The sequence below is a fragment of the Podarcis erhardii genome (genome assembly GCF_964252035.2).
Source record: "Podarcis erhardii genome assembly, chromosome: 12".
NCBI classification, from domain to species: domain Eukaryota; kingdom Metazoa; phylum Chordata; class Lepidosauria; order Squamata; family Lacertidae; genus Podarcis; species Podarcis erhardii.
In genome coordinates this window covers 9,555,906-9,627,994 of record NC_138513.1, presented here as the reverse complement: position 1 = coordinate 9,627,994, position 72,089 = coordinate 9,555,906, and the positions used below count along the sequence as shown (strand labels likewise).

Sequence of the window (72,089 nt, the reverse complement as noted above, 5' to 3'; positions counted from 1 at the left end):
ATTGAACTCCTCAGACATTGCAGAATGAGCCTGCTGGTGTCCACCGCTGGTAGGCCAAAGGTAGATCTTATGGCAAGAGAAAGGATAAAGTGAATAGGACTTGTACTGTATACACTCCTATTATCTTAGTTTCCTTTTGCTTTTGTTATCTGCCCCTGGTGAACCAGTCCTTATTTTGTCTTTGGGTGGAGAAGCTGGGGATATCCTCAGATTGTTTTGCTTTGAGCTAGGATGGTGGTGGTGGTGGTGGTGATTAATTGAATTTATATACCGCCCTATACCTGGAGGTCTCAGGGTAGTTCACATAAAAAGATCACAGTGTATAAAATAAAAATAAAAGCAATAACCCAATAACACCCCCAAAAAAGCCACATTTTAAAAGGATATGGGATGTTGATCAGTACAACCAAAGGCCTGTTTAAAAAGGAATGTTTTTGCCTGGCGCCTAAAAGTGTATAATGAAGGCGCCAGGCGAACTTCCCTGGGGAGAGCATTCCACAGATGGGGAGCCACTGCAGAGAAGGCCCTGTTCTCATGTTGCCACCCTCCGGACCTTTCGAGGAGGCGGCACACGAAGGAGGGCCTCAGAAGATGATCTCAGGGTCTGGGTAGGTTCATATGGAAAGAGGCGGTCCTTGAGGAGAGCCAGTGTGGTGTAGTGGTTAAGAGTGGTGGACTCGTAATCTGGGGAACCGGGTTCGTGTCTCCGCTCCTCCACATGCAGCTGCTGGGTGACCTTGGGCCAGTCACACTTCTTTGAAGTCTCTCAGCCCCACTCACCTCACAGAGTGTTTGTTGTGGGGGAGGAAGGGAAAGGAGAATGTTAGCCGCTTTGAGACTCCTTCGGGTAGTGATAAAGTGGGATATCAAATCCAAACTCTTCTTCTTCTTGAGGTATTTCAGTCCTGAGCCGTTTAGCCAACATGACACTCTCCTGATGAGACTGGAAGGGGCCTCTGGGTAGGGAATCATTTAGGAATAGAAATGTGTGGTCTCTGTGCTAAGGGGAAGTGAGAAATTTTGGAAAGAATTTAGAAGGGGGTATTTTAAAGGTTTAACACCCTATGTTGCCACGCTTTACATTGCTGCATGTTTTTTGGTTTTAAATATATTGTGGGGCTCTCTCATCAAAGAGTACTTGCCCCAAACCTGGATCTAGGCATCCAGGAAAGTCTCATTTTATTCTTTAACCAAATTATCAAAACACCAACAAAAATAGTTGGGGGCTTACCCACACTTTTGCCCTGTTCTTTCCAGATGCAGGTCCACACTTAGAAAGCTCTGTTTCCGAATATTTGGGGTTTGTTCACCCTGGAGCTTTCACCGTATAAACCTGCTTTTTAGCCCTCAATCAGAGCAAACATCAATTTGGGTTTCCTGCAGATTGCCATTTCCTCTGACTGAGCAAAAGAAAGTGTGCTTTAACACAGAGCTTTAAAGCTCAGGCTGTGCCAGGAAAGAGTGGTGGAAAGGCAAGCTCTCCCAAATAAGAGCTGTCTTCTTTTTGGTCGAAAAACAAGCGAAATTAAGACACCTGCAACTTCGAAAGAGTTTGTTAAAAGCTTTGCTGCTGGCCTTGTAACTAGCTGTAGATGCCCTTTCCATAACCACCCACATTTACATTCCCTGAGCGAAAGGCACAGCCTCTTTGAGTGAATTCTGTGATTTTCTGTCTGATGGGCTTTCATTTCACACTCCTTTGTTTTAATTACATTTTAAGATTAAGTGTGTGGATTGCAGTTAGTTATATCCAACGGATATTGTACTGATTAGAAGGGTCATCGCAAAGAGGACTGGAGGAGAAGAGAAAAAGGCCAATTTTGATGTAATTGTTGGAAACAGCCACTGGAGCATGAGCAGTCAAGCATAGAGAGGGATTTAATAGAAATCTGGTTTGATTGTGATGAAGGGGAGAACTCGCTGAATGAATTCCTCAGCTCAGAAGTTTGGCTTCCTTTCCCATCACTTTAAAAGTATGGTGTTGGACCAAAGAAAAGCTGAATCTGCAATGCTTCCCCTGACCTTCCCGATTTCAATAGCGAAAGGCTGACATTGCAATGTTGCCGCAAGTCCCTGTCTTTATAAGAAGTTGGAACCAAGGCTGCAAGTGTGCAGATGTGTACACTATGCAGCATTGCATTAAAAAAATATATGTGTCAATTAGGAGACAGTCACACTAAAATGCTGGCAAATTTTCACAAGCACTTCTTTTGGGTGGGGGACAAAAATCACAGTCTGGTATTGAACATTGTCATACTAATAGCATTGTCATACTACTGCTAGTCAAGCACTGGGAGTCCAGGTCAGGTGATTTGATGTTAGATTGGTACCAGCAATTGTGGTTTGCCACATTGATGGAGAAACTGAATAATAAAATTAAAGCACACAGAATCAATAAGCAATCGGGTGACTTTTATGATATGTGGAATGGCTTTATTTTATGTGCAAGAGCTAAGGAACACAGTTATCAACTTCCCGCCACGCACGTACTCCAGCAGAAAGGCACTCTTGGATAATGGCACACAAACTGAACACTAATGTGAGAGATCCGTGTTGTGTTGTATTGTATTGAATCTCTTGTGCACAGAAGAAATCCAAAAAGAAATACCAAACAGTTGTGTTTGACACTTCTGTTTTCTTTGCTGACTTTTCTCATAGACTTTTTAAAAAGTACGAAGAAATGGCATACAGAAAGAGAAGTAGAAGAAGCAGCCAACAATCAGCAGTGAACATTGAGGCACATAGGAGGTTTCAACCGTCTTGTATAGGTGTGTCCCCTCCTCTGTGTTGCATCACCACGCTGCCCAGAGAGAGAAGACAGGTGTGCTTGAAGAGTTTGGGTTTGATATCCCGCTTTATCACTACCCGAAGGAGTCTCAAAGCGGCTAACATTCTCCGTTCCCTTCCTCCCCCACAACAAACACTCTGTGAGGTGAGTGAGGCTGAGAGACTTCAGAGAAGTGTGACTAGCCCAAGGTCACCCAGCAGCTGCATGTGGAGGAGCAGGGAATCGAACCCGGTTCACCAGATTACGAGTCTACCGCTCTTAACCACTACACCACACTGGCTTCTGTGGCCCAGAGAAAGAAGACAGGTGCAAAAGCAAGTGCCCCTTTCAGCTAGGACAGGGAGAAGGACAGGGACACCCCAAAACCTGGGGAAAGGATGTGGGGTGCTTTGGTTGCAAATGAGGCCAGATGGTTGTCTGTTGAAAGAAAGTGGGATGGTTTTAGGTCTGGCTAAAAAGGCCTAGGATGTCATCCTACCTTGTTCCATCCCACAATGAGCACCATCGGTCCCAGGCATTGAAGACTCTCATGTCCTCCTATCCTAGTGACCGAAGTTCCTGTCCATCTCCCACTCCATTATATAATGTTGATCCAGCAAAATCAACCAACCAGGCCCTTGTCAAGTATCCCTTCTTTGAGGCAAGTCCATGCACAGCCCTGTAATGTCAAAATAAAAAGAGTCTGAGGAATAGTGTTGATTAAGGCTGCACAAATTCCATTGCAATGGGAAGTATAATGAACATGGTAAAAGGCCACTTATTTGCAGGAGTTAATTATTAATTGCGTGCCAGAGCCATGAAATTATCTTGTAACAGATGGGAGAATAAAATACCGAGGAGCTCAGATCTGTGTAAGATTTGTCAATGGTGATCAATTGGATACTTTTATATTTGAAATAAATGCAAAAGGAAGGGCACACCAATGCTTGAGAACGATCCCTGGAAATCGCTGGCTACATGCTCTTGCAGTTTGAACCCAGGTGCACAGGAGGTAGTGTTTTGAGCATATCCTTGCTCTATCCCACATGATCCAACATGGCGGAAATAAGTGGAATGGGACTGTGAAAATGCAGAGCCCAACCAGTAATTTGAATTATAGCCAGAAGACTATAGAGAACTGTTTCCAGAGGTCCAAATGGTTCTGTTAACGTGAGTTGAATAGAGGACATGGCTATGCATATCAGCAGCCACACCCAGCCATGAACATTGTGCATAAACTGGTAGCATAAGAGGAAGAATAGTATGTTGCCCTTTCAATGCAGCCCTGTAAATGCAGGGATGGAGAATCTGCTGCCCTCCAGGTCTTGTTGGACTACAGTTCTCAACATACCTGACCATAGACCAGGCTGGCTGGGGCTGGCAGGAGTTGGAATCCAACAACATTTAGAGCAGGCTTCCTCAAACTCAGCCCTCCAGATGTTTTTGAGACGACAGTTCCCATCATCCCTGACCACTGGTCCTGCTAGCTAGGGATCATGGGAGTTGTAGGCCAAAAACATCTGGAGGGCCGAGTTTGAGGAAGCCTGGTTTAGAGGGTCACAGGTTCCCCATCCCTGCTGCAAGGTATTTGTTAATGAGTCTGAGAGAGAGTGGCTTACCCCCTAGTTAAAGGCAGTGATTTGAACTAGGTGCTTTCTGAGTCATCGCCTCTTACTTAGGAGGCTGCCTTGTACCAAATCAAGCCATTGGCCCATCCAGCTAATAATAATAATAATAATAATAATAATAATAATAATAATAATAATGTATTATTTATACCCCACCCATCTGGCTGGGTTTCCCCAGCCACTCTGGGTGACTTCCAACAGAATATTGCCGTATTTTTCGTTCTATAAGATGCACCAGACCACAAAACTAGTTTGGAGGAGGAAAACAAGAAAAAAAATACTCTGAATCTCAGAAGCCAGAACAGCAAGAGGGATCGCTGCACAGTGAAAGCAGCAATCCCTCTTGCTGTTCTGGCTTCAGCAATAGCTGCACAGCCTGCATTCGCTCCATAAGACGCACACACATTTCCCCTTACTTTTTAGGAGGGAAAAAGTGAGTCTTATAGAGCAAAAAATACGGTAAAATACTCAGCACGGTCTGCTGAGTTTCAGACAAGGAATATTTCCTAGCCCGACCTGAAGATGTTGGGGGTGGGGGATAGAATCTGGGAACACAAAGCTACAGCCCTTCCCTTTTACAGTGCAACTCTGCGTTTACCTACTCAAAAGTAAGCCTTATTGACTTCAGTGAGACTTACTCACAAGTAAGTGCAGATAGGAGTGCAATCTCAGGCTTCATAGCTGGGGTTCTAAACTGCATGGATCCTACAATAGTACAGCACGCTTCTCATTGGAGAAGTTCATCCTGCAAAATGGGTTCATCCCCGCATTCCCGATGCATGCATTCTTTGGCCCTGTTTCCTAAATAACTGAACAGAGCTTAGCCACCAGGCCGCAGCAAGCACAGTATTGTCGTAAGACTGGAAGGTTGGACTGGGCCAGGCTAGTGGGCCTAAAGTGCTGCTTACCTGCTAGCCAGCCACACCCTGGAACTAAATAGTTGCACAATTGCTTCTTGATCTAGAGATATTTATGAAATGGTTCTGCATAGGAAAAACTCTCAAAGAAGAGGGAAGACCTTCTCTCCCCTGCTAAGCATGAGATTATGCAGGTGTCTGTGCATGAAGAGTGTTAAGTTGTGGGTGAACATATCAGACGACACAGCGATTTGTCAAACAGCTCTTGTTTATTCACAGGCCAGGACAGAACTGAACTGAAGGGTTCAGTCAGCCTGCTTATATAGAGCTCCAGTACAACGTAACTGTAACTACTTTCTAAAACTATCCAATCACTTTCGATCCCTTATTTGCATAACTATCTACAGTATCCCCCTGCTGGCCCAGGGTGAGAACTTCAGTACATAACAAAGAGAGATTGAGGGTTTTGAGACAAAGACTAAGAAGGATGCAAGCAGAGAGCTGTGTTTGGCTTCTGGAACCACCTTAAGGTTTTAAGGTGTTGCCCCTAGAGAACTAGAGTGGGCGCAGTGGACTTTGACTGTCTGCTGAGAGTGTTTAAGCTGGCCTCCACCTATGATTACCCTGCCGGCTTGCAAATAAATTCTGATGTTGCAAAATGCCAGTAAGCCTCTAGTGAATTTCCAAATCCAGAACCTAAAGTGGGCCAGCGTTGCACATGTGGAGATTCTCACTGGCTAGAAAAGTGCAATAAGCGAACGATATTCTGCTGTTTGCTGCAGGAAGATCATTTTCTTTAAAAGTAACGACAACAGTGGGTTGATGAGCATGATAAAAAGCAGTGGGGGCTGCTTGAAAACAGGGGGCCGAGTGCAAAGCCCCCCAAGAAGACCAGTCCTGCCTGGACCCAGCCATGGCAACTTGTGCAGGCTCACTTTTTTAGAAGTTCTACTTTTTGCATTTGAAGCACCACGGCTGGTGATAAAAACAAATAGACTTGCGCTAATGAAATCAATAGCCCAAGCAAATGAGTTTTTCAAGTGGAAGTTTTATTAAGCCTTATTTTATTTTAGTGGGAGTCTATTACAAGAATAAGGGGCGAGGTGTGGGTTTCTGCCGACCCCCCGTGTTATTAGGCTTCTCACCCAATTAAGGGTTTTATAAAGTATGAGCGCCTAGTTAGACACCAAAGGAAAAGCAATAATGTTTTAAAGCGAGAGAAAGAGAGAGAGAGAGAGAGAGACTATTGAGACTGTCAGCGTGATGTCCCAGCAACATCCACAGCAGCCACTTTCAACAGGAGGAAACAGATGTGGCGCTGAAAGCGAATGAATGGGTCCACCACAGCCAAACATGGTGCAGCCATTTCCCACATTTCCCCTTGTTTTGGGGGGAGAGGGTTTGCAACAACCAGTGCCATAGACTGAAATATACTCAGAGTCGAGTGTGCATTTCATGCTCTTTATTCAGCTCAGAGTAGTGAGGAAAAGAAGTTCCCCCGAAATGTCTGCTTTATATACATTATTTACACAATAGGCCCCACGTGATTGGCTAATTCTGGGATTCTCCTGTAGGCCAATCAGGTTGCGGATTCACTTCCACCCGGAGTTGGATTGGGTGGCTCCTGCGGACCAATCAGACTGCTGCATTCTGAATCCTATAGTTCTAGGACCAATCAGACTGCTGTATTTTGGATCATATTCAACTCAGTACATAACATAGACCTTACCCACTGAGCCACTCCTTTGTTTGTTTGTTTGTTTGTTTGTTTGTTTCATTTATATCCCACCTTTTTCTCCAAGGAGCGCAAGATGGTGAATGTAGTCCTTCTCCTAATTTAATCCCCATAACAGAACATATGCGAACAGAAGGAGGAATGCGGAGAACTGAACTTAAGACTGGGAAAAAGAAAAACCGATAGAAATTAGAATTGGCAGATCCATCCATCCTGCACCTTCAAGTGGGGCTGGTTTAAAGGCCTGGTGGCATGAGGTATTGGAGGGAGAGCTTTTGCTACTGCTACTGTGGTGCAGCGTAACTCCCGCCGCTGCTGCCGCCCTCAAAATGGGAGGGAGGTGTCCGTTTTGTAAGGCAGATGAGAGAATCAATGTGTCTCTCCGAGGTATTGCCCCCTCGGCCATCACAAGGTCGCCTTTGTCGCTTTATATTACATTTAATAAAAGCCCTCCATTTCCCGGGAAGGTTTTTACGACAGAGGCTAATACTCCTTCAGAAAATCACCTGCTTGTGTTTTATCTGTTTAAATTTAGCAGCCACAAATTCCTGCTCAGAAGATAAAGCAAGGAAAATAGACCCCTTTAAAAAGGCAATTGCTTTTTGGACATAATAGATGGCAAAAGAGCGACCAAGTGCTTTGTCACCCAACTTTTGACATCCCTCCACCCAGTTCTTAAAGTCCTTGTTTGTAATTCAGCTTGGGTGGCCCTATGTCTCGTGTTTCCTGTTTTGCCTGTCCCTTGGTGATACAGTGGCTTTTAGATTTGCAAAAGTAACTCAGAGACCCCACTGAGTTGCCCACTTGGGGGGGGGGCCACAAAATGTGTCCTGTCCTGTACACGCTGACCTCCAAGTCTGCGGAAGTTTCCCAGTCCTGGGAAATTTCACACACATTTTGATAGAATATGCACCCCAGTCTGCATGGGATTGTGGTCCCTTCATAACTAAAGCTCTTATGAAGGCTGTTATCTATCCATTCATTCCATTTTTAGCCCACTCTTCCTCAAAAAAACTAGCATATGTGAATCTGTCTCCCACTGTTTTCTCTCAGAACAATCCTGTAAGGTCACTCAGGTTGAGAGAGGGCAATTGGTCCACAGCCACCCAGCAAGCTTTGTGACTGAGAATTTGAACCCAAGACTCCCAGAGTTGGCCAACATGTTAACCATCAAACCACATCCCCACAACTGTCCTTCTTCAAATATTTCACTTTGACTTGTCTACCTTCTAGAATTCTTGAGAATACCTTCTCTGCTAAATCATCATCACCTTTCCCTCATAAACATCAGAAATTAATTTGAGCCAAATCTCAGCCTTGAATTCTTTCCCCAGCATCAAAGATCAGCCCACTGCCATATGCAGTCATAAATAATGATGTGCCATTGAGCATGCGCAAAGGGCATTTTCCTCATTAGCAAGTTTCTGGCAATCAGCCTTGGATATCTGGAACCAGAAGAAAGGGGTCTCATGTGAAAGGGTGGGATCTGAGCCACTTCCCCCTACTGTATTATCATTGCATCCCTTGTAAATGTACAAAAGTGGAACACTTCTGGGTCAGCCAAAATGTCCATTTACTCCAAGATGTTGCCTCCTAAACATCCTGGTTGATGATCTCTGGTGTGCTAGGGACAGAGGTGAAAGCTGTTTCCTGGTCCTGCTGTTTCCTGATCTCTCAGCAGCCTTTGATACCATCAACCATGACATCCTTCTGAACCATCTAAAGGAGTTGGAAGCTGGGAGCTGGGCTGTCATACAGTGGTTCCGCTCCTTTCTCCTGGGCCGTGTCCAGAAAGTGGTGGTGGGGGATGAGTGTCCAGACCTCTGGGCTCTCCCTTGTGGGGTGCCTCAGGGCTCCACCCTCCCCCAATGCTTTTCAACATCTATATGAAGCCGCTGGGAGAGATCACCAGGTGGTTTTGGCTGGGTGTTCACCAGTATGCAGATGATACCCAGCTCTACCTCTCCTTCAAATCGGAGTGTCTGGAGGCGGTTGGAGGATGGATGGAGGCTAACAGATTGAGGTTGAATCCTGACAAAACAGAAGCACTGTTTTGGAGGGACAGGGGGCAGGCAGGTGTGGAGGACTCCGTGGTCCTGAATGGGTAACACTGCCCCTGAAGGACCAGGTGCACAGCCTGGGAGTCATTTTGGACTCACAATTGTCCATGGAGACACAGGTCAATTCTGTGTCCAGGACAGCTGTATACCAGCTCCACCTGACACGCTGGCTGAGGCCCTACCTGCCTGCATAATGTCTCACCAGAGTGGTACATGCTCTGATCATCTCCCGCTTGGACTACTGCAGTGCGCTCTACATGGAGCTACCTTTGAAGGTGACTCAGAAACTGCAATTAATGCAGACTGTGGCAGCTAGACTGGTGACCAGGAGTGGCCACCGGCACCATATAACACCGGTTCTAAAGGATCTTCATTGGCTCCTAGTGCGTTTCCAAGCACAGTTCAAAGTGTTGGTGCTGACCTTTAAAGACCTAAACAGCCTCGGCTGTATACCTGAAGGAGCGTCTCCACCCCATCACTCATCCCAGGCACTGAGGTCCACTTCTGAGAGTCTTCTGCTGGTTCCCTCACTGTGAGAAGTGAAGTCACAGGAACCAAGCAGAGGACCTTCTCAGTAGTGGTGCCCTTGAGAAGATTTCACCCCTCCCATATCCAAGAATCTGCTGGTTCTCCAGAGAGGAGGGGGCGGTTTCTGCTCTCTACTTATTCCGCTCCAGCCTCACATCAAAGAGAGAGAGAGAGAGACTGAGTGTTAGAGAGAGATCGTGTGTATAGATAAGGTTGCTGCTAAGAGCAGCTGCAGACACTCAGTGCAGTTTAGTGTTTTCGTTTAGACCTCGTTTAGCTTTGTACATAATTGTGTATTATAGTTGTAGATAGAATAAAAGAAGATATTCTACAGAGCTGCTCTCCGAGTCGTTTATGCTCTGCTATACTCTGCTATACTCTGCTGTGCGACGACTGTCTTCTTGTGGAAGTGAATCCGGTGCTCACAACTCTAAGCTGTGAGTCCACAGCACTTTGACCTGTTCCAGTGCAGAAGGTGGTCTCTGGAAGTGCTACCCAACTCGCCTAGCCCAGTCGGGGCTGAGTGGATGAGTCCAGTTGGTGACACTGGCTCAAGGGCGATGCTGACAGCCCTCCCTGTGGAACGCCCTCCCATCAGATGTCAAGGACATAAAGAACTACACAACTTTTAGAAGGCATCTGAAGGCAGCCCTGTATTGGGACGTTTTAATGTTTGATGCTTTGTTATGTTTTATATATTCTGTAAGCCGCCCAGAGTGGCTAGAGAAACCCAGCCAGATGGGTAGGGTATAAATAATAACGTTGTTGTTGTTGTTGGAGTTTGAACCCTTAGATTCCGCCATTGTGAACTGCCACTAGATGAATATCCACACATATTTCCGAACTGAATCCAACTTTCTTTAGACCTGAGCTGGCCAGCTTTGTCAACTCAGCATCTGCAATATACCTCAGCTGCTCCCTGGATAGCTAAAATACAATATATTGACTGGATCTAACAAATGCAGCGACTTAATCAGATTAGCTAAGAAGACTGTGGTGAGTTCCTCCAGAGTAGCTCCATTGGCTTTGGCAGGATTGCTCCCAGATAATTAAGTGGTTTGATGGCATCGGCCTAAACATTTCAACTCAAGTTAAGGCATGCTTTCTGACAGCAAATCCAGTCGAAAGAGAGATAGAGTCATTCGTTTTTGCAGCAGTTCAACAGACTGGCTTGGAGGTAAAGTTGCCACTAGGGAAGATATTTTCTGGTTCGGATGGCAATGTGTGCAAAGAGGCCTTCTCTGAGAGGGCTTCAGGCAGAGGTGAAAACCCAGATTCCAGCATGTCAGGGGATAAGGGGGTTTAGGCAAGGCAGAGGTGTGCCATTGCCATGGATCATTGAATATTCCTGTAGAAAACCAACACAAACTGTGATTATTTGCACAGCAAAACATATTCAGCTGTTGAAAAGGGGATGAGAGAATCTCTCTCTCTCTCTCTCTCTCTCACACACACACACACACTTAAATAAAAAATTAAAATGCTTAAAATGTAGCATTTTTAAGATTATATATGTACATTACTGGGAGCCCGCCTCAGATGTGCCCTTTTTTGCCCAATTTTGGAATCAGGTTTTGCTATATGTAGGCAAACTAAGAACCAAACTACTCCCTAAGACCGCCATCTGCACTATACATTTAAAGCAATATCATACTGCATTAAACAGTCATGCTTTCCCCCCCCCCCCGCATCCCCAGGAATCCTGAAAACCATCATTTGTTAGAGGGGCTAAGAGTTGTCAAGAGACCCCTATTCCCCTCACAGACCTATAATATCCAGAGGTACCTGCAAAGAGGAATCAACGGTTAAACCACTCTGGAATTGTATCTCTGTGAGGACAGTAGGGGTCTCTTTAGCATCCCTAACAAACTGCATTTTCCCAGATTTTGGGGGGAGAAGTCAAGGTTGTTTAAAGTGGCTTAATGCTGCTTTAAATGTATAGTGCAGGTGGGGCCTAGGTTAGGTGTGTGGTTTATTGGTGGCAAGGAAAAATAGGTTAAGACAATGAGAATTCCTGGATGCCAAGATCCAAGTTTGGGGCAAGTACTCTTTAGTGAGAGAACCCCAGCAAAGATTTAAAATAATAAAACATGCGGCAAAGTAAGGCACAGAACTATGAACTGTTAGAACATTGAAATATACTCTTGTGAGTTCCAAACCTTCCTTCTTCCCTTAGCATAGAGAAGACCACAAATTTGGTAAGTTTAAAACGGTTTACTTACAAACTGTGCAAAGGTCAGGTTCGTGTGCTTTTCCATGCATCAGTTAGATATCATAGGCAGTGTTAGCTTAGTTACAGTGGTGAAAGTTCCTAAATGATTGATATAGGAACACAAGAGTGGCTTGTAAGAGCCATGCAGTTTGACCTTGGAAAAACCGGATCAGACCTCTTTACACACTGAGCTTCTCAAGTAGGGAAATGACCTTGCTAAGCCTGGCAGGTCAGCTTACTCTATCATATTAACCCCTTTGTGCATTGGTTACATGAGGCTGGTTATCCCACATGGTTTGGCATTTCTTGTTGACATGGGATGGAAGCTGCTGTTGGCTATCAGCAGTGGCAGCTATTCTCCCATGCTGAACAGAAGAACCAGAGACCACAGTCTGCAAAGAAAGGGTTAAGCCCTGCTCCTTGCATGCCATGTTCCCCAGTAGTGATTGGGAGATCTTGCAGCTGCTCCTTACAATTTAAAAAAAAACCAAAAACACACCACATCACAGCAAAATTATTTATCATAATGCTGTGTTTGGATGGAAGTCTAAATTAGGAGAAAGATGATCAAAAATTAGGCAGTGCGCTATTTTCTACTCAAATAACACTAAAACTTGCAGAGTGTTGTTTACTGTGAGAAGTTTGCAATTCCACCAAAGTGCTGGCAGGAACAGAGTATGTTCAGCCTCTCCCATAATGTAATCTCTTCTCTTACTTGCTGTCAACAAGAGCTACTCCCCTCAGGCCCAGCCAACATAGAACACAATCAGAAATCCTAGTCCAGCAATGTCTGAAGGGCCACCAGTATCCTGCCCCTGTTGCAACGTGTCATCTTAAAGCAAAGGAAGCCAATCTGGCAGCCTCCAAGTACTGTTTGACTACAGCTCCCATCTTTCCTGACTGTTAGCCATGCTGGCTGAGGTTGATGGGAATTGTTGTCCAAAATATCTAGAGGGCATCAGGTCAGGGTAGCCTGCCCTAGAGGGAAAGCCAATAGTTCAGACGGGAGATATGCCATTATGAAGATCTGAATGGATGGCATTCCTTGGATCTCCTGATGGGCAAATCCTTTCCTAGAAGCAGCTGTTGAACCACTGTAAGAAAATGGATGCTGGACTAGATGGATGGACGAATGAATGAATCTTTATTTGCGTCAGCCATCGGCCATAACAATAAAACAACAATACGATATACAAAGAATAGAAATAAAAAGTCAGTTACAGTGGTGCCTCGCAAGACGAAATTAATCCGTTCCGTGAGGCTCTTCGTTTAGCGGTTTTTTCGTCTTGCGAAGCAAGCCCATTGACAGCTTAGCGGATTAGCGCTTATAGCGGTTTAGCAGCTTTTAGCGGATCAGCTGAGAAGCAGCTTAGCGGCTTAGGAAAATAATAATAATAATAATAATAATAATAATTTATTATTTGTACCCCGCCCATCTGGCTGGGTTTCCCCAGCCACTCTGGGCAGCTTCCAACAGAGATAAAAAATACACTAAAATGTCACATATTAAAAACTTCCCTGAACAGGGCTGCCTTCAGATGTCTTCTGAATGTCAGGTAGTTGTCCATCGCCTTGACATCCGATGGGAGGGCATTCCACAGGGCGGGCGCCACCACCGAGAAGGCCCTCTGCCTGGTTCCCTGCAACTTGGCCTCTCGCAGTGAGGGAACCGCCAGAAGGCCCTCGGAGCTGGACCTCAGTGTCCGGGCAGAACGATGGGGGAGGAAAAGGGGGGGAGGGGGGAAAACCCGCAGGAACTCGCAAGACATTTCGTCTTGCGAAGCAAGCCCATAGGGAAATTCATTTTGCGAAGCGCCTCCAAAACGGAAAACCCTTTCGTCTAGCAGGTTTTCCATCTTGCGAGGCGTTCGTCTTGTGGGGCACCACTGTATATAAAATACATTTTAGGGTTTTGAATCAACAGTCAAATGGTGGATCTTATTCTGATTGCCCCAGCTAAAAACCTTGCAACCTTTGCTGTCACCTGCTCATCTTGATCTGCCAAGAGAAAGGACACTGTGGCAGTGGTTGGGCAACCCGGAATAGACAAGAAAAGAGGGGTGATGTTAGAAGTATCGGTTGGTTGCTCGAGAGCAATCAGGCAATATGCTTCAATAGTCTGTTTTAAAGGTTTCTTATCGGGGATAAAAGCCGTTAAAATGCAGAGCGCCTCTGTTCCGTGTCTTGCTCATTCACTGGCAGAATCTGTGAGTGGGCAGTCCTTAAACCTTTTCCAGCAGAGTAGTTTCTTGACGCCCAGTCTGCACCTCCCCTCTCTGCATGGAAGCCTACTGCGCAAGGAAGGCGTGAGTAATGGGGGACCTCTCTCCTCCCCGCTTTGCTCAGGCAAGGTGTCCTGGCTCCGCCTCGCCTCCTCCGAGCCCTGCATCTCCTCTCCACTAGAAGCATGGCTGCCTTCCTCCGCTGAGGAAGTGCTGCTTCCCACGATATTTGGGGGCTCTCTGTAATCCATCCGGCTTTTCCCTTCTCCCCCCTGAGCCAATGGCAGTTCCCTGACAGGTGATAATCTCATTCCTCAAGTCTTTATAAAGAGTGCAAGCCAGAAGGGCATGCGCCACCAATTCGGGACTGCCATCTCCACAGGGGCATCAGCATTTTTTGTGTGGAATCTGTTGGAATCGTCCCTCAAGTACAGCCGAGGGCAATACAGTACATTCAATCTTGCGAGAGTAAAAGCACGTCTATATTTTAGATGCCGGACTAGATGGGCCACTGGCCTGATCCAGTGCTCTTTACAGTCCGTCTTTTCCTGAGAGGGGGTTCTGCCTCAGCCATTAAGAGCACAGAACTGAACGCACACCATTACTTTTCCGGGGAAGCAACGAGGATCCTGATGCCTGCCGCTCTGTAATTAACATGCAGCATAAGAAAACAGCAGGGAAATTAGAACTTCTTGGTGCATTCAATCATGCTGCCAGGAGATTATTCTCTGGGGGTTTTTTCGTTCTTGTTGAAGACTCAGCACATTAGAGGTGGAGGCTCGATCACGTTAGAGGGAGAAAGCAGCGCTCAGATGAATATGTGCAGGCATTACAAAGTTCGTATGAGAAGGAATTACTTTTGCATCTGCTTTGGTTCTTTGGAGGCTTCTGTAGCAAAGCCCCTCTCCAGGCACAGTCAATGGCACTCGTTCATTTAAGTCGGGGATCGCCAGCACCACTGCCGTCCTACGACTCCCGTCGGCCAAAGACAGCATGGCAAATGGTCAAGTATTATGGAAGTTGTGGTCCAACCATATCTGGAAAGGTTGCAGGTTCCCTTCTCTTGACCTATGCAGAAAGAAGTAAAGAAAGAAAGAAAGAAAGAGGCAAATATATAATTCGCCAACGTATTAACCAGAGGAAGCAACGCAATTGCGTGAAAATGGAAAATAATTTTCAGACCCCAAAGAACAGCCCAGTGAGGCTTGAGCATGCTCAGATGCTACAAAATACTGCGCGACTCTTGGGGACTTGGGAGGGTGCATGAAAACTAGGGAAGGGAGACTGGAATGGAATACAGTGGTACCTCAGGTTACAAACACTTCTGGTTACAGACTCCGCTAACCTGGAAGTAGTACCTCAGGTTAAGAACTTTACCTCAGGATGAGTACAGAAATCATGCGGTAGCACGGTGGCAGCGGGAGGACCCATTACCTAAAGTGGTACCTCAGGTTAAGAATGGTTTCAGGTTAAGAACGGACCTCCAGAACAAATTAAGTTCATAACCAGAGGTACCACTGTATCTTAGAAAAGGGCCTGGCTGGCGGGAACCCAGAACAGGAGCCCTCCATGCTACATTTTGTAGGAGGCCCCCCTGAAGAGCAAGTGCCGTGGAGTGATTAAAGTGCTGGAGTGGCCTCAGCGTTAAATTCCCACTCTGCCATGAAGCTCACTAAGTGTTGTTGCAGTGGACGCCATTTCTCAACTAACTTACAGGGTTGTAGTGAAAATAAAATTAAGTGTGTATGTGCACCACCCTTGAGGGAAGAGGAAGGATGGGATAAAAATATTATGAATTCCAAACAGGATTTGGGTATAAGTACAGAAGTATATACATGTTTATTAAATGAGCATAAATCAGGCATGCATTTACTGATGGCCCTTTGATCTGATCTGCAAGGACATTCTTATTTACAAGTCTAGTATAATTTAAAGTTACATGGATGCACCAGTTTGCCCTTACCTTTGACCGTTGAAATGTATTTATTCAGAACTCACCTTATTCTTATGACTGCGATTTGTCTTGAGCTGTTTTTAATGTTGTATTTTAATTTTTTGGGACCTGCCTTGGGAACGTAGGGTGAAGAGTGAGTAATAAATCAAATTAGTAGTAGTAGTAGTAGTAGTAATTTCAAGACAAAACACCCATACACACATCTTTTTACACTTGCTGAGAGTTTACACCTTCTTTCACCCTTCCTCAGAATCGCTCATCTTCTGAAGTCCCTTTCCCCCCTGTGTTGACAATGCAAAAACACCCCCAGAAGGAAAGAATGTAAATGTTGTTCCGTGTGGGCTGTTGTTTAATTCAGGTAACAGATTGGGAAAGGCATCTGTTTGCGGCCTCTCTCTCTTTTATTAATGTTACATAACTTGTCTGTCTCCCCGGTGTTATTTACACTCAAGTGTACTCCGTGTGTCTTGTAGATAAAGTGCAGACATTCAGCTTTTAACTTTTCCCTATATATCATTTCCTCAAGCCTATTATTAAGAGCGACTTCACTTCATCCAATTTTTAGTACCTCCCACAGGATGTCATAATATTCCAGCCCAAGGGATGCCATGGCACCGTTTAAGCACTCTGTCCTCTTGATTTAAGCACTCTGTCCTCTTTGATCTCCTGGCTTAAAGAGAGGTAAACGTTGTCTCAGCTCAGGGAGAGTCACTCTTCCATCTGGAAACACAGGTGAAAAGGATAATTAGGTGTGGCAACCACAATAAAGAAATCAGGAATGTTTCACTCACCATCACTCTCCCAACCCATCTAGTAATATCGCTCATTGCCTTAACGCTTGTATGGGAACAGCTAATTTCATATCACGTTCTTAAAAGCAAGCTTGCATCCTATGTCCATGGATCTATGAAGCGACTGCACTTGGAATATGACGTACAACTCTGGCCACCTGAAAAAGGATCTTTCAGAGCTGAAAAGGACATAGGTAAACTCTGGACGTCACTGCCACAAGATGCAATCATGGCCACCAACTTGGACAGATTTAAAATGAGGTTAGACAAATCTGTTGGCGGTTACTAGCCATGGGATGTATGTTCTCCCTCCATCATTGCAGGCAATATGTTTCAGAGTACCAGCTGCTATGGTCAGATCCTTCTTGCAAGTGCCCCACGGGACTCTGGTTGGCCACTGTGAAAATAGGATGCTAGACTGGATGGACTTTCTGTCTGTTCTAGTTGGGCTGATGTGCTTCCCTAAATGTAAAACTCACTGCTGCTTATTGATCTATAACGACCTTCACAAATGATGTGGCTCACAATCCCTGGATCAGTTCAGAAGGGCAGGTTTTCTGTGTGCAAGCACCCGGTCACTCCCCCGTGGAATTTAAGATAACCCATTAAAAAGGTGCTTCATGCACATCCCACCCAATTTGGAGGAACTTCCTGTTTTGAAGGGTAACAATCTTGCATATCATAGAAGTCCATCTTGAAGATCCAGCCTGAAGCAAGGTCAACTGGTATGTGTACAGTGATACCTCGGGTTAAGAACTTAATTCGTTCCGGAGGTCCGTTCTTAACCTGAAACTGTTCTTAGCCTGAGGTACTACTTTAGCTAATGGGGCCTGCTGCTGCCGCCGTGCCACTATCGCATAATTTCTGTTCTCATCCTGAAGCAAAGTTCTTAACCCGAGGTACTATTTCTGGGTTAGCGGAGTCTGTAACCTGAAGCGTATGTAACCTGAAGCGTCTGTAACCCGAGGTACCACTGTATGTGCTTAACTCAGAGGAACTGGAGATTTGCTCACTCCCACCATGCACTGCAAACCATCCCTCCTTTCAGCCCAGCTGGGGGCTTGGATTGGGTCCCTCCACCAGCCCTGCTGGCCTCCACCTGCTGACCATTCTGCTGGACCCCAGCTGGCCAGCCTCCTTGCTGTGTCACATGATGGCATCAGGCTGAATTTGGGCACCGGCATGAGTGGCAGGGCTGTGAGTGCTTTGGTGACCCCCACAGCTCTGTTAATGGCTGCCAAGTAGCAACCGAGGTTTGGATGGCACCCGAAGTTCCTTTGTTCCAGGATGCAATGGAATAACCTTTCACTGAAAAAAGGTTGGGTACAAATATACATCCATAGCTATCGATAGACATTTCATTACATGCAGAGCAGGAGAGTAGGGAAGTAGGGTTAGTCCATTGCTGGAATGAGCAGCCTTTGCTTCTCCCCCTCATCTGTCAGCTAGCAGTAGCAATTACATCAGATCTGTAAATTTAGGAAGGGTGCCTGAGTTTGCTTTTTTCCCTCCTCCCTCGCCATCTCCTTGGTTTAATTCCTTTTCAAATACAGTTGTACCTTGGATCCTGCAGGAATTGTGTTGGTCTGTAAGCTGCTCTGAGAGCCTTCTTGGCTAACAAACAGAGTAAAAGTGCTTCAGGTAATAAATAAAGGGCGTATCCAGTGCTTTTTTTTCTATTAAAAAAAATGTTTAGGGGTACTCTCATTTTGACTCAAGAAAATCACCATTTTATAGTTCAAATCAGGAAAAATAAATACAGTAAATTGGCAAAAGTACAAAGATTCACAAAATGTTTAGGGGTATGCGTACCCTGGCATCCCCCCCAGAAAAAAAGCACTGGCTGTATCCTTTCTCATCAACTCAGTAAGGAGTTGTGGGGAGAACACCACAGCTTTCCCCCTCCCAAAACCTCTACATGGAACTAAGCAGAACAATTTTATGTTAACTCCCAAATCCATTTCACATTGCCAGGCTGTTTTTACAAAGTAGGGTAGGGTCTTCTTGAATTACTAGGCCACAGAGGGGGGGAAAGTTATTTATTATTTTAACATTTGCATCAAAAACCAAGCTGTACTTAACATTCACGAAGCCACCCAAGGTAATGCGAGAGCCCAGGGAATGATAAGATTCTCGCTTGGGTTGCAATTTATCCCCCTAAATCACATCAGTGGCACAATTTATAACCGGTTTTATTGTATTTACTGTTTTAATATGGCTAAGGTCAAGCGTAATGGGGAGGGGGACGTTTACTTTGGGCTTTAAATCAGCAATGAAGCAAAGATCGAGCTGTCGCTGACCAAAATTTTCCTCCGCTTGGAGCAGTTCAGATTTATTGTGGCTGAGGAATTTGTAAATGTATGAAGAATCGGCAACTTTGTACATGATTTAATGTGCATCAGTTTCATTATCAAGGAAAAAGCAAGCAAGCTATCAGATTGCAAGGTCTGTGTCTCCTTGCTGCTAGTGGAACAATCCGTAGAGGCCAGGTTCTCTTTATATTCAAGGAAACGCTACGCCATTGAACTTTAATTAGTGGTGAAATATAATCCTGGCTAAGTCAAACAGGACTCCTGTTTATTCTTGTAGAATTCAAATCAATAACTCCCAACTCCCCATGTGCCTGTAATTCCTATTTAGTGTTTAATTGTATCTATTTAATTTTAACTGCTGAAGGCCTCCCAAGTAGAAGGCGGCAATGACTCCTGCTGTTGCTAGGAAGCAGCTCGTAGACAATGGCGGCACATGCATAAATGGGACAAACGTCTCTGGTGCCATTTCTGCCACTGTGAAAAAATCCACAAGCCAGACTCCAGAAGCAATGCCAAAGGACCAATTTGCACTGTGTTGTGTTTTCAGCATCAAGTCCTGATTAAGATTCCAGATCCTCCAAGTGTCCCCGTTTTCCAGGAACAGTCCCAGAATTACAGAAGCCATCCCAGTTTCTGAATTAATACAGGAATGTCTCACTTTTCCTTATAACGCCCCTGTTTTCATCAGAGGAATGTTGGAGGGTAGGGAGTTATGTGACCCCAAAACCAAGGAGATAAGTAACTGGACTTTAGAAGACATCTGAAGGCAGCCCTGTACAGGGCATTTTTTTAATGTTTAGTGTTTTATTATGTTTTTATATATTGGAAGCCACCCAGAGTGGTTGAGGCAACTCAGTCAGATGGATAGGGAAGAAATGTTGGAGGATATGAGATTCCACCTAGCTGTTTGTGATGCAACTGGATTATCTATAGCCTGGTGGGAGGGTTCTTAACACAGGTCTGCAATAGGGTTTCTCCAAGGGACGGGGGTGGCACTGTGGTCTAAACCACTGAGCCTCTTGGGCTTGCCGATCAGAAGGTTGGTGGTTCGAATCCCCGCAACAGAGTGAGCTCCCGTTGCTCGGTCCGGCTCCTGCCAACCTAGCAGTTTGAAAGCACACCAGTGCAAGAAGATAAATAGGTACCACTGTGGTGGGAAGGTAATCAGCATTTCCATGCGCTCTGGTTTCAGTCACGGTGTTCTGTTGCGCCAGAAGTACTTTAGTCATGCTGGCCACATGACCCAGAAAGCTGTCTGTGGACAAACGCTCACCCCCTCAGCCTGAAGTGAAATGAGCGCCGCAACCCCACAGTCGCCTTTGACTGGACTTAACCGCCCAGAGTCCTTTACCTTTTTTAAAAAAAAAAAACACCTTTTATCTCTCCAAGTACAAAGGAAGTCTTAAACAGATACACCAAACCAAGTTGTTTTTTTTTTTTTATTATTATTATTATTATTATTATTATTATTATTATTATTTCTTTTCTTTATACCCCACCTGTCAGGAGCCAAAGTCAAGAGTCCGGCTCTTATTATATTCTTATGACTTATTGTCTCGGGGGGGGGCAGCTTCTGACACCTCCTCCTCCCAGTCTGCTCTCTCTTCTCCCTCTGACCACTCTTTAGCCTCCTTCCCCTGGGGGTTCCCTTGGGGGTTCCCCACCTGGTGCCTCCCCCGCTCCTCTGCACCCAGCCAATCCATGACACCGCCTTTCTCCCAGAACTGGGATTCAAGGCGGCTTACAAAACTTAAGACAAACATGGATGAAACAGAGAAAGCTAAAAACATAGAAAAGATAAAACAGTCGTACCTTGGAAGTTGAACGAAATCCATTCCGGAGGTCCACTCGACTTCCAAAACGTTCAGAAACCAAAGTGTGGCTTAAGATTGGCTGCAGGAAGCTCCTGCAGCCAATTGGAAGCTGCGGAAGCCCCATCGGACGTTCGGGTTCCAAAGAACATTCGCAAACCGGAACACTCACTTCTGGGTTTGAGGCATTTGGGAGCCAAAATGTTTGACTCGCAAGGCGTTTGTGATCCAAGGTACGACAGTATTTGAAAAGGAATTAAACCATGATGGAAATAAAAAGGATGAAAACAGCACAGCACTATTAAAAGTCCTTGCCTTAAAAGCAGCCAGTTCCCAAAAGCCTTCTGGGAATAAAACAGTTTTCACCTGCCCGTGGAAAGACAACAAGGAGAGAACTAGTCTAGTTCTCTTCCATTGCATGGAAAATGTTCTCTGTGCATTGCAGAACTCGGCAGTATCCTGGGGTTTAAAAGTTTTGTCAGTGCTAAAGCCCAGCAACAGAGCGTTGTGAAATAATAAAGAGGGGGATAACCCCTCGAGCATATACAGAGTGCCTTCTCGCCTCTGAGTAACACTAGCCAGCTTCTGTGCATCCGAGATAAAAGTTTCTGAGGCAGAGCACGTGGTTTCCAGGAGAAAACCAAACTGCCATTTTATAAAAATGTAAAATAAGCAAGGTTGGGAATGACATTTTCATCTTCAGCTACTAAAAAGAAGATGCACACACACACACAGAGAGAGAGAGAGAGAGAGAGCAGAAGTGAAGGGTACCTCAGCAAGAAACGATGCTTCGGTCTCAAGAAGATATTGCCAAGAAGGATCCTAAACTTCCACCTCTTAAAAAATAATAAACTGCCATCTTCTGACTTTATTGGATATCTCCTCCTGCCTCCGATTCTTTAGTGCTAGATAATAACTTCTGATAAAACTTCCTGTTTCACTGAGAAAATTGCATTTGTCTCTGTACTTTATATTTTATTTCTTGTCTATCAAGGCACTTCAAGCTACTCGGTCCTTTTTCACTGACTTTTTATTTCTCTAATGGTTTTGTTACGTATCCAACCTATCTGCCCGGGAACTCTCTTATCTTCTACTTTTTTTTTTTCCTCTTCAGTTATGAAAAGGTCATGTTCTCCCTTCATAAAGAACACAATAGCCAAAATAAGTGTGCACGTAATGCCCCCTTTGCATTATTCATGCCTCTTCTGACATGCAGAATCTGGATTTTTCAGTGTACAGGAACTGGGGTCTCAAGAGGCAAGTGGCAAAAGGGGGAGGAAGCAGCATGGGAAGTAGCATTAAGAGATCAGTCAGAAAAGGGGTGTGGTGCAGATAATATAAAGGAAAGGTTTTTAAGACACTGAGGGCATAACAGCACTACAAACACTGCATGACAGGTTGATTGGCATGGCTTCTCCAAAGGAATCCTGGGTAACTGTTGGTGAACGTGTTAGATAGTTACCGTATTTTTCGCTCTATAGGACGCACCAGACCACAAGACGCACCTAGTTTTTAGAGGGGGGGAATCAAGAACCCCGTCTGGACATCCCCCATCGTTTTTTTGGAGAACGATGACGTGATCTAGAAACTTTCTTTCTGTCTTTTAAACAAATACTTTCTCACAAGGTTACCATTTGTTTTTCTAGGTCTGTTATTCTGCCATGCAGCTGGAGAAGCACTTATGAAAAAGAGAAAGGTTTGCTTTTGCTCTTGCTCTTGAGTATTTGGGGGTTTGTTTTTGTTCTAAAAATAGTTCTTCATTCAGGTTCTTAGTTCACAAGGAAATAATAAAAACTTCACACAATAGAACTGCAGGGCAAAACACAGGCATAAGTAAAGTTGGGATTAGTATGCACATAAGTGGTGATTATGATTTCCATTGTCCTTGAGCATTTGTTTTAGTGTTCTGTATTGTTTTCAGAGTTGCAAAACAGATGCCACTCTGAAACCCATTCATAGAAGCCAGGCCTCTGCAGGCGACAGTCCTCAGACCTCTTTTCAATGTCAGGGCTTATCCCAAGGAAACATGAAATTCTGATCCAGGACAGAGCGTCTCTGAGCAAAGGCACGAACTATGCATGATCAAGCATATTTACTGTGAGATTTTGACCAGCTTCGGCCCATCTGAAGCTGAAGCTGATACAGGCTCGTCATATCTTGAGCCCAAGCAGAGCGTCGTCACACAGCAGAAGGATAAGCAGTATGTGCCACATTCTCAACTTTGTCCTTACCCACAACAACTTCAAATTCGGTGATGACCTGTTCCTTCAGATCAGCGGCACAGCAATGGGCACCCGCATGGCCCCACAGTATGCCAACATCTTCATGGCAGATTTAGAACAACGTTTCCTAAACTCCTACCCACTCAAACCTCTCTTGTACCTGCGATACATTGACGATATTTTTATCATCTGGACACATGGTCAACAGACCCTGAACACCTTCCACCAGAAATTCAATGATTTTCACCCCACAATCAACCTAACAATGAATCAATCTATGCAAGAAATACATTTTTTGGACACTACTATAAAAATACAGGATGGGCACATAGACACCACCTTATACCGTAAACCAACTGACCGACAAACATATCTACATGCCTCTAGCTACCATCCCAAACATACCAAACAGTCCATTGTATATAGCCAGGCACTACGTTACAGCCGCATCTGTTCCAATTCTACAGACAGAGACTCTCACCTAAGAGATCTACAGCAAACCTTTTTAGAACTAAAATACCCAACAGATGAAGTTAGACAACAGATCAACAGAGCCAGACTGATACCCAGAGAGAACTTGCTGCAAGAAAGACCCAAAAAAGAAAATAACAGAACACCTCTAGTCATCACATACAGCTCCCAAGTTAAAACAGTACAACGCATCATCAGAGATCTGCAACCTCTCCTGGACAATGACAGTTCTCTTTCTCAAGCTCTGGGAGGAAGACCTTTCATTGCCTACAGACAGCCACCCAGTCTTAAACAACTCCTAACCCACAATAATACTACAACCAGACCTAACACGGACACTGGCACCAGAGCCTGCAATAAACCCAGATGCCAACTTTGCTGCCACATACACCCGGACAACACCATTACTGGCCCCACCAACATCACACATACCATCTCGGGACTATTTAATTGCTCATCGTCTAACATTGTGTATGCCATAAAATGCCAACAGTGTCCTTCAGCTCTCTATATTGGACAAACAGGCCAGACCTTACGCCAAAGAATAAACGGACATAAATCGGACATCAGGAATCACAAGACAGAGAAACCAGTAGGAGAACACTTCAATCTCCCAGGACATTCTATACAAGATCACAAAGTAGCTGTTTTACTACAAAGGAATTTCAGAAATAGACTGGAAAGAGAAGCTGCTGAATTACAACTTATCACCAAACTTAAAACCATGGAGAAACCTGGTCTGAACAAAGACCTTGGATTCTTATCTCATTATACATGACAAAGCCATTTTTCACCTTTTCACCCCTTGCTTTTTCCTGTAAGACCTATTGCAGTCGTTAAGAGTCGTCAACAGGCTCATCACAGCTATCTGCCAATCACCCATTCCCACCACCCTTCTGAGTAATACCCCTCCCCACCTTCTCACTATATAGAAGGGTCTGGAAACTTCTGTTTCAGTGTATCTGAAGAAGTGTGCATGCACACGAAAGCTCATACCAAGAACTGACTTAGTTGGTCTTTAAGGTGCTACTGGAAGGAATTTGTTTTGTTTATTCTCAACTTTATTTACACTTCTATGCTGAGAGAATACAAACATGCATCTTGCTTCTGTGAGAGCAGAGAAGCAACTCCTCTCGGAAACAAAGAACACCAAGAGAACAGTGAAAAACAGGAAACCAGTGAACGTCACATCCAGTCTCCCATTCCCGTGGGAACCCAACAGTAACTCTGACTGTGGAATGCAAAACAATGTCCCGTGACTGCAGTTGCTGCTCAGTGAGGGAAATAGAAACCAACATTTACATCCTATTGATCTTAATGGAATGAATGCTAAGAGTGCTGGACTTTGGCTGGGTCACTTAATACTTTGTTTATCTTAAGGTTTTTGGATCTTAATTTTTGCCTTCATTGAAACAACCAGGGTACACAAGGTTATTCAAAATTATTTGTGCTGAAACATTTACTATTGTATTTGAAAAAGACAAAGATTGTTGTACAGTGGTACCTCAGGTTACATATGCTTCAGGTTACATACACATCAGGTTTCAGACTCCGCTAGCCCAGAAATAGTACCTCGGGTTAAGAACATTGCTTTAGGATGAGAACAGAAATCATGTGATGGCGGCGCGGCGGCAGCAGGAGGCCCCATTAGCTAAAGTGGTTCTTCAGGTTAAGAACAGTTTCAGGTTAAGAACAGACCTCTGGAATGAATTAAGTACTTAACCCGAGGTACCACTGTATTATTACTGCAATTTCAAATAAATTCAGCAATGTCAAGTTTTGTGCTTTTCATTTTTTCTACAAGACACCTGTTTTTGAAATGTGAAATTAACAGGGTTGGGGGGTTTTTTGGGAGGGGGAGGCTGCATACATGAGTACTTGACATAGAAAATGACATCCATCATGAAAACAGACACAACTTATTCAAATGCACAGTGCTGCCTGCTAGAGATGCAAAGCCTTTATAAAACAAATATTGTACAGTCCTGAAGGCTTCAGAGATGTACTGCAGGATTATTCATTCCTTGGCTTAAAGTTAATTGGGTGAAAGAGAAAATGTTACATTGTCGAATGAGCCTCTAATGCCAGAAAGGGGGTTCCGATCGGCACAGCGGCTTGGCTTTATTTTCTTGTTGTTCATTTTCAGGCTGCCAGATGGAATGTTCCTCAGCCTTTTATGGCTTCTATATCCATTTTATTAGCCATATGTTTTGATTGATCTTGTTATTCCTGACAAGAAATCAATTGAAGGGGGGGGAGGGGAAGAATACTGTGCCGGAATAGATCTCTTCCTTGATGGAACAGAACAGACTTACAAAAACAAAACAAAAAACAGTACAGTTACAACAGGCAATGCTTTCTGGGTCTTACCAAGACACATCTAGTGACGCAGGCCGCATTCACCCCAAACATTTAAAGCACTATGATACCACTTTAAATGCTCACAGCTTCACCCAATTCTTTATGGGAGCAGTAGTGCTTTAAGAGTGCTGAGAGTTGATAGGAAACCCCTATTTGACTGGCTAAACCAGGTGAGGGTAGCCTATGGGTCTGAAACCCTCAGTGAGTTAGGGACTTCCCCTGCATGTGAAGACAGGCTCTGGAGGATTGAATGGATGAGACCAAGGACTCAGCCAGACTGGTAAAGAAAATGCATTATATATGCACTATAACACTGTAACACCAGATGGCACTGTGGAGTTCCATTTTTGCCAACCCGATTTGTCATACAAAGTTTACAGCACGTTTTCCTGAAACATTTTTTTGATGTGTCTCCTAGGAGCCTACTCCAGGGGGCTATGGGAGCCTGGGCACTCACAATAATATAACTGTGGGAGCAGAGCACCCACAAAGTCAATGAGAAAAGCCAGCAGGTGTCAGTGCTGCCTCAGAGAGAAGCAGTTCAGCTCCACAGCCAGCCAATGAGGCACCAGGGGAAGGGCGAACGCAGAGGCAGAGTCTTTCTGTAGAAAAGGATGTCTCGCTAGCTGTGGAGAGGAGAAGGAAGAGGAGCCACCTGTAAGGAGTACCATGAGTATTTGCAAGGGCCAGGCCCTGAACGCAGTGAGGAATTGCAGAACCAGGCCCTTGCTGTGTTTGTCTTGGGGGAGTTGGGTGTGGCCTGGCAGATGTGGCCAGATCAGGAGATGTGCCGCACCTGGAGACAAGCCCAATATGAGGATATAAGGCCAGCATTTTGCCCTGTGCCACAGCAATGTGGTTTATTCCCTGCTGTTGCCAGTGCCTGCTCCTTCCTTCCATTCTTTCATTCTAGCCTCATTGAGTTTCTAGGGTAGAATGTGCATATAATGTGACTATATTCATGACAATTGCATACAAAAAAATGCATGGCATTTGAGGAAAGTGCTTTGCAAAAATGTGCAAATTAGACAAAATTCACACTAAAGTGCTTATGAACTTTCAGGAGAACTTTTTTGAAAAATTGCAGGTGGAGAACTGAATTTACGATTTGAAAAATGAGGAACTGAGGGAAATCACCATGGACAGTTTCACACAGTCCCTACTAGTAAGCCACCTAGAGATGAATCCTGAAAGGCAATATGTAAATTGTTGTTTAGGAAGAGTGTTGTCGGGATAATCTTATCTGACCCTACTTTCACTGCCTTGAGCTCCCTTGGAGCAAAGTGGAATAGAAATCTGATGCACAATGAAAGCTGAGAATTAGAATTCAGGTCCACTGGTGGAAGTCCAGAGCATCCATTCACTTTCAAGACGTAGTAGCCTATGATGGATTCATTGAGCAACATACTTGGTTCAGCAAGCAGTAATTTGAGTTACGGCCATGAATTTGGGCCAACAGACAATCAATGTTCCTTTCTCCATGTATTTATTTGTAAGGGAATGATTTATGTACTTGAGGGGAGAGTAGATTCAATCCCTTTGTACTCAGTATCCCTTGCAGTGTGTCAGAATTGCCTTCTGCTTAATATATAGCTCCTCTCAATTTCAGGACTTACTGACATCCCGTAAAATGACACTTCATTAAGAATCAACCAGGAATAATCCATCCAGAACTATTTTTTTATCGATAAAATTTGAGCGGAGAAATATCAGGGTCACTTATCACTTTCCACATAGGGAAGGGACAATGAAATCTTTATTGGAAAAATCTAGCTGGCAGGAATGTGTTCAATCTTGTCAGGGATAGCACAGCCACCAAAATATATTGCCTGAGCTTTGCAGCGGTTACTCTAACCAAACATGCCATGTCAGCAAAATTACAAAGCTTAAAATGACTTTCATGTCAAAGTGTCGCCGGGGTTTTCATTTCTCCATATTTTTGCCAGCAAAAAAAAATAAAATAAATTTCAATGAAGCACTTTGTATATGGACTTTGAAAAGTTGCCCTGATGTATCGCAGACCTTGTCATGCAACGTAGGCCAAGATCAAGATTTATGAATCACCAAGACCTAAAGATTTTACACACACACACAATGTAAAGAATTCATCTTCCAAATTTCATATCACATTAGCCACTCAGAACCAGACTATGAGCCAAGCAAGACCCATTCAGTCTCATTCTCTCTCTCGCTCGCTCTCTCAAATACATACTCCTCCATGTATAAGTGTGGATCTGCTCGGAGTATAACTGTATCTATTCCATTTATACTTTGGGCGCATCTACACAATACATTTAAAGCACATTCACCGCACATTTAAAGCATATGACTTCCCTCAAAGAATCCCAGGAGCTGTATTTCCCCCCAAAGTGCTACAATTCCCAGCACCCTTAACAAATACAGTTCCTAGGATTCTTTGGGGGAAGTTATTGTTGTTTAGTCATTTAGTCGTGTCCGACTCTTCGTGACCCCATGGACCGGAGCTCGCCAGGCACTTCTGTCTTCCACTGCCTCCCACAGTTTGGCCAAACTCATGCTGGTAGCTTTGAGAACACTGTCCCACCATTTCATCCTCTGTTGTACCCTTCTCCTTGTGCCCTCCATCTTTCCCAACATCAGGGTCTTTTCCAGGGAGTCTTCTCTTCTCATGAGGTGGCCAAAGTATTGGAGCCTCAGCTTCAGGATCTGTCCTTCTAGTGAGCACTCAGGGCTGATTTCCTTAAGAATGGGTAGGTTTGATCTTCTCGGGGGAAGTAATGTGCTTTAAATGTATTTTGTGTATCCACCTTTTTTTACCTTTTTAGAATACCACTAAAAATGTTATACGTAGGGTAGTGGGTAGCCTCCCATCCAAGCACTCTGGATTAAAGTTATGTGCCCAGCAAATGCTCTGCAGCATATGTGCATCACACGCTCATGAACACAATACCTTGATTTGTCCATCAAGCCTAGAACTGTATAGTCCTGACTGGCACAGCTCCCCAACATCTCAGGCAGAGGTATTTTCTACCATCTGCTATCTGGTCTTCTTTTAACTGGAGATGCCCAAGATTAAACCTAGGACAACTTGTGTTCCACGATTGAGCTCCACTCCCATTTCTTATACAGTCATTCCATTTTCTCCAGAGATCCTTGGGATCTATAGTTCTACTCTGGAGTTGAGGAATGCCTCGTGGAAAACATATTGGCACTCTCACCAACCTACAAATCCTAAAATTACAAAAATGCATCTCTTGGGCGGGAAATGTCCAGAACAACAATGAATAGATTAGGGGGGTAACAGAAATGTGTTATACGAAGAGAAATTCACATCAAAATGCGGAATTTTCAAAAGTAAATAATTCACAAATTACTGAAGAAATGTGGAGAACTGGATTTAAAATTGGAAAACTTAAAAACTGAGAGAATAAAAATTGACAGATTTTAAAAACATCCTTAGTGAACACTGTGGGGAAACCTCCAGACAGCCACACCGCAGATTCCACAACAATCTCCCATAAACATGCATGTGATTTGGCTGCAGTTTTGGAAACCAGCAATGTTACAGATGCTATTTGAGTCTTCTCTCGCCTCCCCCCCCCTTTTTTTTTTTGCAGTGCTAGACTCAATATGTCTTTTGCACAATGAAAGAGCTCCCTCTAAAGTGCTTTCTGTTAAATAAAGATCCATCGAACACCAACCCAGAAATAATGCTTCACAGGGGCATTGAGCCTCAAAGTTTAATTTGAAACTCTGCTCGTTAAGGGCACTCTGCTCAGAGCCTATTTTCCAGACAAAGCCCCACTCTTCGTTATTAAAGCATTGCTTTTTTGCAGGAGCTGTTAGTCCTGGAAGAATAAACTAAAATATGACTGGAGACCCACACAAATTTTAAATGAATTTTCATTTGTAATAACTCTTTTGTCTATCCCCTATTCACTTCTCACCCTAATACTGTTCTCATTCACATACCCCATTCACACAAACACACACACAAACACCTCTATCTCTGCCTATCTGTCTCTCTCTCACACCCAAACACACATGAATAAGGCAACGATCACTAGGACAGTACTGTCTCTTTCCTTATCACCACTGAATTCATCCAAACCCCCAGCTCTAAAGTGCTGATAATCTAACTTTTCAACCGTTGAAATCCTTATAAGCATTCTGTAACACCTCAGCTTAGGAAGGTACCTTTGCAAAGAATTATATAATCAGAAAACTGCAGAGTTGGAAAAGTCTCCTGTGGGTCATCTAGTTCCACCCCCTGCAATACAGGAATCTCCATTAAAGTGTTAACGGAGAAATCTGAGGGCTCCCTTGGACAAAAAACATGGACACCAGCCAGGAATACCAGAGCAAAACAGCAGCCAGTAGGCTTGGTCTTTATTGAAGACTGTCACGACAGGACACTCACCTGCCACAAGGTGAAACAAGATGAAAGCCCCGAACAAAAGAGAACCCAAACTTTTATTAGTTGCTAATCCCCATGCTACACCCCCCAAACTACATCACTAATACATCATGGTTACATCATGAAAGGGGAGTTCTGGTGGCACTAATCTGAGCATCCTGGATCCTGCCCCATGGTTCCCCTTGCCCTCCACCAAACACCCATCAAGTGTAACAAAAGAGATATTTACCGTACATTTCCCTGTTTCCCAGCCAAGTTAATCACACCCTTTTGTCTTCATCTGGGTTTATTTCTGGAATGGCTACCTGTCTGGCACTCAGGTACCAGGATGCCAGGAATTATCACTCATGCAGAGGGGCTGCTGAGTAGCTGAGCTCACATGTCTATATGAATTTCTGAAGTTTTCCCAGTGAGCCAGTAAAGGTAAAGGGACCCCTGACCATTAGGTCCAGTCATGGCCGACTCTGGGGTTGCGGCGCTCATCTCGCTTTATTGGCCAAGGGAGCCGGCATACAGCTTCTGGGTAATGTGGCCAGCATGTCTAAGCCACTTCTGGCGAACCAGAGCAGCACATGGAAACACCATTTATCTTCCCACCAGAGTGGTACCTATTTATCTACTTGCACTTTGATGTGCTTTCAAACTGCTAGGTTGGCAGGAGCAGGGACCGAGCAACAGGAGCTCACCCTGTCGCGGGGATTCGAACCGGCGACCTTCTGATAGGCAAGTCCTAGGCTTTGTGGTTTAACCCACAGCGCCACCTGCGTCCTTATAGTGAGCCAGTACATATGTAGTGAGACAGTACATAGATACATTTATCAGTGAATTGTTACATTTGGTATTGTGCAGCAGAGGCCCTTTGAATAGATAGGAAGAAACTGTGATGAAGTGTTTTGTGGGGACAAATCACAAAAGTCACAAAAGTGATTTTGCTGATTTTGGTAGTGGGCTGTATGTGCATGATATCTGCTGGAGGAGCAACCCTCCCCCCTCCAAACTTATACATAAATTCCTGAAACAAAAGCATCTATGACAGATGGCCACCCAACCTCTGCTTAAAACTTCCAGCGAAGTTGGGGTCCCTTCCAGCTCTACAAGTCTATATGATTCTATGAAAGCAGCTGGGAAGTTCACCCACAAGACATCAATTCACACTGGGCTTTGAATTTTTATACGCCTCTTCTCTAAAAGCCAAACCCCGCAGAAAAGCTCGCTGGTGCCGAAAGAGAGACTTGAAAGATCTGTTGCATCACAGTGCAGTTGGATTTTGGAGATTAATTGCAAAGACGTTTCATTCATCTACATTTTAATTAATGTGCATTGTTATCGGGATCTAAGGCTTGCTGAGGAATCATATGCACAGCGCAAAAAGCATTTTTGAAGACCATAATGGCCTAGCATCCCCTTCGTGCTTGGGAAGATAAAAGCTTCACTTTCATATAGGCTTCCTAATAGTCTCATCAACTGCAACTAACCGATTTTCTATTAAGGCCAAAAGGCAGCCATTAATACAGAAAATCATCTTCTATCACTTTCACCCTCTATAAGAAGTAATGTATAGATGCAATAAGAAAGTTAATTGGTTTCCTGTGGCTTGGGATGTACACAAACGCAGGAGAAGAAAGACCCCCATTTCTATTTCTAATTAAAATTTATGAATAGGGCCATTGTGGAAATGGATTTCTGGCTTCCTGGGGCCCTGCCTGCTCATTCTGCTCAAACACGTATGTGCCCACTGCCATCACTCTTCTTTTATCACCATGAAACTGTGGGTTTGCGTGTTATTTCACACATCTACCCAACAGAGAATGAGGGACGTGGAGGGAGCTTTTTTTGGAAGAAAGTACTCAGGGACATGTTGTCGTGCACAACACACTCAGCCAAGGAAGGCAAACGGCCGATAGTTAATTCTTCATTGACAAAATCACACATATGCAGCAGCTCCTCAGGTGCACAGGGTACACACACACACACACACACACACACACTTTTCTAGCATCTACATGCATTCAACCTGAGACATCTCCTACATGGACGTCGTCATTGCACTTCCCTCTTCAGACCCCTCCTGGATCTTGGAGGCAGCAGGGCAGGGGACAGTGTGGATTCAACTGAGTGCTCAGACCCTTTCCCTCACTCTGGCTAGTGCCTCACGGGGGGCACCAAACCCCATTAAATCACTGGCCTCCTTCTCTCCTGGGTCGGCCTCCATCAGTCACTCGTCAGAGCCCTGCCAGGTCCATGACATGTGGGCTTTACAAATGGTAACCTCCCTTGGCCCAAAGGCTCCAGGTCTTTGATGCAGGAGAGAGTTCAGAAAGTTTCTTTGTCCTCCTCCTATCCTCCTGTCAGTGCCTTGTTTGCTCTTAAGACCTGAGCCAATCGTTGAAAATCAAAACTGTAAGGCGAGAAAAGAAAAGGCTCTGCGTGGATAAGGGATGGAGAAACGTGTAAGGAAATTTCTGAGGGCTGCACAGCCAGAGGGCAAAAGTCAGCAGGCCAACAGATGTGAGGCTTACCTTTGTGGATTCAATTGCATTCCAGTCTCACAGAAGTCGGACATTTCTAAACACCTATCCCTCTTCATTTGAGAGAGCAGGAGGCATTATCCCAGGTCCCAGGGATATATCCTGGCCAAGCAAAAGCACTGAAGGAAGGTTTGAAGCAGGACTGGCAAGAAGTGTGACCTACAGTTGAGGACCACATTTGGCCTGCAATCTTGATGTTCCCCGCACCCGCTGAAGATGCAACACACATGTAAAGCCATTACCAGATGCTGCAGTCATCAAGTGAAGACTGCATGTGTGAACCAGAGCAGACCCACACCATACATTTAAAACACACCCAACACACTTTAAAAGCACCTTGCTTCCACAAAGAATCCTAAGGACTATAGTTTTCCCCTCACAGAGCTACAGTTCCCAGACCCGTTAATAAACTACAGTGCCCAGGATTCTTTGAGGGAAGTCGCAGACTTTAAATATGCATTGAACATTCTTTAAGTGTATGCTTTGGGTCTGCCCTCATCAGTCTCAATAATCTCCCATATAAGCAATTTGTTTTTGCTTGTCTGCCTAATGAAAGCTTTCCCCACCTCAAGGCTAATAGCAGCAGCAGGCAGATTTTAATTGGGTTCACAGTGCAGGAAAGGATTAAACCACCCATCCCCACAGGCCACAGTCCCACTACTGCAACTCTTATTTAGAAACGGCAGGGGGAAGGGGGTGGATTTGACATGATACAGGCAATTCTATCTATAATGTTACACCTTGTTGTTGTTTAGTCATTCAGTCGTGTCTAACTCTTCGTGACCCCGTGGACCAGAGCACGTCAGGCACTCCTGTCTTCCACCGCCTCCCGCAGTTTGGCCAGACTCATGTTTGTAGCGTCGAGAACACTGTCCAACCATCTCGTCCTCTGTCGTCCCCTTCTCCTTGTGCCCTCCATCTTTCCCAACATCAGGGTCTTTTCCAGGGAATCTTCTCTTCTCATGAGGTGGCCAAAGTATTGGAGCCTCAGCTTCATGATCTGTCCTTCCAGTGAGCACTCAGGGCTGATTTCCTTCAGAATGGATAGGTTTGATCCTCTTGCAGTCCATGGGACTCTCAGGAGTCTCCTCCAGCACCATAATTCAAAAGCATCAATTCTTCACCTAGGCCACATTTAAAGCACTACAATACCACTTCCCCCAAGAATTCTGTTTGCTGTGGTTTGTTACTGATGCAGAGAGCTATTAGGAAACTATTTGCCTCCCCAAGCTACAATTCCCGAAGTGCCCTGGGGAGAGGGATTTATTGTTGAACCACTCTGAGAATTGTAGCTCTGTGAAGGGAACAGGGGTCTCCGGGCAGCTAGCAGCGCCCTGAACAAACTACAGTTCCCAGAATTCTTTGAAGGAAGCCAGGGGGTATTTAAAGTGGCATCAAAGTACTTTAAATGTATGGGGTGAACAAGGTCATAGTGTGGGCCTTCTTGACGGGGGTCATGCTGAGACCGCTGGCTAAGAAGACACCCACCTTTCCAAAGCTGCTCAGCAAAGTTCACTGGGCAATTATTAGCATGAATAAGTCAGCTTCATCTTAAGTGACACTTTGCTAACCAAGAGGCGATTTTGTTTGAAATTAAAATAAACATGGGGATTTGGGGGGAAGAAATGTAGAGCACCGTGTTGCGTCTCCAAAGGTGTACATAAAACAATTTCACGCAAGGACAGCCAAGCACAACAGAATTGGGCACAGCTAAGGGAAACGGGATTACTAAGATGTACTAAAGGGACAGCTACAGCATCTCTTTCTAGCCTAGGTGGCAGCTCCTTCACACACATTTGCCCTAGTTTCCCATTCCTGCAACAGGCTTCTCAGATCTAAGGCCAGTATAAAGTTTAATCAGTTAGGATTTGTTATGCATGAGTTATCAAAAACTGTACAATCTTATTGTGGGAGATTAGCAGCCAAACCGAACAAGTGCATATTCTTGCTAGTTATCATGAGAAGGGGCCAATACCACAGAGCTGTATTGCTGAGAGGCAAATACTCAGACCATAGAAATGCCATTGGTGGAGTGGGCTCTGTATGATGTCATTTCCCCTCCTCTCCCAGAGAGGAAGAAGCATATTGTGTGTTCCTCTCTTTCCCTTCCTGTGACCAGGGTTGGATATAGTCCTGCCTCCGCTTGCTCCAGCTTGAAGCTGGTTATACTGTAAATGTGTTTTGCCTGCATGGTTTTTGCTGCTGCCATTGCTATGAACCAGTGCAAGATAATAAGTAAATTATATTTTTAAGCTTACTTCCCAAGCTGTTGCCAAGCAGAATATGAAAGGGAGAGCCAGCTTACAAGAGAGCTGGACTTGCTCAAAACAAGTCTAATTCCTATGCTTTCACTTTTGCTGCCAAGGATGGGATTTTGAAACTTTATTCTACCCACACATGTGGGCATCTGGAGGGATAAATTGCAATTAATATATCCTCTCCTACTCATTAAATCCATCACATACTTATTACACACATACAAAATCTAAGGAATTTTTTTTAAAAACTGCCATTAAAAGTTTTCACCTGTTTTATCATATCACTGCCTGTTTGTAGCTACTGTAAAATATCTCATAGCAGACCTGTGTCTGGAGCTTAAGTTGACATTCATTCATTCATTCATTCATTCGGTGAATGAAGAGGTACCATATGTACTCTGAAATCTGGACAGGGATGTAGGATCTACCTTTATTTTTAACAGAACTCTTTAACTGCTCCACACCAGTCAACTAACAGAAACCCAGCAGCGCTACACAACCTTAAGCAGCTGTTCATAATGGAAGTTCCCTGCACCATTGAGACAGTAATGGCACTGCTGGCTCCATTATAACACCTTTTAGCAGGGAAATTCAGCGGAGGTGAGGCAGCCCCTCTCTTCCACCTGGAGCTCCCTGTCCGTGCATTGTCAGAACAGATGGTGTTGGACTGATGTGTATAGCAAGACACATACAAAAACCCTCCAAACCTCTCCTCTAAAACCTCGAACGAGAAGGCACAGCTCAGTCATGGAACATATGTGCTTGAGGCATACGATCCCAAGTTAAGAAGAGAAACCGCCTGTAAAAGGCCTTTTTTAAGAAGTGTATTGGGTTAACAAAATTCATTTCTCTGGAGAGCAGCTGCTATTCAAAGCAGACCATTGTATTCTGTCAGACAGGCCAATGGTCTGAGAAGGCAGCTTCCTCTGTGTTCAGTCTGCATGATGGCAAAAGACCAGTCAAAATATTGTAATTAGTATAATGACTAGTATCAATGTTGATGCATTCTTAAGAAGCCTTTAAAAGATCAAAGCACGGAATATTTTTTAAAGACAGCTTTAGTGGGTCATACTTTTATAACCTATTATGATTTGAATCTGACTCTGCTGTGATGAGAGGCAGTTCGGCACTGTGGGCAGCCAGGGTCAACCTAATGTCCTTCTGATTAAAAGCCGCCTTTCTTGGGAAGAGGCACAGGGCACCTCCTTATTGCCACTGAAACGCAAACTGCTTAGCGGTGAACTGCGTGTTCAACGCGAACCGTTTGCAAACCCCACACAATTAATCCTAGCTCATCAGGGCACGGGCAGAATAATTACAGTATAGGCAGCACCAAACCCATTTAAGAACTTATTCCACAGGGCTGTAATTATAGCCTGTCCCTAATCCTTTAATTGCCACTAGCATTTGATGTGTTGCGGGCGATACCACAGGATAAATGGGGGTGGAAGGGTCTCAGCATAGTCCAAGGCACCAAGCGGAGCGGGCAGCAAAGGCAAGCAGTTGCCTGGTAAAAAGAACGTATGACAGCCAAACTAGACAAAATGTGTATTTGCATATAACATGGGTGCTGCTGGTCTCTTTTTATAAAATGCAAACAGCAACCACTCAGGATGGCAGTCAGTAATTATCAGGGGGTTAACCCTTTCCTCCCCGATACAGTCCTGATTAAAATTGCTCCTCTGTAGCTGCCATTTGTTTTTCTGGACATATGATGAAAACAAAGAAAGGAATACAATAATTTGGAACTGTGTGTGAAAAAACTGTAGAAATAATAATATAATGAGTCTAATCAAAAGTCAAATATGTTTGTTTTGCTTTATTTTTATTTATTTTTTATTTTTCTCTCTTTCCCCCTCCCTTTTTCTTTTTTCCCTTACCTCCACCCCCCTTCTTCTTCCTTTTCTTTCTTTCTTTTTGTGTTTCCTTTCTTGGTCTTTCTGTTTTCGATATGCTATGAAAAAGATAAAGAGATAAAAGTGTATTATGAAAACCTTAGTAAATTAAAAGTGATGCTATGTAATTTCTTTAGTAGTATCTATAAAATGTTTAAACTTGTTGACTGTCATGATCTGATGTAGCAACCACCGTGGTTTTTTTCCTCTCTGTTATTGTTGAATTCTAAATAAAGTTTTATTCACTTTTATGGAATGCCTGCCTCCCATTGCTATGAATAGGAGTTTGCATGGCAAAACTATCTTTTGCTGATCCCCGCTTATATGCTGCAGCCCGTCGTGCAATAGCCCAAATGGTCTCCAATGCTCAATAGGAGTTTTTGGGTGGTGGGCATGGGAAGCTGCAGTGGGTGGGACATGCTTTGTGCTACTGCGAAGCTGGTGCTGGAAATGGACGCGTTCCCCCCCCCCCTTGTAATATTGTTATTTCTGCAGGTATGGCTAGCGTGGTACTGCTTGTAAGATGCAATGGAATGGGGCTTCCATAGGCAGAGGCACCATAACTCTGTATAAGAGAAGCTGGGGGCATACCATGAAGAAGGGCTTTTGCTTTCAAACAGAATACAGTGGTACCTCGGGTTAAGAACTTAATTCGTTCTGGAGGTCCGTTGTATTTTAATATTTTGTTGGAAAGCACCCAGATAAATAATAAACTATCTATTTTTTATTTTTTATTATTATTATTATTATTATTATTATTACTACTACCTGAAACTGTTCTTTACCTGAGGTACCACTTTAGCCACCGTGCGATTTCTGTTCTCATCCTGAAGCAAAGTTCTTAACCCAAGGTACTATTTCTGGGTTAGTGGAGTCTGTAACCTGAAGCGTCTGTAACCTGAGGTACCACTGTACTGGGCTTTGTCTGGCACAACAGGGAAGCACATATATACCGGTAGTCAAAAGTGGAAGACAACTGGAGCACAAACAGTATGTGTACAGTATTTCAGTGTCTATGTTTATCCTCCCTTTTCTGCCTCAGAAGGATAATATTCCCAACGGATACTTAAAGCCCAGCACACCTTCACACATTTTGCCTTATGATTGTCCAGGTATCTTTAGGTGATTTCCCATAAATGCTGACTGAAATAGAGACTGCAGGGCAACTTCTATGCTCTCTTCAGATTCCTGCCAATTCCCCATCCGGTCACAATAGACTCCACAACCAATTTCCACAGAAATACACCTTTTATGGAGGGGGAAAGAAACTGTGATATATATATATTACTGCAATTCGGTTACACTCTTGGGACTCAGCTATACAGCTACAAATAAAATGTTTTAAGTGTGTTTTAAGTGCAATATACAATGTGACACTAAATGGCGATGGGGAGCCTTATGGAAAATTCAATGGATTTTTTATAAAAAAATTGAAAAAGCATTTTCAGAACGGTTTTTATATGTGTGTAGATTCCACGTTGCTTTAAGTACCGGAGAGCAGAACTGCAAGTTTGCACAAAACTGAAATCTAGAAAAAAAAATCAGAGTACAGTACTGATTTCTGGATTTTGAAGCTGTGCTAAATGATACTACTTTCTAGCTTAGCAATAATGCTACAGTGTTAATACAACTGAAAAACAGTGCTGGTCTTTGTGTCATACACCAAGTATCATTTTAGAATGACTCTTCCTTGCCTGTTATCTCCACATCCTGTATTTTTCATTTGGTTCTTTTTTCACAGTTGTGCTTTTTTAGGTATTCTGCTGGAGATTATTTTAGGCTATCCTTTAAAATGTTTGCAGTCTTCCTCAGTTTTGTGTAACCAGCTAATTTGCTAAGTTTTATATCTCCTCCCCTCAGCAGGCTCACTAATTAAGATACCTTGACCAGGCTATTGCTGATTACTTCTTTCCAGTTTGGTTTCAAGCTTTTACTACCTATTGAAAATATATTTTCAATCAAATGTACATGTAGATTGTTGATTTTATGCAGTCTACCTTTCCCAAACTGTGCTACAAGAGTATCAAAGTGTTTTTTGAAGTTTTTGACTGCTTCGCTTTGCTCCCACAAAACTCCTCTTACCTTCCCTTGCCCTTCCACGAAGCCCTTAACAAAAATGCGTTAAAACAAATTCTGTTCAAAAAGAAGAATCAACATCACTGGTCACAGCCGTACCAGACTGTATTACTTCATTTCACAGCAACTCCAACATTATGTAATGCTTTTCAATTAAGCAGAAGATTATACATTCCTGCTTCCATCCCTTTCCCTAGTGGTTTTGAGTAAGCTTTTCGCTCTGGCATCTTCAGACACTCCTTTGGCAGAACTGTGTTTTTTTTCCAGATGAGAGAGAACAGCATGATCATAAAGAATGAATTATTTACAGGAAGATCAGCACTTCAAGTCACGTCAAGGCTTTGCTAATTGTATTTAATTGAAAGTTCCATGGCGAGACATATGCACAATGTTCTTCAGATTTATAACAAGGAAACCCAAGACTTATTATACATTTACTAGTGAAACAACCTAATGGATAGGCTGGTGGGATGGAAAGCCAACCACCTCTAATTAACAAAAAAAGAAATTAAAAATCCAGCTCAAATTTGTTGACAATAAACTATTTGGTGTTCGGAAGTTTGCATTCTTTTAGGATTGTACATTGGACACAATGGGTTAGATCCTGACCAAGTTGGTTGCACTTAGTGCCTACTGAAATCAATGCAACTTTCTACATTGATTTCCATGGGAACTAAGTGCAATGAAGTCAGGATCTCATCAAGAATATATGCATTGGAAGTGTTAACCAAGGACACCAATTCACCTGAGATTTGATGGGCAAATGTATTTACTTCTATATAGCAGCGCCAACCAACTAAATATTCTATATTCTTCTACTGCTACTGTTGGTACATGAGAGATTATGAGTGGGACTGATCTACTGACAGTCATAAAGCTTATATCTGTAACCCCTGGGAATACTCTTTCCCAAACGTATAGGGACAAACTAGCCCATTCTTGAGCAAATGTGGAATTTCCCAGAAACGAAACCTTCAACAAGAAGCAATTTAACAACGAGAACAGTTATCTATGTGAACATGTTCACAGCTTTTATTTGATCAGTAGCCAACTACTACTCACTAGTCCCCAAATTTTAAAAAAGAAAACACGAATTAAATAAATAGCAGTAATAAATCTCATACATTACTTTCGGAGGCTTAAAAAATCATCTCACTCACATAAAAAGCAGTACCATTTTCAAAAACACACTTACATACTCAGAGAGAGCCTCACTGGGTTGCCTTCTTGCTTCACCAAGGCATTCCACTCTATGCCTCAACCAGAAAGTGGCATCACTCCCACAATCCTCATGCATCGCTAGTTCTTTGTGCTCACTCAGAAAACCCACCCGGTAATTGTCGTAAAATACAAAATTCTCCAAAATAAAACATTTGTATTTCAAGGTTACAGTACTTTTAATTTTTCTGCAAACTAAGGCCCCATTTTACAATCTCGTCTGTTCAGGGAAGACCATGAAGTCTCAACAGGACCCACTGAAATCAAAGGGGTAATTTTCAAGCATAAAATCTCCTCCTTACATACTGGACTGCAGGGCTGAGATCAATGCAGGAAACTTTTGAGCACTCTTCCCTGTTCCAGAAGTTTTACAGCAATTTTGGCTCCCCCCCCCCCCCGGGCCTCTGTTTATCCCTGCAATTCCTGTTTCCACCATCTTCCAAACAGGAGCTGCCCCATACGTCTAGAAGCTAATGCTGAGAAGAATCTCAAATCGTCAGCATACGTGTGACTTTTGTTCAAAAGGTTCTGGGTTGTCCATTTCATTGCAATGCATGATTCCACTGCACACGGTAGGACTGAAGTCTTCCTCCCCAAGGCAAGCAAACATTGACACTTGTGTTCTGATATTTACACAAAGTGCTTTCTTCTCCTTGCCAGCAATAGGATCTCCATTAGACACAAGAGCAGGCACCACCACACGACGAGAATTAAGACATAACTCCAAAGACAGGATTGTGGCGGCAAATACCAGGACCGTATTCCTCATAATCTTTCTTGGTGTGACATACTTCAAAGAACTCTGACTGAGAAAACAAAGAGAGAAAGCGAGGTGCATATGAAGAAGCAAACAAGCCAAGATTAATAACAAAGCATACTACAAATCAAGTATGAAACAAGTGTGGTTAGTGAAAAATAAGATCAATCAATGTACAGTGGAACTTCGCTTTTGGAGCATCTCAGAAGCTGGATGGTTCAGAACCTGAACACTGAAAACTCAGAAGTGAATGCTTCCATTTCCAAACGTGACTTGGACGTCGAACGGCTTCTGAGGCGCGTTTCTCCATTTTCTCCATTGAAATTGCTGGCCACCCATTGTATCTCGGTTGTCGAACTTTTTGGAAGTCAAACCTCTTCCGGAACAGGTTACGTTCAACAACCAAGGTTCCACTGTACTCTAATTCCTTTCTTGGATGTTGGATTGGAAGCAATGATAGTACAGAGAGATTGGACTTCGGAAACAACAGTGGCCAATTGTCTCGGTTTCAGGCATACATATACACACACACTCCAAAACGCAATGCTACCCTCAACAGCCCAACAATACAATACAATTCAAGAGAGATCAAGGCATACCTTCCTACAATTCACCACAAATTATGCCATAATGAGTAAATATGAATGCAAAATTTCAGATCTGTCCTGCAAAATTGAGCAAAACAGAAAAGAAAAAGTGGTGTGCCCTCCCGACATTTTTGGAGTAAAACTCCCACAACCCTTGACAATTGGTCATGCTGGCTAGAGATGATGGGACTTGAAGTCAAACAACATCTGGAGGAAACCATTTTGGCTACCCCTGAAACAGAAGACAGAAGAACTCCATGTGATAATGCAAAATAAAACAATACCCAGCAATGGGAAGAACACCAAACGAAAGTTAATCTTCTAATAATTCTCCTTTATCTAAGGAGAATTATGCCACTGTGAATGGGATTACCGTGAATGGGACTGGAGGAGATGCCCTCCAATTATTTTCCAGTAATGTTATTCTATAACAAAGTGTTTTCATAAGAGACATACTGTTGATGCAAGCATTGATCCTCCGAACCAGACTGCATAGCGCTGCATATGGTGACTTATCACTTGAACTTCAACAGGTTTGGGCTGAAAAAGCAAACACAACCAGCAGTTCAGTATATCATCAAAACACAGCATGACCTTGATTAACTGAACCTGGTCAGAGAAGCAACTGTACCTTAATCCCAGATGGTTGCTATGAGAGAAGGGAAGGAGAATTCTGAATGACCAGCTATGCAGAGACAAACAGATGTACTGAGGCTGGTACAGATTACTTATCCAGCATTCATGCAGCTTGCCCTGTCTGGGTCCCACACGCTGTTACTAGTCCCCACTGCTTCAAACAGCTTCTACCTCCTATCCTGCATAGTTGGCACATGCCAGATCCAAGCACCTCAAAACACATTCTCAGCTCCCCACCCACGTATCCCACCTTCTTGCAAAAGGATGCTAAATCACAGCATTGTCATCTACAGTCCAGAGGGGAATGGACAAGGAAATGCAGAAGTATCCCTGCTTCTATCATTTCTATACTGAGGGCAGTGGCTCCATTTTGCAGGTCTAAATTTTCACAACAGCACCTCCAACTGCTGAAGAGACCTAGTTCAGTTATGAACCAGCAACACCTTGCAGTTGTGGCAAAAAGGAAACTCTCGAGAACAGATATTGGAGGAATGAGCTAAAATGCATGGGGGAGGGAAACAAAGAAGCAAAGCTATATCTGGCGCTGCTGAATGTATATGATGGTCAGAAACAAGATTCTCCATATAAAAAAATGTTTATCCTGGTGATGGCGAATAATTGGTGGTATGAGGAAGTAAAATGGAATGGCGTAGGTATATGAGGCATGTTGCTTTCTTAGAGAAATTAACAAAGTACAAACACTAAGGAGGATGACTTTACAGGTAATTGGTATGGCTTTCTGAAGCAGGCTTGAAATTCTTCGAATATAGCACTTGTTTTGGTCACCCATGGCCCACTGTAGAGAGACCCGTGAGGATAAGTGGACTATTAGTTATTGGATATGGGGACTATTTCTGCATTTCTTTGTATTATTGTATTTATCATGTTATTGTTCTGTTTCTGTTGTTCAAACAATAAAAATCTTTCCAAGAAAGAAAGAAAGAAAGAAAGAAAGAAAGAAAGAAAGAAAGATAGTTCTAGAGGACTTCTGAATGCTGTGATTCCTTTGGATTGGGAAAAATCCAGAAACAGTCAGAAGCAGTGCTCATCACATCACCTCCTCAAGTGCTAGAGCCAGTTAAAGCCATTTCCCCTTTGCTGCAGCATCTCAGGTCTGGGCTTTGACTTCACGAGATGCTTTTAGTACACTAGTAAAAATGTCATCTGATTTAAAGGCCTCATTAACAGAGCTACATGTGCACTTGCTTTGCTTGTTCAGGCATTTAATAGACAGTAAAACCCGTTTACCTTTATCCGACCACCACTGAGCTCTTCGCTGGTTTTCAGTCGAGCATCTACGACCCTCTTCAAGTCTCTCTGCAGCCGGCGCCCAAAATCCCTGAACATCGTGGATCCTCCTGAAAGAACCACATTCTATAGGGCAAAGAAATGGAACAGTTTTTGCCCTTTAGGCTATATCACCCAGGAGCAGCACTGAGCACATGGCAATTCTGAGATAAAGCGCCATGTGCACGGCCACTGGAGGAAGAACAGGACACAAATATGCTAAAGCCACGTTACATTTGGTCATTTGGAAAACTGGTCATGCCAGTGGCCATAAGCCACTGTGTAGCCATAAGCAGACAACCAGCTTACCAAGCTAGCAACTATAAAATGCTGCAAGTTTACAACGCGCTCAAGGCTGTTTGGGGTTATGTAAATCTGCCCTTAGCCTTAACAACACAGAGAGACTTTGAAAATAAACACGAGGAAAGGGATTGCAATCCTGAAAGACCTAAGACAGACCTGCCCTGCCTCAATAGACACAGAAACACATGCAGGGTCAACTAAAAGCAACAACATTAATGCAACAGCATAGGTGGCTTTTAAAGGTATATAGCAAGACTGAGGGGGTGGTTCAAACTGGTTCCAGCATCCTGTGCTCACGTTGACCAACCCACAAGCAGGACAGAAGCACAAGAGCAATCTCCCCTCCTGACGTTTCCAGCAACTGGTATACAAAAGCATACCACCTCCAAGGTCCCTGGAGGCAGAGCATAGCCTCCATCATGGTTTGTCATTGACAGAATTACCCTCAAGTAATTGGTCTAATCCTTTTTTAAAAGCCATCCAAGTTGGTGGCCATTACTGCCTCCTGTTGGCTTATCTCACACATGGGGTGATTTGCGCTCATGAATGGCCTCGGTCCTGTATACCTGAAGGAGCATCTCCACCCCCATCATCCAGCCCAGACACTGAGGTCCAGCTCCAAGGGCCTTCTGGCAGTTTCCTCACTGCGAGAAGTGAGGTTACAGGGAACCAGGCAGAGGGCCTTCTCGGTAGTGGCACCTGCCCTGTGGAACGCCCTCCCAGCAGATGTCAAGGCAATAAACAACTATTTTACTTTTAAAAGACAGCTGAAGGCAGCCCTGTTTAGGGAAGTTTTTAATGTTTGATGCTGTATTGTTTTTAATATTTGGTTGGAAGCCACGCAGAGTGGCTAGGAAAACCTAGCCAGATGGGCAGAGCATAAATAATAAATTCTTCTTCTTCTTCTTCTTCTTCTTCTTCTTCTTCTTAAGGAAATTAACCTCTTCCTCCATGCCCAGTTCTTCCAACACTTTATTGTTTGTGTATCTTCAAATATTGTATCTTCTGCATGTTTTCTTTATTCTTAAAATTCATATGACTGGGGGAGAAAGGAAGGCACTTGGGTCTCCCGTAGCAACAGCCTGTATCTTCTTGGACAAACCCTGACTTTTGAGTGCCATGAGTCTTAGTGGCATTTTTTTTAAGTGCTCTAAAAAGTACAGAACGTATGTGTATTGTGACCTAATGATGAGAGTCTGTCTGCACCCGAATCTTCATTATTCCTCACTCTCCCCTTGAGCTGACCCACTTTCATATCAGCAAAAGAAGTTGAGCTACCCTGCCATCATTTCAGCACCTTGCATGCTGCAATCTATATTCTGCCGTTTTCACTGTGCTGCACAATAACATTCAAGTAAGTATAGTCCTACCATGAACTAAGGGCAGCTTCTGAAAAAGAGCACCAGTTGTAGCCAAAAGAAATACCAGCAGTACAGCCAGGTGAGTCATGTTGATCAGACAGTGCCACCTATCTATCACGGTCAGTTTTTAAGCTAACATCTTTAAACAGCCTTAATGGTTTGAAGGCATTTCTTTAATCAGCCTTCACAGTTCAGGACCTTTGTTTTTATCCTGCAGACAGTAGGGCTGTGTGATAAATCGCCGTATCATTGAATACGTACTGAAATAACATCATGGTAAGTGTTTCAATAAGGCAATATACCAGCAACTAGTAAATCACTTAAACTACTCTTAAAATTAGTTGAAAATATATTAAATATATTATATGGAAGTTTATTTAAAGTTTTTATTAAATCTACTACTTCCTTGCATTTTAAGGCCTTCCATCGCCGCAGGGAGCCTCGTCAAGGTCCTCGGCTGCTGCGGGGAAGCACGGCACACCCTCCACTGCTGCGGGGAGGTATGGCGGGACCCTCTGTTGCCGCTGGGAGACTCAGGAAGGCCCTCCGCTGCCACAGATATGTATCACAATATTGATATTGTGATATTTAAAGGTAAAGTGACCCCTGACCATTAGGTCCAGTCGTGACCGACTCTGGGCTTACGCCGCTCATCTCGCTTTACTGGCCAAGGGAGCTGGCGTTTGTCTGCAGACAGCTTCCGGGTCATGTGGCCAGCATGACTAAGCCGCTTCTGGCGAACCAGAGCAGTGCATGGAAACGCCGTTTACCTTCCCACTGGAGTGGTACCTATTTATCTACTTGCACTTTGATGCGCTTTCGAACAGCTAGGTTGGCAGGAGCAGGGACCAAGCAACGGGAGCTCACCCCGTCGTGGGGATGCGAACCACGACCTTCTGATCGGCAAGTCCTAGGCTCTGTGGTTTAACCCACAGCGCCACCCACGTCCCCATTGTGATATTTAGCTGGTGATTTATCGTAATGTTGAAAACCAGGTATCACCCAGCCCTAGCAGACTGCCTTTTGTCCAGCAAGCCAATAGAGCTATTTAAGTCAAATATATTGATTTCCATCAGATATGGACTTCAGAAAAGAAAAACTTCCCAAAACAGAGGAGCTTGGTAAAAAAGGGAAGTTGGCAAAAAGAATGGGAATAAGATCAAATCTCTCCAGAATGGTGTTGGGTGAGTGAGTGTCAAAACAACAACAATACTGTAGAAGCTCAGCTAGAATGCATACTGCAGCTCAAGAAAGGTACCACTGAGAGCAAGAGGATGCCAGCATGGCTAACGGGCAGAGTTAAGAAAGCTAGTTGAGGAAAAAAGGCTTCTATCTTCCAAACAAAAAGGAACATAAAACTCTGGCAAAAGAAAAGGAAGCAAACAATAAGGCGTTTAAATGAGAAGAGCACACCACGGAAAAAATAAGGGCCAGCACTAACAAAATGTTTTAATACATTATGAGAAGCTTGCATTCTGCTAGGGAGGTGGCTGGACTTTTGGACAAAAAGGGAATCAAAAGTGTACAAAAGGAGGAAAAGGAGATTGCAGAGAAGCTGAATTCTTCCAATCTGTCTTCAGAGTGGAAGACGTAAAACAGATCCCTGTGCCTGAACTAACTTTCTCAGGAAGGGAATCTGAGGAACTAAGGCAAACAGTTATGACAAGAGACAAAGTTCTAGGCCTTACTGACAAATTGAAATTTGAAAAATCACTGCATCCAAATGGCATCCACTTGAGAGCTTTTAAGGAACTCAAATCTGAAAATTGCTGATCTTCTAACAAAAAAAAAACCAGACACCACCTCTGAGCAGGCCCATCGCACATGTCCCATCTGCTGTATTTCAAGCAGTGCAAGGTTACAGAGCATAGATACACCCATGGTGTGTTTCAAAATTGCATCAGTCACCAACTATAATAGTATTTGATCACTTAAATTTCATTTTTAGAAACAATTGATTTTCATCCATATGTTTCCTTTAATGTTCAACCTCCCTTGTTCTATTACAATCAGCTACAATTCCAAAATAAAATACTATTTAAATTGTGCAATTTTAATTTTATTTTTAAAAGATAAGAAAGTACCCAAAATGAGGGTGATTAGAACCCTGTACGATTGGGGAGAGCTGGAACACTCTGAAATGCAGAATGGAGGTGATCATCTTTGATTACTGCCTCACATGGCCAGCCATGTTGAAAAGAGCACAATTTTGTCAGCTGAGTGTAAGAGAACATTGACTGATGCTCAGAAAGCAGCATAAAGGGGAAAATATGGAGCACTCCGGGGAAGATCTAAGTAATTTAATCCCAGTTGGAAAAGAGTTAAGAAAGAGAAACCAACGGAAAGACAGAAATTAATAAAAGCAGACTTCAGCTAGGCTCCCTGCTATGGAGAGTGCAGTGGGACTCCCAAATACAGTGTTTAGCATTTAAATTACTAACATACCCTAGAAATACAAAAAGGAAGGAGCCAGCAGGGAAGGAGCAGCACTCTTTGTTATTACCAGAGTACTAACAATCAATTTCTTCTCAGAGAATCCACATGACAATAAGGCTCCCATTTTCCTTCAGTTCTTTTCTCTCAGGGTTGCCTCCCAGCTTATTTTCCTTCAGTTCTTTAGACACATCTAGGGAAGTAGCCAAATAATACCCAGAAACTGGCATCATTAATGCATGAATAGCCAGACAAGCTAAGGGCTGCATCTTCAACCTACACATAATTAGCTTATACAATTCACAAACAGTGTGGTGTAGTGGTTAAGAGTGGTGGACTCGTAATCTGGTGAACCGGGTTCGCTTCCCCACTCCTCCACATGCAGCTGCTGGGTGACCTTGGACTAGTCACACTTCTCTGAAGTCTCTCAGCCCCACTCACCTCACAGAGTGTTTGTTGTGGGGGAAGAAGGGAAAGGAGAATGTTAGCCGCTTTGAGACTCCTTAGGGTAGTGATAAAGCGGGATATCAAATCCAAACTCTTCTTCTTCAATGGGGTTAGGTACAGGAGAGAATTCACAAACAAAAGCTAGCTAGCAGATTAGGTGGCTTTCAAAACCTATTACAGAAAAATTCATGGGAGGGGAGAGGGATCCATCTACAGTCATTACTGAAGCAGAATCTCCACAGACAGTGTATGTCTGAAGTGTCTGCTATTTACTAAGTTTCTCGAAAGGTATGTTTACATGGCAAATGCCAGATCTTGCCACACTAAGGACATTCTGATGAAAGTGAGATGACTATATATATAAAAAAGAGTCTCATCTAGTATTATCATGCTAATGAATAGCTTGAGAACCAGCCTGTGGAAGTCGAACCTATCAAAAGCACTCATTCTCACTTTATGTCTACACAAGCCTTCAGGAACTTTTCACCAACGTTCTTACCTATTTTAAGGGAAATAAATGCAGGAAGTGCCTCTCAAAGTTCAAGTTTTCCCCAATTCCCACCCCTGGCTGCATTTGGATGGTTGTATTGCAGCTTAATAAGCCCAAATATGCATTCCCTGCTCTCCTCTTCCTGCATCAACAGAGTGAATTCTCCAAGGAACCATAATTTTCTGTTTTATCCAAACAGAAAACTATGGTTATCACCTTTGGAATAAGTCAGGATCTGCGAGATGATTTCTCCTGCCATGTGATCTTTAGATGATGAGTGGTATACGAACGTAATAAACAATAATAACACAATCAACTTCTAGGGATTGCAGTTGGTTAATATTACTTGTACTGCCAATCTATCACACCACCAAGACATGACCACTGCTCTTAGATATTAAAGGATTAAGGGCTTCTGTCACTTATAAAACTAACTGCTTTCACTCTTTGTTCATTCGTTTTGGGATTTGTACACATAATACGCTTTACAGAGGCTCCTCTGAATCTATGTCAGAGGTGGCTCAACCATGGTCCTCCAGATGGTGCTGGATTAGAGTTCCCTCCCATCATTGATGACCACTGGCCATACTGGATGGGGCTGATGGCATCCAACAATATCTGGGAGACCAAATGAACATGCATTAAGTTACCCCCTCCCCAAAAAAAGACAACCCCCCCAAACTGTACCTTATATAAAGGGCGCCGAACATCAATGGGGCAGTTCTGTACAACGTCATCAACGACATTTGAAATGGATTCCATAAAGTCTGGATTGGCAAACTAAAAGAAATGTAAGTAGAAACACAGGTGATAGGTTCATTATATGCACACACAAGCAAGGCTGCGGTGAAAAGGCTAAAGAGACATAGTTTAGAGGACTATGTTAGCCCATTGCAACAAGAAACGTCTCAGAGTGCTGTGCCACACTGAGGACTGACAAGGTCCTTTTGTAGACAACAGCCTACTTCATCAGATCCACCCAAAAGACAGACCAAGCTGACATTGGTAATAGCACCTCCTTACTGCTTAAACCTCACACGTGCAGCCACAGTAGTAATTAATACCATTTGTCTACCACCAGTTTGTCCCACAGATAATCAGTGGGTGTTAACTTTCTTTCTTTTTTTCATTTTCATTCACTTTGCTTGTATGTCGTTTTCCACACGTGAAAAAATCATGCTCAAAGCAGCTTTCAACAAAGAAAGCAGGAATGCATTAAAAAAACCAACTCAGTACAAAAACAATTTTGTAATAACACAGGGGAGCAACAAGTAACTTCTGTAATACATTGGCATCAGTGCAGCCACCACAAACTTATCTGCAACAGTTATAAGTTAACATAATATGTTAATATCATATCATGGAAGAAGTGCTTCTTCCATGGCTTATACAACGCTTAATACCCATTCCTAGTTGTTCTCAGTATAGAGACTGCAGGAGATTAAGGGCTAACTCCCTCGTGTTACCAGTGTTACATGGTAAGTTCCCCTAAACTAGAAAGCAAAGAGAACTGTTAATAACAGTTGTGTGTGTACATTTAATTCTAATGCATCTTACTATGATTCAGCCACAAGGTGGTGCTCTCTCACAAGAAGTGCCATTACATTCCTTCCTAATATGACTAGTAGAATTATTACTTTGAATATTATTGTTGTTGTATAGAGTGTTAGAGGAGGGGCAGTACCTCTGGCGGGGGATACATCATGCTCCTTCTGGGGTAGTCTGTCCCCCTGTGGCTCTTAGATGCTGTCAGCATGTGACAGTGGACACACACTGGAAACACCTTTTAACTGGCCGGTTAAACCAGGTAAGGGTAGCTGATGGGTCTCAAACCCTCAGTGAGTCAGGGGCCTCCCCTGCATGCAAAGACACACTCCAGTGGATTGAGCAGACAAGACCAATAGTGGGTCTAACAGTCAAGAAGGCAGGTTTCTGCACATACTATAGAGGGAAGTGAGGGGCAGATGGGGCTCGTCAACCTGGGGAGGGAGTCCATCTAGGAGAAGGAAAGCTCTGATCATAACCTCTTATGCCTTGCAGGGTATCTTCAGGAAAAGAAAAGGATAAGGAGTTAACCCAACACAAATCCGGAGTGGAGTCCCTAAGGTGCTTGGAAGGCGCCTTGTACGCCTCCTTCCAGCAACTCCTGCAGTCAAGATGGTGCCAAACGCATTGCTTTCTCTGAGAGGAGGGTCTTGTCATCTGGGCAGCCCAGGACCTCCATACACACTGCCCTGGCTTGTGTCCCAGAGAGCTCACTCCAGTGCCACAGTGGCCTGTCTTCACCCCCTGAGGCACACTCCATTGTCCCTCAAGAAAGGTGGATGCCAACAACATGCACTAGTACAGAAGACTCTTACCTCTGGATGAAAGAAGATTTCTGGCCCAAGAAACCTTTCATAACCAACATCTATGATAAATTTATTTTTGTTGATTGAATTGATGCCTGTATATTGCTTTATCCACTTGCGTGGATCTGTATCATACTTGGCAAATTCCTTCACTATGTCTGGACAAATATAACAGTACTTTTCCTATGAAGAAATACAAAGATGAAGAAACACAATTATTTTATTGAATTAAAGGGATAGGCCATCTGAATGCAAGAAGGTCTCATTCCCAATAAGGTGCACATCTGTGGCCTTAGGCATGCAATTGAGAAGAGACACAGCAGCATCCAAATCAGTAGGAATCTGTCGCCCTGTCTTAAGAATGCTACAATCAACAGCTTGTGAGCAAATGGCACTCTGTGCTTGTAAAGAAGCACTCTCCTCTCTGGGTGATCTGCAGTCGAAGAGAGAGAATATCCCTTGCAGCACAGCTATATGGGAAACACCAGTCGGAGGGTTTGCCATCTGAACCAAAATTCAGGGTCTCGACCTCTTGAAGCCCATAATAAGCACAAGTAAAAAAAAAGTGGAACTGCAGCATATCTGACTGCCTGTTTACACAAAATATTATCTTTCTATGTCGCCAGTAACATTAGCTCCTGCAGGCAATTATGGCCAGAAGCAATTCCCATGTGTGGCCAGTGCAGAGAAAAACATAGCTCACACGAATTGCTTGCAGGCATGCCTGCAATCACCTCATGTGACTGGATAGCCAAGGGGCTTTTGCCACTGAAGTTGATGCCCTTCCCTATGCCTGGCAAGTGGGACAGATCTAGCTGGCTGGCTTTGCTCTGGTTGTCAATAAGCACCATCTCTCCCTTTCTGTTATAAGGAAGAAGAGGACCAGAACTCTGAGGACACCTTGTTGAAACAGAACATATAGAACCATTGCCTCAGAGGAAGAAATGATTGCCAAATAAAAAGTTTGGGGCTTTTGAAATTAGTTTAATAAAAGTCTTGACTCTGCACCAGTTTTGAGTTTCACCTCTTCTTGCTTTCTCAGTCACCGCTACCCTAGTTTCCCTTTCACAACTTATTTTTCCCATCAACCTCCTCCCTTATGGGACACAAAGGGACAAAAGTGTGTGCAAGATTACAGGAGATTATGGTGCTCATTTCCTTTCCCCAGGTCCCAAAAACTCTAACTAGCTGCCTATGCATGGCACCACTGTGCTGCAACAATCACAGAACACAGTCACTAGTAATAAACAATTGAGAAAAGATGTGGCAGGGGGAATATTTTACTACAAAGTTGTTATATTTCAATGATTCACTGGCAATCTATTTCTGGGCAGGCTGGTTAGTTTCACAAAAGTGTTTACCTTTATGGCTTTAGCTGTCTCCAATGATTGTTCAGGTGGAATTCCCACCTCCCTCTCCCTTAGGAGCTGTTGAATGAAATATGTAATATCTCTACCTGCAATGGGGATGTGTTTGATGCAACTGCCAATTACATAACCTTCTGCCTATAGGAGAAGGAGAAAAAGGGGTTATGAGTAGTAGATCCATAGCAACATGTTCAAACAGTTGCTGCTATCTAGCATTTATAGCTCAAGAGAAGCCATACCTATAGCACAATCCTATACATAAGTCGATTAGACATAAGCCCAATTTAGTTCATTGGGACTGACTCCCAAGTAAGTTGGTATAAAGCAACTACAACCTCTCTTGCAGTTCCTACAACCTCTCTTGCAGGTGACTAACTTTTTTCTCCCTCAACTTGGATTGCACTGGGCCCACAGCAAACCAGTCCCTGAGATGCCAACTGCTACAAGAAGCCACCCTTTGGCACTGCTGTCGCCTAAAGCATAATAGTCAGGCATGCAAAATATGTGCTCATGAGAAATGCTCAAGACAACCCATTTGCCAAGCGCATAGTATAAAATGGGATAGAAATAAGAAGGCACCCTGGTTCAAGCAAAAGAGTTGTGTGAACCAGTTATTACTTTCATGCTCTAAATGGAAGTTTAGCTTCTTCAGGGTCCCCAAAGAATTAAGCTGCAGTGACAGAAGCACAGTTGAAAGCATGCCCTAAGGGAGAAGCAGCTATTTTAATCAACCTGGGCAGGGATCCAAAAAGCTACTTTTCATGCACCCAAAGGTTTGCATGGTCCCAGTGGGGATTTTGCCCTTTTCTTTCATCCACGTCACCACCTTGCCATACTGCACTAGAAATTACTGCAATGCACTCTTCTTCAAGAGCCTGCCTTTGAAAAGCATTCAAAAACTACAGCTGGGGCAAAACGAGATGCCCTTTTTGGGCTTCCACAGATGGAGCCCTCTTTGAAGAGCACATTAGTCAAGCTTTGCATCATCTCCTGTTCATTTCCAGCTACAATTCAAAATGCCAGTTTGGGACTAGGATACTTGAAGGATCACATCCTACCACATGAATTTGTCCTGCCACTGCGTTCAACATTCAAGGCCCTTCTCCAGGCTTGACACTTTGAGAGGCATGTGGGGGGGACAGCACAAGGCTTTTTTGGTTGCAATATCCAGACAATGAAACACCCACCCTAAAGGGAGGATTTTATTTCTCCAGGCATTTGGCATGTGTTGAAATTTTTTTTCAGCTTTCTGTGTTGGTTTTGGTTTAATGTGCTGTCTGCTGCTTTATTTGTCATTTTTATTGGATCTTAGATTTTATTGTATGTGCTATTTAATTTTAAGTGGAAGCGACACTGAGGCGTCTTCCAAAGCAGGATATAAATCTTTTAAATGCAATAAATGCAAACTACTTGTAAATCTGAATGGACTTTCAAAGTGGTTTATAATAAAACAAAAGAGACTTTTGTTCAAGAAACAGGAATAAAAATTTCATTTGGGTTCTTTGACTTAATGTATAGATTCTGAGATCCTGGACAACTTAGTTTTTCCTACACAACACCGTTTTTATATGTCCTTATTTTCAAAAGGCAAGCAAGATCTTCAAATGCTTCACTTAAAAGCATGGTCTTATTTGAGATCAAATCAGTGTGTGTCTACCACATTCTGATACTAAATGTTAAACGTGTTCATTTAATAAATTCCCTTCCTTGTTATTTCAAAAATTCACATAATAATATGCCTGTGCTTTTCAGCTGTGGTAAGAGAAGCACATAATGTTGTATATACATGATGCAGAACACATATACCACTTACCACTGGAATGACATGGGTCACACCATCACCACTGTCAACAACAGTTCCAGTTAAAGTACGTTCCCCAACTTGCCGTGAAGTCCAAGACGCAGCTAAAGCCAACACAGCCTGCACAGGGTAAAAGATTACAACCGCAACCATTCAGCAGCCATAAAACCACCACCCAAATTTCCAGCCAAATTGAGAACTAACAGATTAAAAACTAGAAACCTAAAAGCTGCTAGGAACTTGAGCTATGAAACAGAAAGCCTTCCGTTCAAATCCAGCTTAAGCCAAGAGTTAGCCTGAGGGTCAAACCAGCCGCCATGATAATTGAATGAATGCAATTCACATGTGCTTTTTTGTTATGTAAATAGAGTGAAAGCCTGAACAGCTAAAACTACTATTTGAGGTTCAAGGAAAGCTTGTATTGGCAGCAACAGTGGCTTCATTCAAGATGCAAGTAGCAACTTTCAAGAGGTCAGTTTTTTCCACTGTGATGGGGTGGGAAGAGAAGTGACGTCATAAAGAGATGATAAAATGATAGAACCATAGAGTTAGAAAGGACCCCATGGATCTAGTCCAGGCTTCCTCAACCTCGGCCCTCCAGATGTTATGAGACTACAATTCCCATCATCCCTGACCAGTGGTCCTGCTTGCTAGGGATCATGGGAGTTGTAGGCCAAAAACATCTGGAGGGCCGAGGCTGAGGAAGCCTGATCTAGTCCAACTCCTAGCAATGCAGGATATGCACCCATACAGGGATCAAACCCGTGATCTTGGTATTATCAGCACCACACTCTAACCAACTGAGCTAACCAGCACCGTTCCCTCCTTAGACCTTCTGCCACAGTCCAGGGTTTGCCCAGGATTCCCCATAGGTGCTATTAACATAACAAACTAACAAAAAAACAAGCATGTGGGGCAACAGCGGCCCATGCAGCAGTGAAGGTGAGGTACCCCAGCCCTCCTGGCTTCCGAACACAGCGTGAGGGGAAGGGACAAGGCACAGGGAGCTCAGCATTGTGTGGTGCACCAGAGCTACTCCAGCACTTATATATCTGCCCAGCACCAAGCTCCCTGCACCTTGCACTTCCCTTTCTGGTAAGAACTAGTGCCACGCTGTGTTCAGAAGCCACAAGGGCACTGGTGTTGTGGTGGAGCCACAACACAGGCTGCTACTGATGTGGGAAAACATATGGGGATAATAATGCCAATGTTAAATGTTAATAATGCCAATGTTAATCCCTGTTAAAGGGATTGCCAAGACAGCAATATGTTAAGAACTTTAAACATTGGGAAGGAGTTAAGTCTTATCTATAAAAAAAAACCCTCTATCTGCTATATAAAGCAAGCAGAAAGGTTGCCTGCTGGGCCACCTGGGGGAGGAGGGGAGAGAAACAGAGAGAGACTTCATATTATGCCACTTCTAAGAAAAGTCTGTCCCAGTACCATTAGATGTAGCTTCTTGAAATGCAAAGTTTAGAGCTTAAAGTGTTTTTATCAATCACTTTCCACAAAAGTAAGTAAAACAAGATTGAGTTGTAGCAAAATCAGAGGTAAATAGCAGGAACATAGCATGCATTAAAATCCACATAAAAAGGTAGTTCATGTACAAAACAGATACAGGAATGCTCTATTGGTCCTGTTCACCTTCAGTTTAACAAATGATCTACAGTGGTGCCTCGCAAGACAAAATTAATCCGTTCCATGAGGCTCTTCGTAAAGTGGTTTTTTCGTCTTGCAAAGCAAGCCCATTGACAGCTTAGCGGATTAGTGCTATTAGCGGTTTAGCGGCTTTTAGCAGATCAGCTGATAAGCGGCTTATCAGCGGATCAGCTGATAAGCGTCTTAACAGCTTAGGAAAAGTGGGAGAAAGGGGGGGAAAACCCGCAGGAACTCGCAAGACATTTCGTCTTGCGAAGCAAGCCCATAGGGAAATTCGTTTTGCGAAGCGCCTCCAAAACGGAAAACCCTTTCGTCTAGCGGGTTTTCCGTCTTGCGAGGCGTTCGTCTTGCGGGGCACCACTGTATTCGCTTCCTTCTCTCCCTCATTAGCTATCATTTAGCTGGCACTCTACCTAGCCACATTAAATGGAGAGGTGAGGCCACAGGACCCACTCCACTGGTTCAGCTGAGAGACCCATCGAACCACATTTGGCTCCTCCTCTCCCCTCAAGTGTTTCCATTTAAGCTGATCATTATAGAAACATCATAATTTTAAGAACTGGTGCTTGAGTTTGCTTGCTTTCATCTTCCCTCCTCATTCCTTTGATTTTCCATCCTTTAAATTGCAAACCTACGGGCTGCAACTGTATCGTTTCTCACTTATTGTTTGTAAGGTGCTTTTTGTTACAAGCCTTTTTGGCTGAACAATAGATAAAAAAGCACTAAATAAATAAATATGGATTTCATCACATCTAGCAAAAGTTTTCGCCTCCAAATTAAAGCAACCTTCACACTCTAACAACCCTTAATTTAAGTAATACGTGCAGAGATGTCCATACTTTATTCTGCAAAGATATTGTTCACTGTTAGAGAGATTCACTGTTTACCTGAACCGCAATGTAAAGTCCTGGCACGTTAAAAGATTCAAACATGATTTCTGCGAGGTATTCTCTGTTCTCAGGAGTATTCAGTGGTGGCTCAGTCTGTTTTTAAAAGATATTATTAAATTATAAAAGCATAAAACACATTTTATTAAACTTGGCATTGACACTCATGTGTGTGTGTGTGTGTGTTTAGCAGTGCTGTTTTTATAAATATATGTGAATCTAAGACAGTCTTCCTCACAACCTGGTGCCTTCTAGATGTTTGTACTGCAATGCTATTCAGCCCCATCAGGGACAATGCAGTCCAAAACATCCACAGGGGAGAAGATGAGGAATACTAACCTAAGAGAACATGGGACTAACTATTCCCCAGTTTTTTAAAAAGTTGTAAAACGTACATTTAAGAATGGCAAACCTTTGGCCTGTTCCGCTTACCATCAAGAAGTAGTGATCTTCTGGTTCAGCTCGAAGATATTTAAAAATAACCTGCTCCATGAATCTTTCCATAAGATCCCAGTCTTCCACAATACCATGTCGTATAGGCCACTGAAGCAAAGGTAAATGGAAAAGTATCACACTACTGAAAAGCATGTTACTTTTGCATAATATGAGTAGGTTTGCATTCTGTTGTCTCAATCCAGCAGACACGCTGCACACAAGGAACTCATCATGAGCAGAGCCTGCCCCAATTGGCTTCCAAATAAGAAAAACAAGTCATGCCCGACACTGAAATGCTGAAGGGAAGAGTCCCTTTGCATGCCATGTTCTGTGTACACACCATAATTCAATGGCTTTCATTTGGCAAATAATATGAACCTGTCAAGGCAGAGTGTGCTCTGACCTTGCCAGGCCCTACATACACCAAGTGAGAGTGCTCTCAAAGTCCTTTGCAACACCTTAACTCAGACAGCAGTCAGAAAGGCAACAGTACCAGGACAGGAGACAGGAGATGAAGCATGGGAAGGGAAGAACCGTTGCAATGCTTGGCCTCTGCCTGATCAGGAGAAAGCCAACATAAACCTGAACGAAACATGTAGACACAGTGCCATGGTTTATGGAGTCACATATGCAAGGAGCTTGCAGTCTAGGTTGCAACAGCAGGAAAGAGGAGAGAGAAGTAAAGAGAAAGGCAAGGGTAACAGGGGACAAATACATATGTACACATAACCTTGACTGAAATGAAAAAGAAGTAAGGACTAAGGGTGGAGCTAAAGACTTCACAGGTTTTAAAGAAAGATTGGAAGGAAAGAGGCACCAAGTACTGGGAAGGGCTTCAAGCGTATGGGGCAGCAAAAGAGGAAGAGTGGAGGTGATTAAAGGAGCAAGATACTTTTGCGTGGTAAAGGATAATCAAGTCAGAACTCTCAAATACCCAATTCTTCTCCGTGCATTGGTCATACACTCTGGGGTTGCTACATCTTAACAACACATCCATAAAAGAAGTATTGTGGAATCAAATTGGTTAAAAACATGTGTCCTCACTAAACTGCACTGTGCTACATCTTGCAACAGCCTGCAGAGCTACATCTTGCAAGAGCAAAGATCAGCCTGCCCCACAGCTTCTTTCTTCCTTTCTTTTCTTCCTTTCTTTTGTTTGAAGGGTGCTTCATTTTTTACTCCAGCCTTACCTTTGTAGCATAGGTAGGTTTATCTACGGCTTCATCTCCAATGAAAAAGTCTAGATCATCAATTCCTTGGGTAAGCCTCCTCTGTGCTTGGTCACCAACTTTTGCCGATTCTCTTATTGCAATACCTACATTAAAAGAATTACAAGAAGCCATCCCATTAACACCACCCTTTTCTAAACTCTAAAATCCTAGCCAAATATGTACAATTTCACAGCCAGGTGGCATCTGCAATTCAGTATATAAATGGACTGGAAGATTATTCAAGTTGTATCCATGGTGTCAGGTAAAGAGGAAGTCCCTTGTCTGCTAAGGCAGATCCCTGGCAGCAACACAATGGAGATAGGCAGGAAAGAGGACTTGTCATAGCAACCAGAAACTGGTCTAATGGGGGCCGGACCTGGCAAAGAAGGAAAGCAAGATTTTCTCTTCAGCTATCCACTAGCCAAGCACAGTAGTGTAGTAAATACCATTTCTCAAAAAAGAGCAAAATGTACTCCACCCAAAGAAAGCTGAGCTAGAGAACTGAAAAGCAGTCGCCTCTCTTCATCAATCAGCACATATTTTATAACGAAGAGTAAAAATTACTTACATGATGGGATAATGAATTGTGGCTCTGTATTCCCTGCATAACCCAGTTTTGTATACCTAAAACAAGAAAGTGAACCAGTCTTCAAATGCGTATTGTGGAACAACAAAGCTGCTGTTATACAAATGTGCTACACAAAATACCGTATAATTAGTGACTCACACAACACTTAGTGTTTGGACTAGCCTTGTGTTTTAACAACTCGCTTGGTGGCCAAAGGTGATGAGGTATATTCCCTGAAAGTCTGTAAGTTGGCTGGCAAAGCAAGGATAGTTCCCTTCAATCAGGTAAGAACCAGTAACCATTTCACCAGGCTACGGTTTAACCCTGTTCTTCAAGAGACAATCTGAGGACCTCATCAAGGACCGCTATGCCTCCCATAAGATGCTAGTAAAATTGAATTGCCATGTCATGAAATGATGCATGTCTAAAAAGTGTGTCACCAACATGAAAAGTTTGGAAAACTCTGGTCTATGGTGTACTCGGGGCAGCATCAGGGCCAACTTGAGGGCCAGGGAAGGGGAGCTGCTGTTGTCTATAGAAACCCTCTCTGTGTCTTCAGGGTCTCTGTCAAGTTGTGGGGGGATCTAGACTGTGTGCTCCTGACACTGGGCAATCAGGACAGATTAGAGATTCTGCTGGTTTACCACCCACCTCGCTGCCCAGCAGTCTCCCAACCTGAGCTGACAGAGCTGGTCTTGGAGGCAGTACTGAGGACTCACAGACTGCTGGTTTGGGGGGACTTCAACATCCATGCTGAAGCAACTGGTCCTGGGGTGGCTTAGGACTTCATGGCTTCCATGATAACCATGGGGCTGTCCTGACATGTCTCTTGCTCAATGCAAGGCACACTCTAGAGTGACCTTGTTTTCTCAACAGGGCAGGAAGAGGGTGATCTGAAAGTGGGGGGATCATGCCAATCCTGGCCCAATTGCACTGGCTGCCAATTCATTTCCAGGCCCAATTGAAAGTGCTGGTTTTGACTTATAAAGCCTTAAATGGCTCAGGAACACAACACCTCAAGGACTGCCTCTCCTCATAGGAACTGACCCAGACCTTGCCATCATCATCTGAGGCCCTCCTTCACATGCCTCCTCCATGAGAGGTCTGGAGGGTGACAACATGAGAATGGGTCTTTTCTGCGGTGGCCCCCTGCTTGTGGAATGCTCTCCCAAGGGTGCCATGCAATCATTCCTCGTCTCCCAGGCCTTTGGTTAATTAAACAATTATGTGGAGCGGGCATTATTTTTTTATATATTGTAAACCACCTTGTGATCTTCAGATGAAAGGCAGCATAGAAAACGAATAAATAACAATGATAATATACCACCACTTTTAGAAGTTGTATTAATTTACAGCAGAGTCCTGAGCATGCTTTCCTAGAAATAAGTCCCACCAATTTCAGTGGGACTTGTTCCCCAAGCATGTATGTTTAGGGGCATACCCTTAATCCAAATGCAGCAAGGCCTCAACGCTACAAAGTTATAAGGCTCCCAAGGAGACCTTACACTGCTGAAACTAACAGTTAATATGAAATGCAGTTTGACTTCAACATCAAGGCACATGTCATTCCAAACAATCTTAATATAGATCATTCTGACCATGTGAAATCAGGGGCATGTAAACTGATCGCTAGGGAAACTTGTCAGAGAGAGAGATGATTTATACAACTGAAAGAGGAGCAGAACCTGGCAGACAGTGCGTTTAGGTAGAAGAAATGCAGTAAAATAAAAAATTCAAATCATGGCATGGGAATGAGATACAGGTTGAGTGGTTATTAATCAAAGGATCAAGCAATTGCTAAAACCATTTTGGGTTCTACTAATGAAACACATGCCTGCAATCTAAAGGGCTCACATCTGAAGACTGCTTAGTTGGGGTGTCTAGAGGGCACTATCTTATTATATCCAATACTAGCTAATATGTATATGAAGCCACTGGGAGTGGCCATTAGGAATTTTTGGGCCAGGAGCCATCCGTATGCTGATAACACTCAGCTTTATTTCTCCATGACATCTTGAGTCGGGAGAGGCCATGAAGTCCCTGGACAGGTGCCTGGAAGCATTGGCAGGATAGATTTGGGGAAACAAGCTGAGCTTGAATGCTGGCAAAATGGAGTGGTTTCCATATCTGAGACACTGGTCAACTCTCTACCCTGGGTGGGATTACACTCCCCCTGAAGGGCTAGGTTTACACTCCAGGTGTGCTTCTGGATCAATCTTTGTCACTGGAGGCCCAAGAAGCCTCAGTGGCTAGAAACACCTTTTACCAGCTGTGCCTGGCACAACTATGGCTGCTCCTGGACCAGGAAAGCTTGGCTACAGTAGTTCATGCACTGGTTACTGCAAGTCTGGATTACTGCAATGTTCTCTATGTGGGGCATCCCTTGCGCTTGATCCGGAAGCTTCAATTAGTGCTGCAACACAATTGCTGGCAAGAGTGAAACCCTTTCAGCAGAGATCAGAAACTGGTTGCTGATTTGCTACCAGGCCAAGTACAAGGTGTTAGTATATTTATTTGCTTGTTTTATTTATTTAATATACCGGTAATTTATACTCCACTTGATTTTTGAAAAGAAAAAAAAAACACTTCCTAGTGGTTTACAAGAGATAAAACAGTAAAATCAAGCCCTTAACAGCTTGGAGCCAGTTTACTTGTGAGATCACCTTACCCCATATGTGCCTATTCAACCACTAATCTGTGGAAATGGCACTGTTATAGGTCCCACATAATACAGTACTTGTTCTACATACATAAGAAATCAATAATTTAGTGTGGCAGCACTCAATGTCAACATACAAATTATTACAATAATAATATGTTTATTTCCAGAACTAGAAAAATTTCAGGCACATAGTTTTTGTGCGCAATTTGAAATTTTTCATGACATTTTTCAAACTAAACTCATTTTGTCCTATAAAAATTTTACACAAATGCTCAAATTATGGGGAGGCTTTTTGGAGTTTAGGTGTGTGAGAGAAGTGAGTGCATTTTAATGGCATCTTGAAAACATCTGTTAAAAAGCAATCCATTAATTGCTTTTTATAGCTCAGTCAGTAGAGCATGAGACTCTTAATCTCAGGGTTGTGGGTTTGAGCCCCATGTTGGGCAAAAGATTGCATTGGAGGGGTTGGACTAAATGACCCTCATGGCTCCTTCCAACTCTACAATTGTATGAGATCTCTGACTGCCCCCTCCAAGCAAAACGTTAGCTAATCCACAGCCTCGCTATAGCCTGTGTCTCCTCTGCTCTCCGTGTAATTTGAACATTGGCCAAATACCAAGGAGAGCACCTTCTCCACTGTGCAATCTCCATAATCCATCAAGGAGGCCTGCTTTGTACCAAGCAGAGAAAGAAGCGCAGACAGAAAGGCATTTTTAGTTACTCTACCACTTACGGAACTCTTTTCCACTTGCCACATCCAAACCAGCATTTGTTTTTATTTTATTTTTTATTAATATTCTCTCTATTGGTGCTGCTTTCTGGTGAGAAGGTTTAAATAAGCAGATAATTAGAATTTTTACTTTTCTACATATTCTGAACTTTCAGAATAGAACAGACCATAAAACCGAAACAAATGGATCTTCCAAATCATTTAAAGAAGGAAGGAGGGGGCGAAAAAGATTTCAGAGAAGAAGTCATTTTCATTTCCTAAATTAACAAGAGTGTGTGTACATACTATAGATGGCATCTAAAGAGCAAAACTAGTCTCTGGAATTCTACGCTAAAGAAAAAGGCAATTTCACCTGTAAGCACAAAAACCAACACCTGAAATCAGAATACTATAAAAAAATTGTGCAGTTACACTTAATTTGCATATTTTAAACCAAATGGCCCAGGTCACAAGAACTGCACAACTAGCTATGTGTGTCCAGCAGGGCTTTGGACTCATGTTTTTCAAACCCTGGTCACCCACTCTTCATGGCAAATCTTTCAAAAGGAGCAATGTTTTAAAAGTAGCTTGTGTTGTGTCCTCTAAAAGCCAAGTGCTCTATGGGCACACCCAAGCCCTGAGGGGGGCACTAAAAAAAAGATAGATCCAAGCCTTTTTCTCCTAGCCTTTTACAGTCTGGTTAGAGTCGTTTATTGGTCGTGTTACTTAAAAGGGAAAGTCTAAAAATAAATGCAATGGGCCGTGAGGGAGGGGCATTGGAAGAGGCATTGCTGTTAAGAAGCATGGTGCTGAATTTCCAGAGGGGCAGTTGTATTAGCCTGCTATAACACGAAATAGCAGAGAGTCCTGCAGCACCATTAAGTCTAACAAATTTATTATGGCATAAGTTTCAATGGACTTCAATGCATGAAGTGCTCCCTAGAGTTGCAGGTATAGTGGTTGTGGTAAGTTGTAAACAATAAGGTCAGAAGGAAATTAAATGCAGAAAAACAACAATTATGTTAACAGTGGTCATCATAAAAACAGTCGTTGATAACACAGGCATCCTGGCATTGGAAATCCAATTTACACCTAAATGATTTTTATTATACTTTTTCTCAATTCCATCATCATCATCATCAAACCTTTATTGGCATCAATTCTCGATTCCATATGGATACTGAAGATACAGTCAAAATTAATCATCTTCACAATGTTTTGTGGGTTTCATACTCTCCTGGCAACAGATGGAGACTGACACAGACTCCAGCCTTACTTGCTCAACTAGGACTTGCTTATCTGTGACTGTGACATCAATCAAATGTCTTGGCAAGAAAGCACTGGTCAATTGCTATACAATTCCTACCATATGGCACATGTGAACTTCCTAAGAGAGTTCTATCCAGTGTTACTCAAATTCAGAACAGACCAACTAAAATGAATAGATATGTCTAACTTACATCCATTAATTATCAAGGATCTACTCCAAGTAGAAATTTGTTGGCTACAACCCAAGAATCCTGCAATCCAGGAACTCTAGGTGATCAGCCAGCACTTTCCAAAAAGCCTGGTCTCCAGCATGCCAGCCAGACTTAAGAGGGGTTTGCCTTCTTGGCAAAGCTTGGCCAATCATACACTTACAAAATGTGAAGTGTGTGTGGAGGAAATTGGGCAGGGCTTTCAGGAGGGTGTTGGCAGAATTTGTAGTTGTGGGATTTGGGGATGCATGTGCAAGAGGACTTCAAAAAGAAGGGTTGTAACTTGGGTAAATATTATTCCAAACACAGGAAGAACTACATTGTTGTCCATCTGGTGACCATATACAAAAAAAACCTTTTAACAGTTGTACAGAGAGATGGTAATTTAAGAAGATCCTCATCTGCAGCGCTAGAAAGTGACAAGCTACACATGTCCAAGTGCTACAAATAAGAACCATACTAAGTCAAAAATTCCTACCCAGTGACTACTGGAATTATCACCCCTCCACCTGTTGCTTCTATGGGTCAGTTCCAGACTAATGTAGCTGCAGTGAGTTCACCTTCACCTTAATATCAATGTAACAGCTGATTCATGATAAATTTAAGTACCATTTATTTTAATTAGAACCAAGCGTGACTAACAAAGATCCAGCCCTATGGTTTTAACCTTCCCCCACCATTACTTTTCTTTTAAACCAATATGGGTTTAAAAACTTGATTCTTCCCCTTTTACAAGAAAGCTGCAAGAGTTATTATAAATCAAAGATTTATACAACCTGTAGCACACAACTGCAGGTATGCACATACATTTCAAAAAGTATTCAATGAATAGATAATTGCAGGTTTATAACACTGATGAATTTCAAGGTTATGTGAGAATCAAATACTTTAGCATGTATGACCAAAAGCTTCTGTAGTCACCAATTCTTCTACAGGAGGTTAAGCAAGCAAACAGAGGGTGGGGGACTGGATGGGGTACAAGGGCTTTACATTCAAGGCCTAAGAGATGGATTTTGAAATGAATTTGTGATTTAACCCTGTCATTTGCATAAGGGAACAGGTGAGGAGAGAGGGAAGGATAACATCATCAAACTGTACATATAAAAGACTTTCTGCTTCCTACAAGGAACTCCTTCAACAAATTCCAGAAACTGACCAAGTGGTGGGGAGCCTCAACATGCCAGCATATTCTCAACATCTTCTGAATATACAATCAATCATATCAAAATATATGAAATATGAGGTTGGAGGAAGAGTTTAAGAGGTAGGAAAGCTGGCGAAATAATATAACTGAGAGAAAATCCACAAGGGACCGGAAGAACAAAAGGGATCACAGTAAGGCAGAAACCCAACAGAGGCAATCATTTTAAATATGCTAAATTGTGGGTATGGCAGGCAGAGAATCCTTGGACTGCATGCTGAGCTAAGGGTGTCTCAAAAGCATGATGAAGGTCAATCCAGGTAAATACACCACTAAAAGAGAACATAAAATGAAAGGTCGCTGGTTGCTTTGGAGATAGCCCTGGTTCAGGGGAGGGTGTGCTGTTTGTGTAAAACAAGGATGGCACAAATTAGCGAGGCGGGGGTGGGGAGAAGTATTATGAGTTCATTTTGGACACTTTGAAAGCACTGGCAATGGAGGACAAGAGAGCAGGAAGGGCAGAACAGAGAATCCTTAGGATTTCAGACTCCTGGCACTTCTGTTCATAAGAGGGAAACCTAGATAGAGGCTTGCTTCTTAAAACTGCGGAGATGAAGGGGCATTTCTAGAGGGGATAAAGCAAAGAAGCTATTGTTACTTTTTTAATTTATATACTGCTTATGTGCCAAAATGACTTCTTATTAATAGAGGCCACTGAAGGCATCAAAGATAGAAGGGAGAGCGAACGGACCCTGGGGTGCAACCCTTCACTAATCTCTGTTTTCAAGGAATAAATAGGTCATTTAAACCTGACACTATAGCAGCAGGAAGGGGAGAAGAGGTACAGTACCAAGAGAAATCTCAAATCCTTTCGGGAAGGGAACATGCCGGAGGAGGTTAGCCTAAGAGCAAGCACCCCTGGGTGGGTGGAAGAAAAAGACGAAAGGGCAAAACTGGTGGTGGCAAGTATGGAATTTGGGGTGGGGGGTTGACAATGAGAACAGGTACCCCACCCTGAGGAGAAGGGGATCAAATACTACGCCGCATCAGTATCTGGGATAGGGTGGGGTGGGAAGATGCTGGCAGGGAGAGGCTGCCATGGGCAACCCCGAGATGGAAAGAGGAGATCGAGAGGAGAGGCAGCGAGTCTTTTTAGGGGTGAAAGAGAACGTGATAAGGAAAGGGGGCTATAAATGGAAGGGCCTTGGTGATGGGAGGAGGGGGCTGGCTCCTCTCGGGGAGAAGGCGCCCCAGTTCTCCGAGAGAAGGTGCCCATTCTGGGGCGAAGGAAAGGAGGGTTGGGGGGGGGCGCCGCCCGCCCCGCCTTCACTCACCCGGTGCCGCCGTCCACGACGCACGGCGGCAGGTGGCTCGCCATTTTCGGGGAGGCGGAGGGGCCTGGGAAAGCCGCCCACCAGCACCAGCAGCCGCAGCCGACGAGCCTGACAGCGGCACGCTTGCGCCAAGGCCCACGCTTCTCCCGCCGCCACCCCCCACCCCGCTCCTCCGCACCCGCCGCGGCGGTTTTAAGCGAGGCGACGCAAAAGCCACCCGTCGCCGCCGCCGCCGGCGCCTCCCCCGGCGGCCATTTTGGGATGTGGCCCCGGCTAGGCCTTTGCCCTTGGTGTCAGCGGTCGCCTAGCAACAGGCGCGGCTGAGGCTGGAGGAAGAGAAGAGGGCCGAGGTGCCAGGGGAGAAGCCCAGGGGCGAACAGCGGGAAATGTGCCTCGTGTTGTTTTTTTGTTTATAAATAAAGTGGCATTTAAAAACGAGAGTGTATAGCATGACCCGTAATACTGGCTGTTCCCATCTATCTGGGCAACCAAATCAACTGCCACCTTCTTGCTTTTCTCCCTCCACCAAAGCCCTTCTTGTGTCATGGCTTTTAGACTGCAAGCCCGAAAGCAGGGCCTACCTTGTAATAAGAAATTCCAAGGTCTCAAATATATAATAAATATTCATAAATGCACATACGTAAATATATAAACCATGTGTCTGAAACAGTACAGGAGAGCAATCCTGAGGCCATTTTGACTCTCCCAATGACCTCAAATATTCCTCCTGTCTTAAGGGCGTATTTGTGGATGAATAGGGTGAGCCTGTGATTTGGATTCAGGAACTAAAGAATTAACCATCACAAGAAAATGGTCAGGCTGCCCAGGTAATGCAATCAGCAACCATTATCAGGTATCCTGGCAGACAGGATTTCTGCGGTAGGCCGCCTCCTATGATGTATCTATGATGATTTTGGGGTGGTCTTTGGCTAAGGGGGTTGGGCAATGTCAAAAGTCTTTAAAGGTTCCTGTAGTGCTTTTTTTCAAGGGGGACGCAGGGGGACGCATACCCCTAAACAATTTGTGAATCTAAGTTTGGCCTCATTGAGGGGAAGTATTTCAATATAAGTAGAAAAATGAGAGGACCCCTATTTTTTTTTTTTAGGGAAAAAAAAGCACTGGGTTCCTGCACACTTTTGTTCAGGGTCTCTCCTTCCTGGAAGGAGGGGAGGGAACTCTGCTTTACAATCCTGCCTCCATCCATTTGCCAAACCCCAATTTTTATTTCAATCTTCTTTCTTTCTTCTTTTTTGTAAGCTGCCCTGAGAGCCTTTTTTTGGCTGGGGGGGGAGCTGGATATGCTTATTTTAATAAATAAACAGGAGCAGGGAAGGGGAGTTGGGATCTGGAGGCTTTGGGGCTTTTTCCTCAGGGTTCGTTCTTGCACAGACCTAACACATGCGGTAAGAAAATGCTATAGGCTGCAACATGCATCTTCTTCACAGGCATGCAGCAATGCCTTCCAGCAACCATCTAAATGCCAACAAAAGATTCAAGGACATAAACCAGCTTTAAGATGCAGCAAGGCTGTTATTTCAATGGCTGCTGTTGTGGTGTTTTTCAGGGTCCTTAATGTTGAACAACACATTTTGAAAACACTGATACATATAATAGCAATCAAATATTGCAGCACATGAGAATACTATAACAATAGATTGCCACTTTTTATAGACATTATGTCCAAAGCAATGTTGTACGTTTCTAGGAAACCTTTCTAATATGAAAGGAGTTCTCTTGAGAACATTTTTGCAGCAGTGAGTTGCCATGGGGTGGGGTAGGGATACAGATACAGATTATACAGATACAGATATATAGATACAATATAGATGATACTGATTTGTCTTCTGCTGCTTACCAAGGGAAGGAACAGGATCAGGATTTTGTTTTGTTTCATAGGTTGATTTTGATATAAGTAAAAAAAAAATTGCTCCTTTTCCCTTACAGGGTACCCAAGAGCCCATATAGAGTCCCTTTGTAGGTTCTCTATCGGTAGGAGAAAATAACAGAGACCAACCAGAGAATATTGAGAAGCAAAGCAACTAGTAAGCCTGAACTTTATTGACTGTTGCAACAGGGTGCTCCCCCACACGCAGGAGAGAGGAGGAGGAGGACCACGAAGCACGTGTGCTTGCCCTTATATAGCCATTTTGAAATTCCCTGCCCTGGAGCTCAAGACCACCCCTCCATACGTCATACATACATCACAGGAGAGGTGTAGCCCAAGACCACCACCCCACAAACATCATACCTACATCACAGAAAAGGCGGTCTACAACAAAAATTTGAATGTTGTTGTTTTCCCTGTCTGCCAGGTTATCTGATAATGCCTTATCTGATTGCCTTTTCTAGTAGTCTGGCCATTCCTTTGAGATGGTAATTACTTAATTCCTGAGACAATGGGAAGGTTTTTTCATTTCCTCCCTTCTTGCAGAGAAACATTTGGTCAGTTTGGGAGTTAAAATGGTTTCAGGACTGTCTTCCTGTGCTGCTTCAGACATGTGGTTTATATATTTATGTACGTGTTTGCTTGGTACATTTATGACAGTAACTGAATCCATTTCAGTTAAACTCCCTCAGTCACTCTGGTTGATGACGTTCGTTAGGAGAAGGATCAAGGGAGCGTGACTGCTCGTTCTTCTTGACCATACTTGACCCTATTACACGAGAGTTACCTTCTGAGGCACCACACGTGCCAGTGATACCATATACGGTATACTTGAATCGCAATTAGAAAAGACAGCAAACACTCTGTTCCGCCCCCACCCCATTCCACCCCTCTTTATGATGTTTTTGAGTCATTTCCATGTTTGGCGCAATGCGCATGTGCGTGGATGCGCACATATTTAACGTGCACAAATGGGGGTTCTTTCCTAAGTAAGGTGCTTCATTTTCTAATGAACCTCCAATTCGAAAACACTTTTAATTCCAAACACACTATCACTTCAAATTCAAATTCTGTCTGATAAGGAATTACCTGGGGCAAATTCCCATGAAAGGTGGTATAAATGCAATTTAATTTTACCTAATCTATCCATCTTTCAGTGTTGTGAAACAAGGTGGAAATGTTTATATAAGAGAAATTATGAAGAAAACACAATGAGGATTCAGAGAAATGAAGTCCTTAGGCAGGTAACAAAGGTACGTAATGCTGCCAGATTAAAAGTCTGGCAGCTATTGTTAAGATTTATCAGAAGCATCTCCATGATGCAGCTCTTTAACATCACTTTCCATGATGTTCTTGTTAAGACCTGAAAAGTCTGAAAAAGTGTTGAAGGTGTAGATTTGTGCACGAATACATCCTGCAAGCAGCAACATCAAATCCTACCATCAGAATAAATTAAATAATGCCCTGGAATTATCTTTCTTAAATCATTTCATTTGTGAAAGCTGTGCAGGAGTAGGAGTGTTTGGAAAAGATGGAAAAGGGACATTAAGGCAACAGTAAGGGGACGCAGGTGGCACTGTGGGTTAAACCACAGAGCCTAGGACTTGCCGATCGGAAGGTCGGCGGTTCGAATCCCCGCAACAGGGTGAGCTCCCATTGCTCAGTCCCTGCTCCTGCCAACTTAGCAGTTCGAAAGCACATCAAAGTGCAATTAGATAAATAGGTACCGCTCGGGCGGGAAGGTAAACGGCGTTTCCATGCGCTGCTCTGGTTTGCCAGAAGCGGCTTAGTCATGCTGGCCACAGGACCCAGAAGCTGTACGCCGGCTCCCTTGGTCAATAAAGCGAGATGAGCGCCACAACCCCAGAGTCGGTCACGACTGGACCTAATGGTCAGGGGTCCCTTTACCTTTTTAAGGGGTATGTGGAAAAAATGGTCATAATAACTTTAAAGAGACCAGCAAATTTCTGTTCTCCAGAGCCAAGCTGCAAACTGAACTATGGGAGCTCATAAAGCTTACCTGCTTCCCCAATCTTTTCCACACCCACCCAATGCCTAAAACAGAGCTTTCCAAACTTTTCATGCTAGGAACACACTTTTTAGACATGCATCATTTCAAGACACAGTAATTCAGTTTTACTAGCAAACCGGAGGTTAAACTAACCCCTTTCCAGCCCCGGGAGGAGTGCGGGGAGCATTTGCGCAACACAGCTACACATTGCAGCGGACACACTAACGTGTCACGACACACAGTTTGAAAAGCTCTGCCCTAAGAGATTCCTGCAAACACCCACACAGACTGCAAACTAACCTTGGGGAAACTTATCTGTCCTTTCCCACACTCCAGCTTACTCTTAGACCACATAATTGGGTGATAGAGGTTGAAGAGGGGGGAATGTTTTCTTCTCTTATTGTTTGTCTTTGCTGCTGATCCTTTGTTGTCTGTCTCCAATTTAATGTTTGGAGATGCGGAGGTTGGCAGGAGAACCGTAGTTTCCCCACTATTTTGGGAAATTCCCAAGTGAATCTTCTAAGAAGAGCTTTAGATAGCTCACCCATCTCTTGTAGTCAGTTTGTGCCAGGAAGCTAGTGGTCTGGGGTGCTCACTCACATCTGCACCACACATCCAGAAAATTCAGTGGGGAACAGATTAATAATGATAATAATTTATAACATCACAAATATACATACACATCCAGATATGCGTCAACTGCACATCTGGAACTACCTTACTAGATGGAGACAAATGCATGTAACCCAATCCAAGTAATGCCACAATCTCTGCATTCATGATTTTCCTTAAATATCATGCAGAGCTATTTACACACTCCTCTTTGAATCATTCATAATGCAGTCAGTAAGAGAGCTAGTGGGTGGCTACATTTGATCCATAGGTATGTCCAGCGCTGGTGACAGCATTTTCTCTGAATTTATAAAATAAATGTAGGGCAGTCAAGTATACTTTTTCTTACTAGTAGACGAAAATAAGCAAGTTAATGTCCCCCGCCCCTTTAAGAAATGCATCAAGCTCTCGTATCTTGGGGAAGAGGGAGGAATTCTCCCTTTTACACAAATTTAGCATTAAAGTTTCTAGACTTTTGTAATCCCAGTGGACCATATGCCACAATATAATATACATTTGATTATTTTCTTTTTGATCTTAACATTTGTAAGCCATAAATAATAGATTGCAAATGGAATTCTGGGAGTGAATTCATTTTAAGCTGAGCACTAAACTATTTGCAAATGTACTTAGGCAACAGTCCAAGAGAAACATTAAAAAATGTCAATCGGCTATTGGGAAGCAAAGTGTCACCATATGTTAGATTAGGAAATATAAATTATAAGTAATATCTGTCAGATCTACTAAGAGTAAAAGTAAGGAAAGATGTTATTAGGGGCTTAGGAAAACCTCTCTTCAAACAAGACCAGACTTTCTTCTGAGGATGGCTTCACATGCTGTGTTTGATACACAGAAAGCACTTCTGTGTAGGGTAATAAATCATGAAATATGAATGGGGATTGTGTAATGAATGTGACAGATAAACCCCAAAGCAACAAGCCAGCAGTGTTTGTAGAAAACAGACACTCAAGCTTTTGAAAGGTAATGAGTAAACTGCATTATTTCAAGAGCTCATCAGAATAGCCACATCAGACTCTTGACCTGGAAATCCCAGCTGAGAAGGTAGGTATAGCATAGTGTCTCAAGGATTCTGGCAACCCTTTAACTCTGGTTGTGAAAAGAGGCTGCTAAATAGGTTAAGCTTAGCCTGCTAGATTCCCTTTTCCTGGGAGGACTGTATTTTGTATAATTAAATATATGGTCACATACAGGTGGTTTGTTGCCATAGGGCAATGGTGGCCAGGTGGCGCCTTCCAGATGTTGGTGTTGTTTGACTTCAGCTCCCATCACTCCTGACCACTGACCACTCTCCCACAGGAGGTAATGATGGCCAGCAACTAGGATGGCTTTAAGAGAGGATTAGACAAATTAATAG

The 72,089-nt window shown here is 43.5% G+C and overlaps 1 protein-coding gene and 1 long non-coding RNA gene across 3 annotated transcripts in view; both read right to left on the bottom strand.

The window, feature by feature from the left end:
* Window positions 1-40,701: 40,701 nt before the first annotated feature.
* ACTR3B (actin related protein 3B) lies at window positions 40,702-66,362 on the bottom strand. 2 transcript variants are annotated; one of them, XM_081834902.1, is made up of 12 exons: window positions 66,207-66,362; window positions 58,883-58,938; window positions 58,294-58,418; window positions 57,101-57,211; window positions 56,669-56,764; window positions 54,135-54,242; window positions 52,316-52,459; window positions 50,964-51,137; window positions 49,291-49,383; window positions 43,531-43,656; window positions 42,103-42,186; window positions 40,702-41,104 (listed from the first exon to the last, which is right to left on the bottom strand). In XM_081834902.1, exons 1-12 carry the CDS (start codon window positions 66,248-66,250, stop codon window positions 40,799-40,801), a joined length of 1,467 nt encoding a protein of 488 aa, XP_081691028.1. In that variant the 5' UTR covers window positions 66,251-66,362; the 3' UTR covers window positions 40,702-40,798. The 2 variants fall into 2 exon arrangements, with proteins under 2 accessions (XP_081691028.1, XP_081691027.1); XM_081834901.1 differs by having other exon boundaries at window positions 40,860-41,108; window positions 66,207-66,350.
* A 4,518-nt stretch (window positions 66,363-70,880) lies between these two features.
* Window positions 70,881-72,089, bottom strand: part of LOC309326097 — a 13,060-nt gene continuing 11,851 nt past the window's right edge. The window contains exon 3 of the long non-coding RNA XR_014150142.1: window positions 70,881-72,060. This is a non-coding gene — a long non-coding RNA (uncharacterized lncRNA). The remainder of the gene's footprint in view (window positions 72,061-72,089) is intronic.

Coding starts and splice junctions, on each gene's coding strand:
- ACTR3B (XM_081834902.1), bottom strand. CDS start 66,250: ATGGCGAGCCACCTGCCGCCGTGCGTCGTGGACGGCGGCACCGG. Junction 49,384..50,963: donor AAATCTTCTTTCATCCAGAG/GTAAGAGTCTTC, acceptor CATTTCTTTTAG/TTTGCCAATCCAGACTTTAT. Junction 42,187..43,530: donor TCAGTGGTGGTCGGATAAAG/GTAAACGGGTTT, acceptor TTGCTTTTTCAG/CCCAAACCTGTTGAAGTTCA.